Consider the following 72,089-nt stretch of genomic DNA (forward strand, 5'->3'; position numbering starts at 1 on the left):
TATTCAGGGTAGTGACCAGCGACAGAGTTGGAATTGTTTGTAGATCGAGCCAAGGGCCGTCTCTTCATAACAATAAAGCTATCTATTGCCCCAGTGTTGTGTTCGTTGTGTGGAGATGGACAAACAGGAAGCTAGCTCAGGGAGTCTAGTCGTCCCATGAGATATGTTTGGTGCTTGAGGGTTCAGAGGAGCTGAGGGAGGCCAACATGGGGCAGCAGTGCTGTGGGAGTGCTGGGCATGCTCAGGGAGTGTGTAGAGTTGGAGCCGGAGGACTTAAGGAGTTCTGGATGGGTTAGTGTTAGTAGTCAAGGTCTTATGGGGGACTCAAGAAGATGAAGGCATCGAGGTGACCTATAAGCTTGTACCAGGGGTGCAAGGATGGTGCGACAAGACAGTGCTAGAGTAGAGTCAGGGACTTGAAGGGAGTGCTAGGAGCATTAGGATGAAAGAAACCCGTGAGAGGGTTGGCATGCACTTCTATTCCGCATGGGTGTGTGTTAATGTGGTCAGGTGGTGGACACTTGAAAAGGTATGGCATAGTCTGGAAACAAGAAAGGACTTGTCCGCAATGGAAGTCGTGAGTAAGGTTTGCTAGTGCCGCATGAGGTTGGACCTCCTTTGGAAGGAAAAAGCTTGTTTGGGCAGCAAGTCGGTCTAGCCCCGTGACATTACGTACGTAACATGGGAACAAAGATAGAAACACGGGAATGAAGATAGAAACTTCGCCCTACCTCTGATGTGTGGCATCCTGGGTTGTAGGGGCACGAATATCATTAGGCTACATTGAACGGATATCATTAGGCTACATGACAGTAAGGAACTATAGGGCTAGACTAGATTATAGATTCTATACGTAACATGCCAAGACAACCCGTAATCTACCCCGTCATGAATAGGGTAGGGCCTACCGCATCTTGATAATTTGTCTGGTGAATATGACTGCTCCCCCACCCCCATAATAATTGTAGATTATTCGACCCAAGTGGCATATAGTGGGCCCCCCTACCTACAATTCTATGGGCTATGGGTAGCAGACCCTACTATTCGTTGGTAACAGCATAATTCTGTTCGTAAACTAAATATTGCTCCTTTCAACCAACTATTGAGCTACCATAGAATAGGGCGGGCCCCACCACCCGGGGCATGTTACGTATAGAATAGAGCTACTATTCGCCAGGGTTGCTCGCGACCTGAAATTTATTTACTTAGAAGGCTCATCGAACTATTATAGTTCTATTCCCAACTCTAATATGGTCATATAATTCTATATGGGAATAGACTTCTATTATATATAGTTGTGATCTGCCACAACTAGGTGAATGCCAATCGGATATTAGGGCACGGAAGGGACAAAGGTTCTTTCTACTAAACTAGCCGATGAGGAGGATTATGCATCTTATTCTATTTAGGGTTAACTCCTTAATTCCATCATTGTTCATGATGTATTAACATACGCTTTTGAAACCATCAATCAATCCATCAATCCCTCCCCTCCTCCATGAATCAATCCTTCGTCCCGGATTCTTGCTTCGATCCATCGATCAATCAATAATCTAAAAGAGGGCCCGAACCTTGCACGATGGGCTTGTCTTCTTTTTCTGATTTCTCGCAGACATGACTGCCCCTCCATATTATCATTGTGATCAACTACCATTCCGGCCATAGAAATGTAGGCAACCCTCTCTCCATTGATCATTTTGATCGCATACATGACTGCCCCTCCATATTATTGTTGTGACCCTCAATTAGTTCTAATAAGCTGGGGAATAATCTAATAAAGGGCCCTACTGGCACGTTTCTCAAAAGTCTGGTTTCTATGACTGTGAATGTGACCTTGATCAATTAGTTATAATAATAGAGCCATTTCCTACCTGCACTAAGATCATTCGTCTGGTGAATATTGTTGATAAGTGATGCTGCTCTAGCATGCAGGTCCATGCAACTCCAGTTTGGACATGAAGCTATCCATTTATCACCATGCATAAGCTATTTTTAGTTAATAGTTTTTTTTTGTTTATTCATGCAAATAAAGCATGTACTCTAGCATGCATGAATCCTTAGGACTATTTTTAGTTTTTCTTTTTGCATGAGTTTGTTTTTAGTAAATAAAGCATGTTGTGCATGCACTTATTGTATTCTTAATTTAGGGAGTAGTTTGCTTTTTTTAGTTTGAGAGCCTTAGTAGCTTTCCATGCAAAGCTAGGAATATATTTAGAACTGCAATTATTATTTATTCTTTTAGACTGCAAATTCTTTATATATACAGCCTCTATGTAATTTTTTAATTAAGCTTCAATAAAGATATTGGTGTTTTTTCTTCTTTTTGTTGTTATTGTTTGCTAATCAGTTGGTTCAGAGAGGATAGGTCAGGTTCAAAATTCTACAAGTGGTATCAGAGCAGGTAAAATTGTTTTGGGTTAAAGTTTTATTGTTGGAATTTCGCCAAAGTTAATCATGTCGAATTCTAACCATATGCCCGTTCCAGAATTTGATGGGAATGATTATGATTATTGGTGCATTAAGATGCTGACCTTTTTGATTGGAAAAGATTTGTGGGAGATTATTGCATTAGGTTATGAAGAGCCAACTGATTGGAATGCCCTTACAGCCAATGAAAGAACAGCAAGAAAGGAAGCAAGGAAAAAGAATGCTCAAGCTTTGTTTCACATTCGGATAGCTCTTGATAAGAGCTTATTTCCAAGAATATCAGGAGCAACAACTGCCAAAGATGCCTGGAAAACTCTACAAGAAGCTTACCAGGGTAGTGATCAAGTTAAAGTGGTCAAGCTTCAAAAATCGAAGCGAGAGTTCGAGAATTTGAAGATGCAAGAAGCTGAAAGTATAAGTGATTATTGTGTCAGAGTCAAAGATGTGGTCAATAAAATGGCTACACTTGGAGAAATTGTAAGCAATGAAGTTTTGATTAAAAAGGTGTTGAGATCTTTGACACCCAGATGGAATCATGTAGCAATAATCATAGAAGAAAGCAAGGATTTGACAAAACTACAGTTTGGTCAACTGGTTGGATCTCTGATGTCTCATGAAGAAAGATTGAAAGATTCTTTTGAAGGTGTAGAGAAAGCATTTTCCTCTAAATTGCTAATCACAAAAAATGAAGATGCAAACAGCAGTAGTGCCAAAATCAATCAAGGCCAAGGTAAAGGGCAAAGCCAAAATTCTTCAAGAGGCAGAGAAAGAGGTGGCTCAAGAGGAAGTGGTGGTTTCAGAGGAAGAGGTAGAGGCAGATTTGATAAGAGAAATGTTCAATGTTACCATTGTAATAGGTATGGCCACTTTGAAAGAGAATGCATATTGAAAGAAGGTAAAAGTGCTAACTATGCTCAAGAAAGTAGTGACAATCCTCCTGATCACTTATTTTTATCTTATGCCAAGGGTGACAATACTAGTAAAGATGTTTGGTACCTAGATTCTGGATGCTCTAACCATATGACAGGGAATGAGAAGTTGTTCTCAACAAAGGATGGAAGTTTCAAATCCAAGATCCAGCTTGGTGATGATAAATCATTGGAGGTTGCTGCCAAAGGAGCTATGGAGGTCTAAACAAAAGAAGGTATAAAGAGTATTCATGATATTTATTATACTCCACAATTGAAGCACAATTTGTTAAGTGTTGGGCAGCTATGTGAGAAAAATTATAAAGTAGTCTTTCAGAATAAGACTTGTACTATCTATGATAAGAATAAGGATAATAGGGTGATCACTGTTGTTCCTATGACAAGAAATAGGATGTTCCCCTTGAGGTTTGGTGAACATAACAACAGTTTGGAAAATATGGCTTATAAGGATTCAAGTTGGTTATGGCATCTCAGGTATGGGCATTTAAATTTTCATAGTTTGAAGTTTCTAACCTCACATGCATTAGTTTCTGGTTTGCCCAAGGTTGAGGAACACAAGGAGGTTTGTGAAGGTTGTGCTAAAGGAAAGCATGCAAGAGAAAAGTTTCCAAAGGGCAATGCATGGAGGGCTCATCACCCACTTCAGCTTGTTCATTCAGATATATGTTGTCCTATGCAGACTAAGAGTTTGGGTAAGTCATCATATTTCATCACTTATACTGATGATTACTCACGAAATTGTTGGGTATATTTTTTGAAGGCCAAAGATGAAGCCTTGGATACATTCAAGAAGTTTAAAGCCCTTGTGGAAAATGAGAAAGGGTGCAAGATCAAATGTTTAAGGACTGATCATGGAGGAGAATTTTGCTCAAAGGCTTTCCAAAATTATTGTGATTTTAATGGCATCAAGAGGCAACTTACTACTGCATACACACCTCAACAGAATGGAGTAGCTGAAAGGAAGAATCATACTGTGGTTGAAATGGCAAGGTGCATGTTACAAACCAAGGGATTGAGCAATTCTTATTGGGGAGATGGAGTTTCTACAGTGGTGTACATCCTCAACCGTAGCCCCACCAGTACACTAGAAAAGATGACTCCTTAGGAAGCTTGGTATGGTAAAAGGCCTAATGTTAATCATTTCAAAGTTTTTGGTTGTTTGGCTTATGTGCATGTACCAGATCAAAATAGATAGAAGTTAGATGCAAAGAGTGAGTCATGTATTTTTATTGGGTATAGTGAGAAAAGCAAGGCTTATAGATTGTATAATCCCCTCACTAACAAGCTTATTGTCTCAAGAGATGTGATTTTTGATGAAAGGGGAGTTTATGGTCATAAAAAAGGCCATGTTGAGAAGCCAAAATCTATTTTGAATGATGATATAATTGCTGATATTGATCATGAGCAGCCATCTAATGTTTCTATATCCAGTGGTTTAACTCCACCAAGCAATCCTTCATCAAGTTCTTTAGTACCAAGTTCAAGTCCAGCTTCTTCTCCAAGTTCTGCAAGGAAAGTAAGGAGATTGAGTGATATCTACCAGAGGAGTGGAAATCAAGTACATGAAGAAAACCCAGTAGGTGAAACAGTGAATTTTGCTTTATTAGCCAAGGCTGATTTTGAACCATCATGTTTTGAAGATCCATGTACTAATGAGGTTTGGGTGAAAGCCATGGAAAAAGAGATGGATTCCATTCACAGGAATGACACTTGGGAGTTAACAGAACTTCGACATGACAAAAAAAGGATTGGCACCAAATGGGTCTACAAGACCAAGTTTAATAGTGATGGGAGTGTTGAAAGACACAAGGCAAGATTAGTTGCTAAAGGCTTCACACAAAAGTATGGAATTGATTATGAAGAGACATTTGCACCAGTAGCAAGACAAGAGACCATAAGAATGTTGATTTCATTAGCAGCTCAGAAGAAGTGGAGCATACATCATATGGACGTGAAAAGTGCCTTCTTGAATGGGTACTTAGAAGAGGAAGTGTATGTGGAGCAGCCACAAGGTTTTGAAGTGGAAGGAAAAGATAATTATGTCTACAAGTTGAAGAAGGCTTTGTATGGCCTCAAGCAAGCACCAAGAGCATGGTATGCCAGGATTGATGGATATTTTCAGGAGAATGGCTTCCAGAGAAGTAAGAGTGATCCTACCCTTTACTACAAACAAGAAGGTACTGATATTCTCATCATAAGTTTGTATGTTGATGATCTTTTGTATATGGGTAGTAGTTCTAAGATGAAAGATGAATTCAAAGCTGCTATGATGAAAGAATTTGAGATGAAAGATCTTGGTCTAATGAAATATTTTTTAGGAATGGAGGTTTATCAAAGTAAGGATGAGATTTTCATTTGTCAAACAAAGTATGCACAAGATATGCTGAAGAAATTTAATATGACTGATTGTAACCCTGCCTCCACTCCAAGTGCTCATGGAGATTTGTTATGTAGAGATGATGGTGCTGATTTAGTTGATGAGACAACTTACAGAAGTATTGTGGGGAGTTTGATGTTTCTAACCCACATGAGGCCAGATATTGCTTATTCAGTTTCACTTGTTTCAAGGTATATGACAAATCCATCTGAAATACATATGAGGGCAGCTAAGAGGATTTTGAGGTATGTGAAAGGGAATTCAAGTTTTGGTATTCATTACTACTCTTCTGAAAAGTTCAATCTTGTAGGCTTTAGTGATTCAGATTGGGGAGGTAGTATGGATGACCGTAAATCTACATCTAGAAATTATTTTTTCTTTTGGTTCTGGTTTGATTACCTGGAGCTCAAAAAAACAAAGTATTGTTGCCCTCTCATCTACAGAAGCAGAGTATGTTGCAATTACCTCAGCAGGTACACAAGCCCTTTGGCTCAGAAAAGTTTTGAAAGAAATTGGAGAAAAACAAATTCAGCCTACAGTAATTTATTGTGACAATGTGAGTGCCATCAAGTTAGCTAAGAATCCGGTTCATCACAGCAGAACAAAGCATTTTGATTTGAAATATCACTTCATACGAGATTTGGTGCAAAAGAAGGATGTCGAATTGAAGCACATCAACACCCAGGATCAACTAGCAGATATATTCACCAAAGCGGTTGCGAAAGCTCAGTTTATAGCACTACGAGATAAGATTGTCAGCCCTCTCAGCACCAAGGGGGAGTATGTTGATAAGTGATGCTGCTCTAGCATGCAGCTCCATGCAACTCCAGTTTGGACATGAAGTTATCCATTCATCACCATGCATAAGCTATTTTTAGTTAATAGTTTTTTTTTTGTTTATTCATGCAAATAAAGCATGTACTCTAGCATGCATGAATCCTTAGGACTATTTTTAGTTTTGCTTTTTGCATGAGTTTGTTTTTAGTAAATAAAGCATGTTGTGCATGCACTTATTGTATTCTTAATTTAGGGAGTAGTTTGCTTTTTTTAGTTTGAGAGCCTTAGTAGCTTTCCATGCAAAGCTAGGAATATATTTAGAACTGCAGTTATTATTTATTCTTCTAGACTGCAAATTCTTTATATATACAGCCTCTATGTAATTTTTTAATTAAGCTTCAATAAAGATATTGGTGTTTTTTCTTCTTTTTGTTGTTATTGTTTGCTAATCAGTTGGTTCAGAGAGGATAGGTTAGGTTCAAAATTCTACAAATCTGACTGGCGAAGTGACTAAACTGAAAAGAATAGTAGGGGCCCTTCCTAACCCTACCTTGAGCCCGGGCATTTGTCTGGCTCCGTATACTGTGAAAGCGACCCCTCTAATTCATTTATCCTCGGATGCCGTTGATTCTATACGTAACATGCCCAACTATAGCAACTAATCTACCTCTGCATGAATCGGAGGGAGTCACCCACCCGAATCAACGTTCAGCCTCCCACACACATTATGATTCTTTCCACCAGATATTTATTCATTACTGCCTATATCATATCAGTCCCTTCGAAGAAGTTGCAGATGAACAACCTATCCGGAATTTGTTACATAGTAGGCTTCCACCGATGAGAGCCACCTTACGGAGGAAAGAGGGCATAATAGTCGTGTACCGGACCAAGAATTCCACGGTACATCTAGAATTCCCTATGAATGCACACCCTGCATGAGCAAAAGCCTTTGATTAAAGGCAAGCATTTGGATTATCGCTCGGATCGGCTGAGACTAATGATCCGGGTTCGGAAGGGATAGAGGAAGGGGGACTCGTGGCCATCACACATGGAGGGATGGGAAGGAAGAAACGAGCCCTACTATTCTACGGTGGAATCTGAGGGAGAGAAGAGAAGGCCGGGGGAGCAAGAAGGAAACAATGGAAGGCTCTGGATCGCTGATTCAGACAAGGGAAGAGATGAATTATCAGATAGAGGGGAGTCAGAACAATTAGCTTTCAATAGTAAGAACCAGTTGGGCAAACGAATTGATACACCCCGTGCTTATGTTGGCGAAGGGGGGACTGCTACTGATTACGATGGTGGGGACGCCGATCACTAAGGTAGGTAGGCCTCGTGGACAATTCTATGCGGTGATTTTAGCCCTTCCTTCAGCGGCGCGATTCCAACCTCATCCAACTCCATTCGCCAACTAGAACAGTAGTGGGCTGCGGTTAAGAGGTTGCGGCTGGCTTCTTCGGCTCATTCGCCTTTAGATAGTAGGGCACGAGAACTTATTCTTTCTCTCCTAACTGTGACAATAGTCGGGGGATCGGGGGATAGAGGGGGAGGAGATCACTTCTCTCGCCCGCCCGTGAAGAGGATTGGTGCAGTTTGGGGAAGGCGGGTTGGTCGATAATAGGATTGATTCATTCTCACGAATTGGAGAGGTCCCTAAAGTGATGAACAACGTACCACGGTCGGCACGCAATGATCAGGATTGATGGAATACAACAACCATGATGTGAGCGGTGCTTCCCGTAGACGTGAGTGACTTTGAAGCTGCATCGAGATGATGTGAGAATTGATCGAGAGAATCAACGCATCCCCACAAATATGCCAATGCCTACTGTATCGGAATGCAGGGGCCTTAGACACTCGTGCGCACCTACGATTATCTACGTAAGGCAATATAGGTAGGGGCGTTTCACGTAGGAGAGGACTCTAGATAGTCTAGATAGTTATGGTCGATCGGTGCCTCGACTGTAACTCCGCTCTCTGCTAACCATGCACCTCGGAACATCAGAGCATAATCACTTCTTCTGAGACATGATGCCATATGACCTCTTATAACATCCTAGTATGTACAACATACCCTTTAGGATCCAATATGACCACATGGGATCACATAATGTCCTAAGGGGTCATATCGGGTCCTAAGGGGCCATGCATGTGTTGTAACACATGGGGGACGCCTTAGGACCACATATGACCCCTTATAACATCCTAGGGTGTACAACATACCCCTTAGGACCAAATTTGACCACATAGGATCACATTGTCCTGAGGGGTCATTTGTGGTCCTAAGGGGTCACACATGTGTTCTAACATAGGAGTGACCCCTTAGGACAACATATGACACCTTTTAACATCCTAGTATGTACAATGTACCCCTTAGGACCCAATATGGAAACATAGGATCACATAGTGTCCTAAGGGGTCATATGTAGTCGTAAGGGGTCACACATGTGTTCTAACGCATGGGTGACCCCTTAGGACAACATATGAAACCTTATAACATCCTAGTGCGTACAACGTATCCCTTAGGACCAAATTTGACCATGTAGGATCACATAGTGTCCTAAGGGGTCACATAGGGTCCTAAGGGGTCATGCACATGTTCTAACAGACATGGGTGACCCCTTAGGACCACATATGACCCCTTTTAACATCTTAGTATGTACAACATACCCCTTAGGACCCAATATGACCACATAGGATCACATAGTGTCTTAAGGGGTCATATGTGGTCCATAGGGGTCACGCATGTGTTTTAACATGTGTCACATGTTACGACCAGATATGACCCTTTATAACATACTAGTGTGTATAACATACCCCTTATGACTCAATATAATCACATAGGGTCATATAGTGTCCTAAGGGGTCATAAGTTGTACTAAGGGGTCACACATGTGTTATAACACATATGCATGAAACCCTTAGGAGCATATATAACCCTTTTTAACATTCTAGCATGTACAATGTACCCCTTAGGACCCAATATGACCACATAGTGTCCTAAGCAGTCATATGTGGTCATAAGGGATCACGTATGTGTTGTAACACATGTGTGACCCCTTAGAACCACATATGACCCATTATAGCATCCTAGTGTGTACAACATACCCCTTAGGACCCAATTTGACCACATAGGATCACATAGTGTCCTAAGGGGTCATTTGTGGTCCTAAGGGGTCATGTGTGTGCTTTAACACACATGCATGACCTCTTTTAACATCCTAGTATGTACAATGTATCCCTTAGGACCTAATATGACCACATAGGATCACATAGTGTCCTAAGGTGTCATATGTGGTCCTAAGGGGTCACACATGTGTTCTAGTACATGGGTGCCCCTTAGGACCACATATGAACCCTTATAACATCCTAGTGTGTACAACATATCCCTTAGGACCCAATTTGACCACATAGGATTACATAGAGTTTCCTAAAGGGTCATATATGGTCCTAAGGAGTCACACATGTGTTTTAACACACATACATGACCCCTTCGAACCACATATGACCCCTTTTAAATCCTAATATGTACAATGTACCCCTTACCACCCAATATTATGACATAGGATCACATAGTGTCCTAAGGGGTCATATGTTGTCCTAAGGGGTCACATGTGTTTTAACAAATGTGTGACCCCTTAGGACCACATATGACCCCTTATAACATCCTAGTATGTACAACATACCCCTTACGACCCAATATGACAACATAGGGTCACATAGTGTCCTAAGGGGTCATCTGTGGTCCTAAGGGGTCACACATGTGTTTTAAGGGGTAACACATGTGTTTTAACACACATGTGTGACCCCTTAGGACCACATATGACCCCTTTTAACATCCTAGTATGTACAACGTACCCCTTAGGACCCTATATGACCACATGTTGTCCTAAGGTGTTATATGTGGTGCTAAGCAGTCACACAAGTTTTGTAGCACATGGGCGACCCCTTAGGACCATATATGACACCTTTTAACATCCTAGTGTGTACAACATACCCCTTAGGACCCAATTTGACCACATAGGATTACATAATGTCCTAAAGGGTCATATGTGGTCCTAAGGGGTTACCCATGTGTGTTAAAACATACATGTGACCCATTAGGACCACATATGACCCCTTATAACACCCTAGTGTGTATAACATAACCCTTATGGCCCAATATGATCACATAGGGTCACATAGTATCCTAATGGGTCATATGTGTTCCTAAGCGGTCACAAATGTGTTCTAAGACATGCGTGACCCCTTAGGTCCACATATGACCCCTTTTAACATCCTAGTATGTACAACGTATCCCTTAGTACCCAATATGACCACATAGGATCACATAGTGTCCTAAGGGGTCATATGTGGTCGTAACGGATTGCGCTTGTGTACTAACATATGACCCCATTGCATAAATCCCCTTAACATCCCTTAAGACTAGCTATTAAACATGACATTTAATTTATTACTTTAAGATGTTTTTAGGATGTTTAAATTTCTTTCAATATTTTTTATATGTTTAAAATGTCATTTATGTATTAATTTACATACATTGTTCTATAAATGTTTGAAATTTATTATATTTAATTTTATATATATATATAGTTCTAAACATCTTTTTTTTTAATTGTGCTTTATTTTAATATTCTGCAAAGAAAAAAGATGTTAAAATATATTTACATGTAAAATTGTTGTTTATTTAAGTAAAAAATTTGTTTTTAAATTATAATGTACATGCACACACATGCAAATATCTATATATATTTCATACCATCATGTCAGATCATCCTACTTCACATCATACTAGATCAGAGCCAAGTGTTCAACAAGGTGGCAGTGAGCAGACGTCACGTCGATCTACAAGATCTATTGATGATAGGCAACATCTTTATGTGGAAACCACACAGACATTACAATGTGCTTTACATCACCTGAAGCACACATTGGAAAATACCCCTAACCATATAAATAAGGAAAGGGTAGAGACCATTAGTGATGAGCTATGTCATATGATTAACGTTTTTGAGACATATAAGCCCTATGATGATATTAGCATTGATGTATTCTAAATTCTTCTCTTAGACGTAGTGTTACTGGTACAGTAAAATGGGAAAAAATCAATGATGATGTTTCTATTGCTGTTGTCAAGAGTATGTTACCCCATTATTAGTCAAAAGGTAGAACAAGGGGTTATATGCCTACCAGGTGCACAGATGTACTTGTGACACCTTTTATATAGCCCAGATGGTTGGCCACTCATCATATGTGGTCCTAAAAGGATGAGTTTCCCCTCTATTTCTGTAAACAATTATTTGTAGAGTTCCATTTGGGCTATGATGTAGACTATACAGATTTTCCTGCACATGCCAAGTAGGGGAGAGGGAGGTTTTTAGATAAGTTTAGACTACCTGATGCACAAAAACCCTCTAATAAATGGGCATTAGTTGGTCGAAACCTTTTGGCTTTTCCAAAATGTTTGGAACTATCACATGTAACAGATAGTGCAGTCGATGACACTCGACAACATATTTTTTTCCAGTATTTCTACTATAGCAACATAGGTTGATCAAATGACATTGAATGATGGGGGCATATATTTTCTATGTTCTCATACTAGAATTCCTCTAGTTGATGATACATCATCGAGTTCTGATCCCTACGTTCGAGCTGAAATACCATCATTGATGGAAGCTGCACGACTCTATGATGTAGATCCTTTGTGACATATGAGCGCATATCTATCCAACAATCATTTGGATGAATATCAGGTTCTTACTATGTAGAATGGGTTCCCTCTACATGAGGCATCAACATATGTTAGACGAGTACTTGGTTGACTAGCTCCTGCTTGCCATGGTGGTGCTACAGACTCTCAGCATGGTGTTGCACATCCTATAGCCCCTCCTAACATAGAACAATTTTCCAAGATACACCTCCTCTTGGTGTTCATAAATTAACTGATCACACAACACTAGATATTGTAGCTAGGGGGGTTTACACTAGTTTAATTATGGAGACAGACCTCAATGGTGATGATGTAGTGGACTCCTTGCATGATTTTGACATCAGTAGGATCAAGCGAGCATTACATGTTGCAAATGAGGTATAAATTTAAAAATTAAATTTAAAAACTATCTATAGTTCGCTATAAATTTTGAATTAAATTTGTGTGTGTGTGTGTGTGTGTGTGTGTGTGTGTGTGTGTGTGTGTGTGTGTGTGTGTGTGTGTGTGTGTGTGTGTGTGATTTCTATATTCTAGAGGTATAATTTTTCAATTAAAATTATAATTTGTGAACTGTAGAGAATTATGTTACGATCCATGTATGGAGATTTGTAGACAGCCACTAACCCTATTCATTATGAGACGCAGGTATAACTAAATTCTTTTTTTTTTATTTGTTCAATTTAAAGGGAAAGATATTGATTTTAATTAATTAAATTTTTAAAATTTTCTAGGTTCAATTTGTTTATCTAAAAAAATTTGTACATTGTAGGTTGAGACACGATCATGCCTGAGCTCTTCATCTCACAGATGTTCTAGATTACATCATGTACATGGTGGATATGTTAGAGATCAGGTACATGTTTATCTCTAGACCATGTACATGTATGTTCTTATTCGACATTGTTGCTGATAGGATATGTTGTTGTCATTGATGTCAACATATTCCTCTTCAGTGATTGCAGATTGGTTTATGGGGATTTTGGTTTGGTGTATGGATTATTTCTAGTATCATTATATTCTTCTGTGTTGGTTTTGGTGATCCGGAAACCTTAATTGATCATATATCATATGATCTATTTTTGTAGTTGATTTTTTTATTAGTTCCTTGCAGAGTTCAATATTTCCTTTGATATATTCCGGTGTGATAAAATCCCAAGCTAAGGTTTTAGGAGATTGTTTTGGATGGTCTTGTGTACCTTTATTTTAGATGGTTCGTGATTTGGTTCTTCTCAAGTTATCTTTCTTCGTGATAGTTGTTGTTACTTGTTTCATATATTGATTGATGAAGATTTGATTAGTGGTTTTGGTACAGTTGTTACTAATGATATTAATGTCCTTGCTGGTGTTTCCTAAGGATGTCCTATTTTTATGATCCACATTTATCGTTGAGTGTTCTTGGTGATTTTGTCAAACCAGTGATGTTCTTCGTGCTATACGGTATTCTTGGTGGTGTAGCGTGTTGCGGTTGATCTTGGCATGATTTCTAGTGGTGATTAGCATTTGGGAATTTGTTTTAGGTCCATTTTATATCATTTATATCACTATATTGGTTTGGTGGTCGATCCTTGTATTGTGTGATGTATTGTTGTAATTGTGACTTGAGGGTTTAGCTAACCTTGTTTCCAAGGTTGATGAATTGTATAAATAGGTGATATAGTCATGTAATTTGGGTATCAAGGTTGTGTCTACATTATCAAAGAGTGTTGTATTTGCGATTAAGTGATTCACCCTTTGAGTAGAGATTGGTGTTGTAGACTAGACAATTACGCTTAGCCAGAACTATCATTGGGCATTTGGAGATGCTATTATTTCAGTTCATTCCTTCCTGATTGTATTTCAAATCTTGTTGTAAGTCAGTGAGACTTCCCTAAGGGTTGTTGCCTTCCGAGTTATTATATTTGAGCAGTGAGTTCTAGGTAGTGTGCTTGACTATTGGTGCATTCCCTATTGTCATATTTTCACATACTACTGTAGAGTATCATCTTATTGTGGGTAGGTTCCCACCATGGTTTTTCTCTTAGCCAAATTTTCCATGTCAAAATCTCTGTGTTGTGTGTTGTGCTATCAATTTGCTTATCTTTTTTGTTGCTATAGTTTATTATATTTGTATTGGTATTTGAGTTTGTAGATCCAGTAGAAAACTGATTCACCCCCCACCTTTTAGTTTTCTCTTATTGTTGTTGCTAACATTTCTTAATCTAGGTTGAATTATTAAATACCTTACATGATATAAATTATTTAATTAATGATATTTCTACCATGTACTCTTAAATTTATATGTATGAATGTTTTTAACATAAATGTACATGTGTACTCTATTGTAGGCATAGGGATTAGGACAAGGTCCCGATTGACCCATTATATATTCATTTGACACATATGTACATGTGCATGTACATTTTCTAGAGACATTACAAACATATTTTATATAGATATTTTTATTTTCTAGACATTTCCTAGATCTATATTTTAGAACATACATACATGTGTAGATCTAAATTTCATTATATATTATATAGAACTCTATCTTACTATTTTAGGTTTACTAGATCTTACATTTCATGAAGATTTATATTGTTTGGTTTTGTCAATAACTCAATAATTTAAATGTTAATTGATGACTCAAGATAATTTGATTTGTGTTTCGTGTGCGATCTTGAAATGTTAGATACATATATAAATTAAATAGATTGATCATTTAAATTAAAATATATATTAAATTTTGAAGTTAAATTTTATATATATATATATCAAGATTTCCTAACTTTCTAAGTCTAGATCGCAAAGTTGTTCAATCTCAAGTTCTTCACCCAAAAATTTAATCAAGTTTCAGCACATTGGTCTTTGGATTCTATGTAAGTAGTAGATTCTTAGATAAATGTCCACTACTAAACATAAATAACCTTAAACTACCAAACTAACCTTAAAATAGTTATTATCAATCAATCTAAATTATTAAACTAACCTATATAAATGTCAAACCTCAACAAAAGGATAGATTAAAAGTAAGATTTATTTGGAGAATATTCATAATTAAATGGTTGCATGGATCTCTTAAATAATAAAGTTCAAAATAATTGAAATTTTTTATATATAGCTAACATATATATTCATTTTATGTGCCTAAAACTACCTCTACAAGAGAAAGAGGGAATAGATCCATTTATCATTTGAACCTGAACTCCAACTTTTGAAAGAGAGAGAAGTTGAGTTGTATATGAAAATAATATTATTTGTCACGAAATAGTGTCATACCTAATTCTAGTAGTGTAATATATTTTACAAGTTCACTAACTCAAACTATTTTTGAATTAGTACAATAGTTAGTAACAATTGCGAGACTTCTTTTAATAATATTCTTAATTCTTAGTTGGCAATGTTAAAAGAAATTTGATCTATCTAAATAACATTTCTACTATCTTTGTAATATTTCATGTTTCACTTTCTAAAAATGATGACAACTATTTTGAATGCCTTTTAAACTTCATTAGTTTATTTGTAAATAAAAATGAATCCATGTACATGTAAATAAGAATAAATTCACACACACACACACACACACACACACACACACACACACACACACACACACACACACACACACACACACACACACACATATGTGAACACATATAAATGAATCCATACATATAAATAAAATTAAATGTGTACATGTAAATAAAAAGAGATTCATACATGTAAATTAAAAGTGCATAAACACATAGAAACAAATCCATACATATAAATAAAAGGTTCAAGTGAAAATACATTATTGGATCAACAATTAAATTTTTTTTTCAAGAATAATTACATGAAGGAATCCACAAATAAAAGGTAAATAACATTTCAATGCAATTTTTTCTTTAACAATTTATGCATCCAAAAAAATAATGTTTAATAAAATCTCAAAAATACTTAGTTTAATATAACATACTTGAAAAAGCCTTCTAATATTGGATATTTGTTTAATTAAAAAAAAATTAAAATAGTCTTCAAAATCTTCAAAAAATTTGGAGATCTTCGCCACTTTATATAAAAAATGTCATTTTTATTTGCAAAAACAATTTATTTACTTCAAAAATAAATTATATTAATATGCACTCCTTGATTTTCATATTTAAAAACTAAAAGAATAAATCATTATTTATATGGGGTTTAATAGGCGTGGTCACTCAAATGACCGATCGAGTCAGCCTCCAATGTCCCTTCCGACTGGAACCCTTTCTGCCAAAACACCCTTACTGACATCCGAAGTGGCAGCCACATCATCAAATTTGACAAATTTATAAAACTTTTGACTACTGCAAGAAAATTCTACAAGTAAATTTAATTTATTAATTAAACAAAAAATACCCTTTTGTAGAGATCAAAGTCAAAAATCTACTCATATAATTTTTATGATGTTTTGATTAGATTTAATATATATTATTTCAAAAATACTACAAGTACCTATTCTAATCTTTGGTAAGAGGCGGGTTTGAAAAACAAAAAAAAATATTGAATCACCTCAAAAAAATTCGAAAAAAATATGGCTCATTAGAAGAGAGAGTCTTCTCCAAAAGGGTTTTTTTTTTTTTTAATTATCAAAAATTAAATAAACATAATATGATGGGAGATAAAAACTATCAAATTCAAGTATGTTCGACTTTAAAATGTTATAACAAAGAAAATATACATCGAAAAATAATTTATTTTTTCTATCCACTATATATGTATGTCATCTATTAGGGATATCAAAATAAGAAAAAAATAAGTTGATTTATAGTTTTTTTTTTGTGCAAAATAAGCCCCCTGATTTTCAGCATTTTTCAGCAATAAGAAATTTGACTTTAAAATAGAAAAACATATCTATTAGCAGCAGAAAATAAGCAAGACTAAGAGAGGGAGGTGAATCAGTCTTCACTGGAATAAAAAACTTTAAGTACAACAATATATCTAACAAAATGCAACAATAAACATATAAGAAAATTAACAACACAACACACAACACCAAGATTTAGATGTGAAAAACCCAGTTAAGGGAAAACCCACAGTGGGAACCTACCCATGGTAAGATGATACTTTGGAGTAGTATGTGAAAATATTACAATGGGGAATGCACATGCATTCAGACACACTGCCTAGAGCTCACTACTCAAATATAATAGCCCAGAAGGCTACAACCCTTAGGAAAGTCTCACTAACTTACAATAATACTCAGACTATAATCTAGAAGAAATGAACTGAAAGAATAGCATCTCCAAATGCCCGATTACAATTTTGGTTAAGCACATATGTCTTCCCTGAAATACCAATCTCACCAACAACTCAATACCCAAGGATAAATCACTTGTTTGCACACAAATCTCTTCTAATAATGTAGACACAACATCAACACCTAAATTATGTGACTTTATCATCTCTATACACAATTCATCAACCTTGATAACAAGGTCGGCTAAACCCTCAACCCTCAATTACAAAATTATATCACACAATACAAAGATCAACCATCGGACCAATATAATTGTTTTCATAGCATAACATGGACCTAATTAAAATTTCTAAATGATCAACTCCACCGGAAATCACACCAAGATCAACCGCAACACACTACACCACTAGAAATACCGCATAACACGAAAATCAATACCGGTTGATGAAAATCACTAAAAAATCACACAATGATCAATGTGGATTGCCAAAACAAATAGGAAATGACTAGAAAAAACCAAAAAGCACATTAGAATCATCTAGAACAGCTGCACCAATACCACTTTTCAAATATTCATCTATCAATGTGTAGAAGCTCAAGAACACAACCAATCTACAACTGTCATGAAGAAAGATAACTTGCGGAGCACCAAATCATGAACCATCTTTAATGAAGATACACAAGACCATCCAAAACAATATCCCAATGTATCAGCACAAGATCGGATCACACCAGAATATACTGAAGAAGTATCAACCTCTGCAAAATAGTGATCAGCAAAACCAAACTACAAAACTGGATCAGAAGATCTTTCCAAGTACACCGGATCAAAACATAGGAATATGTTGACATCAATGACAACAACATATCCTAGAAAGAGAAATGAACAACCATATCCAACAATCTCCCCCTTTGGTATTGATGGCAACATATGAATGTGAAAAACAGTCAATGCAAAGAAAGAAGATATCACAAGAAAACTCCCCCTAAGATCAAGACAGATAAAGAAGTTTTTTACATCATCTTTCTCTCCCTTTGACAACAATGCCAAAGATCTCCAAAATAGATAACCAAACTCTCTCCAAAAATAGAAACATAAATCTCTCTCCCCAAAACACAGACTACTCCAGCAGAGGAGCAACACCAACTCACCAATTTGGATAGAATAATAAGGTTTTGGAATCCACCGGATCGATGCAACTCAGTGCATCTAGTTCTCATCAAGAGGGGTGGATACGCCTAACTTGTTTTTCAAGTAGAAAAATGTATCTGCAGGCAAAGTCTTAGTAAAAATATCATCTATCTATTCCTTTGTAGATACATACTCTAGCTTCATCTTCTCCTAACTTGTTCTCTCAAGTAATTATTTGACTGATATATGCTTAGTCTTTGAATGTTGTACCAGATTCTTTGGCATGTTGATAGCACTAGAATTATCACAATAAATAAAAGTAGGCTCATCATGAATAAGTCTGATATCTTTCAACATTTGGCTCATCCAAACCACTTGAGTGCAATTACTAGTAGTAGCAATGTACTCATCTTTAACAGTAGATAAGGAAATTGAATATTGTTTGTTGCTAGCCCATGAAACCAACTTATTACCCAAAAATAATGCTCCACCGGTAGTTCTCTTCTAGTCATCTACATCACCAACCCAATCAGCATCAGTGTAGGCACACAACATGAAATCACCATTCCTCGGGTACTATGAACCATAATCCACGGTTCCCTTTAGATATATGAATAGCCTCTTAACAAGAGTGACATGACTCTCCTTTGGATCAGCTTGATATATAATAGCCATACACACAACATGCATAATGTCAGGCTTAGTCTAAGTAATATATAGCAGTCCACCAACCATAGATCTGCGCAAACTAATTATCTTTTGAAGATTCATCTTTTTTAGACAATTTACAACCAGTCACCATAGGGGTTCCAACCGGTTTGGAGTCATCTAATCCAAACTTCTTTAGTAATTCCTTCACATACTTAGTTTGAGATATAAATATACCTTTTCCTATTTGTGCAATCTACAAACCTAAGAAGAATTTGATTTCAGCAATCATAGACATCTCAAATTCTTTATGCATATCACTAATAAACTTCATGCTCAATTCATCATCAGCACCAAATATAATATGATCAAAAAAGATCTCAACAATCAGGATGTTATCATTTTCAATCTTAAAATATAGATTACTATCAATAGTACCTTTAGTAAATCCCAATTTTAACAAGTATTTATCTAATCTAGCATACCAGGCTCTAGGAGCTTGTTTCAATCCATAAAGAGCTATCTTCAACTTACATACCATGTCTCCATCATCTGAGAGTGAAAATCCATTAGGTTGTTCAATGTAAACTTCTTCCTCTAGATCACCATTCAAAAAGGTAGATTTAACATCCATCTGATATACCTTGAAATATTAATAAGCAACATAAACAAGCAACATTTTGATAGCTTCAAGTCTAGGAACATGAGAAAAAGCCTCCTCATAATCAATTCCTTGTTGTAAATACTCTTTGTAAACCAGTCTAGCTTTAATTCTGTCAACTTCATTGACTTCATTCAACTTGTTTCCGAATACCCATTTAGTACTAATAACATTCTTATCCTTAGGTCTACGAACAAGTTCCCAAATATTATTGTTTCCAATCTGATCTAGTTCTTATTCCATAGCTCTCATGCAACTTTCATCTTTACAATCTTCAACAACATATTTAGGTTAAACTTTAGAAATCAAACATACTTCTTCAGCAACTATCCTTCTTCTTGTCATCACACCTTTATTCTTATCACCAATAATCTAATTTTTAGAATGATTTGATCTTACATACCACAGAGTCTTCCGATTATTTGATTCTTAGATTCTTGTACATCTTCACCAACATCAAGAACATCTAGATTAATAGTCTCTACTTGATCATTCTTCTTAGGCTCTTTGGGTTAAACAGAACCGAAAAAAACATGTTGACCATCATCATAAGCACATGCTCTGTTCTCCTTGCCAGGGTTCTCATCCACCTTCATATTTGCACTTTCAACTATCTTTCTCAATCTCTTATTATAGCACTGGTAGGTCTTGGTCTTGGTTGAATATCCCAAGAAGATACCTTCATCACTTCTAGCATCAAAAATTCCTATATCCTCATCTCTCTTGATATAAAATTTTCTACCAAATACTCAGAAATATCTTACAATAGGTACATGACCAAACTGTAGCTCATAAGGGGTCTTACCAGTATCATCTTTGATATGAAATCTATTGAATGTTTAAATAACAGTGCTAATGGATTCTCTCGAGTAGATCTTCAGAACATTTCCTTCAATCAGCATGCTCCTTGCAATATCCAAAACAATTATGATCTTCCTCTTAACAACTCTATTTTGATGTGGGGTTCTAGGAGTAGATAATTGTCTTCTAATTCCATTCATCTCACAGAATGAGTTGAACTCACTGGAACATAATTCTCCACCTCTATCCGATCTTAGACATTTGACCTTCAATCCAAACTTAGTTTCCACCTTAGCTTTGAATATCTTGAATTTGTCCAATTATTTTGATTTCTCCTTCAAAAAGACAACCCACATCATCCTGGAATAATTATCAATTAGTATCATAAAATATCTATCACCCTACACACTTCTAACATTTGTAGGTCCACATAGGTCTGTATGCACAAGATCTAGAAGTCCATCAGATGTATATTATTTTCTCTTGAGAAATTTTTTTGTTTTCTTACCCAACTAGCATTGCTTACATACTGGATTAGCATGCTTAACAATCTTAGGTAGATCTCTAACATCTTGTGTAGAATAGATCTTAATAATTGAATCAAATTTTACATGACAGATTCTCCTATGCCACAATCAACTCTCATCTATCTTAACAATCAAACAACTGTTCTCACCAACATTCAAATGAAAAATGTTACCTTTAGTCTTATTTCTAGATGCAATCTCTATACTGGAGGCATTCAAGATCTTGCATTTACCATCCTTGAATTGTAGATCATAACCCTTATAAACCATCTGTCTAATAATCAAAAGATTATGATTCAAACCTTCAACAAACAAGACATCATCAGTGTTATGCTTACCATCAAAATAAATAGAACCTCTCCCACGGATTACACAAGCTTTGTCATATCCAAATCTAACTATTCCACCATCATAACTTTCCATTCTCACAAATTTTCTTTTATCACATGTCATATGATGTGAAAAATCACTATCAATCACCCATTCATCCTTTTCTTCTACCTTAGCTACCAAAGATTTATCTTCAACAGAACAACTAGTGGAATCAATAGGTACAAGTCTATCCTCTTTAATGGAAATAAACACAACTTCATCTCCATCTGATTCATCATCTGTAACACCTTCATCAACAACATAATAATAGTTCTTCTTGTTCCTAAACTTTCAGTTAGACTTATAAGGTTTATCATGCTTCTCATATCTATCATTCCTATCATGCTTATCAAACCTATCATGCCTATCATGCTTAGCCATTCTCTTCGGGCATCTAGAAGAAAAATATCCTATCTTATTATAAGAGAAACATTTCAAAGACTACTTTCCATCATACTTACTGACACCTTTAGGAAATCTTTGGGAAATTAGTGTTTTAAGCTCATCAAGCTCTCTTTCTTTTGCTTCAATCTCTTTTCTCTCTCTCTCATATCTGGATATTTTTCACTCATTGGGATCATACTTCTGCTTATCGAATATAGAGGCAGATTCTCTAAATGCTATCTTAGACTTTCCATGTGATTCTCTAAAGTTACACAACTCAAATGTAGCAAGCTTTGAAACAAATACATCTCTTGTCACTATAGGCACACTTAGGATCTCATCGATAGCAACAACCTTGTGTTTACAAGCAGGAGGCAAATATTTCAAAACATTGGCAACAATTTCATTTTCCTCAATGCTTCCACCAGTACATTTGATATCAAGAACAAGGTCATTCACCTTAGACATAAACAAATGTATGTTATCATCATCTCCCATCTTTAATGTCTCATATTTTCCTTTCAAACTCTACAACTTGTCAACTTTCACCTATTTGTCACCTTCACACAAAATCTCAAGCTTCTCCCAGATCTCATGTGCGATCTGAAGTCCTGTAACTTATGCTTCCTTCGCTCTAATATTGTATTATACTTCCTTAACTTCATCAGGAGTAGATGGTCAATTCTGAGGAACAACATAGGGATTCTTTTTAATCTTCCAATAATATTCTCCAAGACATTTCAAGTGCACCTCCATCCGATTCTTCCATATAGTATAGTTTCTTCCATCAAACCTCAGACTTTACTTCTTAAACATAATACCTTGAGCTGTCATCCCAAATCTCCTCAAGTGATTAAGCTTCTACAAGAGGATCTATCTCTGATACCAATTGTTAGAAGCAACAAAGAAGGAAGACTGAGAGGGGGCGGGTGAATCAGTCTTTACTAAAATACAAAACTTTAAGCACAACAACAGATCTAACAAACTGCAATAATAAATAGATAAGAAAAATAATAGAACAACACACAACACCAAGATTTTTGACGTGGAAAACCTAGTTAAGGGAAAAGCCATGGTGGGAACCTACCCACAGTAAGATGATACTCTTTAGTAGTATGTGAAAATATTACAATGGGAAATGTACATGCATTCAAGCACACTACCTAGAGCTCATTGCTCAAATATAATGGTCCGGAAGGCTACAACCCTCAGGGAAGTCTCACTGACTTACAATAGTACTCAGACTACAATCTGAAAGAAATGAACTGAAAGTATAGAAACTCCAAATTCTTGATTATAGTTCCAGTTAAGCATAGATGTCCACCCTGCAGTACCAATCTCACCACAAACTCAACACCGAAGGATAAATCACTTGTTCACACATAAATCTCTTTCAAATGATGTAGACTCAACATCAATACCTAAAGTGCATGACTATATCACCTATATATGCAATTCATCAACCTTGATAACAAGGTCGGCTAAACCCTCAACCCTCAATTACAAACTTACATCACATGATACAAAGATCCACCACCAAACCAATATGATGATTTGCATACTATAACATGGACCTATTTTGAATTCCCAAATGATCAACTCCACCGAAAATCACTCCAAGATCAATCGCAACATGCTACACCACAAAAATACTGCATAGCACGAAAATCAATACCAGTTGATGAAAATCACTACAAAATTGCACAACGATCAATGCAAATTGCCAAACCAATAGGAAATGACTAGGAAACATCAGAAAGAACGTTATAATCATCTAGAATAGTTGCACCAACACCACTTTTCAAATCTTCATTTGTTAATGTGTAGAATCTCAAGAACACAACCAAACAACAACTATCATGAAGAAAGATAACTCATGGAGCATGAAATCACGAACCATCTGAAATAAAGATACACAAGACTATCCAAAACAATATGTCAGAGTCTTAGTACAAGATCACATCACACAAGAATATACTACAGAAATATCAACCTCTACAAAACAGACTATAGTGATCAGCAAAACCAAACTGCAAAACCGGATCAGAAGATCTTTCCAAGTACACCAAATCAAATCATAGGAATATGTTGACATCAATGTCAACAACATATCCTAGCAATAGCAATGAACAACCATATCCAACAATATTAATCCTTGACAAAAAAAAATTTTAAAATAATAGACTGAAACTTCATCAAATTTTACACATTTCATGAGTTTACATCATCTTCAAAATTTAAATATATATGCCACTTTTATGGCATTGAAATTGAATTATTATTGTTGTGTTAACCTTTTCCTTTATAAAAGTGTGACACGGGTTTCTACTTTTACCTTTTCAACATTTCACTTTATGCATACACCATGAGATTGGTTGTACACTTTGACCACACACCATGAATGTGCTTGTGCTACTGTAGCACCCTATTGTTGTATCCTATCAAGATTACCTAAAATAGAGTTTTTCTTGGTTTAGTAATCTCTATTGGCATGAAGCTCACCTATATTAACATAATTTTCTATTCGTTGTAATACCTTCATTGATTTTTGAGCCACCTAGCACAATAAAACTTGATAGCTTTGTTACTCCTTGTGTACATGGACCCTTGAAAGTATCTAGGGATCTTACTAGTCCTAGAGGCCGTATTTTATGTTTTTGTAACATGAATTCTAGTATGAATCTGAGGATTCTTACTAGTCCTATATGTGATGCCTTATCTTTTGATATGGATCCTAGTAAGTTTTTGCTAGTATAAGTAGTCTTAGATGTCATACCTCTATGTTTTGCATGATCCATGTGAGTTACCAATGTTGGTCATATTGCTCACTATGTTCTTGCCTTTTATCTTTGTATTGTAGAATGATAAGATCATAAGTCTTGAGGGCCACTACCATGCCAAGCTTGGTGAAATGATCTTTTGATTATTTATACTTTACCAAGATTATGAGGGTAAGTTCATACACTTGCTAAAGTGGAGGCTAAATCTACTGTAGTAAATTGTATCACTTTATAATTTCACCCTTAATTTGGACCCAGTTTGGTGGTTATGCCTAGGGTGTACCTCATTTATTCTTGATTGTGCCTAGTTTTGAGACCAAATCTATTAATTTGGTGCATTCCGAGCTAGTTATGATATTTTCCTAGCTCAAACTACTAGGAATAGGGTGGAGAATGACCCTATCAAAGAAGTTTATCCCCAAAATTTAAAATATGAATGTCATTTATCTAAGTAGAAATAATTTTCCCTCCGATGTTGGAATCCCTAGAAATTATATCTGAAAATATATAAGTTGCATATAAATACAACTTCGTCTCTCATTTCAATCAACTGTTAGTGACACAATTAAATTCTTATTTAGGACAACCAATTCAATTGAATATAGATGTACAATGAATGAACCAAGCATTTAAGCATACATCTTTCTTTTAATTAGTTAAAATCAGGAGATGAACGAACCATTACATAACCACTACAAAGCTAAAAAAGTGGGAAAAGCCATGTGACTCATGAGAAATAGTAACCCAACACCCATATGCTAATTGCCAAAAAAGAGTGAAAACCAATAGGCACCCAACTAGATTCAATAAAAACTAAAGACAAGCAAGAGTAAAAACTAGCACAACAAAACACACAAACCCACCCACACTGAAGGTACAAACCAATGGCCTACCTAGTGGGAGGCTTCTCAATCTTCTAATCTAGACTTATATCCTTCACCTTATTAGAGAAGGAGATTCATTTGCTAGATCCCTTTCCAGAAGAAATAGTAGGTGACTCTCGAGTCACTTTCACCATCAACACTAACACCTCTAACCTTGTAGTAGGGGAAGAGTCTAAATACCTCTTCTTTCAATCTTGCTTCTACTCAATCTCCTCTTGGATACCCTATGGGGTTGCCAAAGTCCTTTTAAACATTTCATTACTCTACACAATCACATCCTCCATTTTTCTTTTGAGGGACACTTGGCTACTTTGAATCTCCTCCATAGCCTTCATTATTTCCTTCTTGTCCTCTTTCTATTCAATTTTCTCATATAGCCCCTTCAATTCTTCCTTTATACCTTTTCATTTATCTAGCTTCTCGACCAAATAATTAGTTGCTTCCCAAACTCTCTGGTCTTGGTTCTCCACAGCCTAGCTAGAAGCTTTGGAATCAACTTCAATGAGGGCTTCAAAACTAATAATTTTATTCCTTGCCACATTAAGCTAACCCAAAAGATAGCGAATGCTAGCCTATTGCTTATTGTAACCATCATAGAGTCCATTAACTCTCCTTGCATACATAGGGAAGTCCCAATTTCTTGGCAAATTCACCAGAGGGGTCGGAAACCAATGGAAGGGGTACACTCTTTGTTAATAGGACTATCCAAGGTCCATTTTGACTCAATAGACCAAGAGGAGGCAAAATACTCAAAATCATTCTCCTTATCATTTGGCTTGTCAACAATACTACAAATAGTAGGAGGGGCTTAGGGGTTCTTACATTTAGCCATTTTGCTAGGGTTGACCCAAGTAGTGGTCCCCTTATGTTTAGGAATGGGGATGGGTTCTTTGCAATCCAAGATGTTTGAAATTTCAACGCGCAAAGAAGGGCCAAAAGGATTAAAATCCAGACCACTAGTAGGGGTTATGTTCAAATGAAAATTGTAAAGTCAGAAAATAAGACCCTGGTGCAGGGGAAGGAGATCTTTGGTTTTGGCCACAACAACATATTGAGAAATAGATGAAAAAGGCCAATACAAGAAATTCGTTTTCAACCCATATCTCAAGTGATTAAGAATGGGGAAAATTTGTTAGTGGAATTGCTTGAATCTCCCATCAAAGGTGATGAATTTCATGAGGAGAAATGCTTCCTCTTTCCAAATACTAGGTAAGTCATTCCTGTTGAAACAACTTCTATAATAGGCCACATTTTCTCTTTGGCTTCAAGAACCTATTAAAATCTTCTTTGTAATTACCTTTTATCCTCTTAGGGAAGGTCAAGCATTCAATGGCCAGACTCATAGCAGTTGTAATAGTATCCATACACACAATGAATTTCACCTTACCCACCTAAACTTCACCACCATTCCGAGATTTGGCGAATTATTTTGCAAAGTAGGGTATTACAACTTTGTTACAACAATCATGACCAATCATAATTTGTTCCTCCATGATGAAGGCATGTATTAACATCTTCTAGAAAAATCAATCCTTATGTGAGACTTTATGCTAAAGGTTTCATATTTGAGTTATTATTTGTCAATTCGATTATTTAAATTATCTGTAGAATCATGAAAAATAATGTAACTTTGTTTATTACCTGGACTGTCAGCTTTGAATCTGATAGCAACCCATCCATTGACAGGAACCCCTACAGTATTTCGTTGAGGTGGATAGACTAGATTGAAAGGGTTATGATCACTTTCATTATAATTACCAAATCCCTCTCCTACAATATAAAAGTCATAAAATATGCATTGGATGATTGTCTGATTGGAAGATATTGGTTCCCTGGAACACCACCTGAACTGTGGCATTATATTCAATCACTTTCACTTTTGTGCCACAAATTGGCTCCCACAGAGTATTGGGTACATCGCCTGTATAATTAAACTCAACGGGTGGATGTGAAGGAAAGTCGGTGGTATAGACATCTGATATGTTGAAGTAATAAGCTTGAAGAATGACCATATCTGGCAGCACAAAAGGTATGTTGTTCATACTAGCAGCCACTCCAGGCCGCTACAGTTACCGCCGGTTTCACAAGGAAGTAAACCGAGTCCCACGGTTATGATGCTACTGTCGCTTATGTTCTGGGAAACGTCCACTGGATGCTCCTCTGAAGCCAGGCTTCGCAAGGCTTGACTAAAGTTGCAGTGTCGTTGAATTCTGGAAGGTTTAGACCAATTGGAGTGGCAGATGAATTAGAGCCCACGTAGTTTAGAATGGCGGTTGTATTGGTTTTGTCATAAAATCCTTGAGTAGTGTATACACTGGCGGCCATATAGTATTTGGCTTCCGCTTGATTGGCTGTGAGAAGAACGTCTGCAGTCTGGCCAGATGATAAAACCAGAATGTCTGTTGTGTATGGCTTTGTGTAGGAGGCATCCACGGCTACCACTGTGAGATTGTGTGATGCTACCTTGAAAAAGAGGTGATTATTGACTGCAGCATTGACGATACGAAGGAGATAGGTTTTTCCCTGCTCTACAGAGAAATTTGTTGTTCCTGCATACATAAAATTTCATTAAAGTTGATTGCAGTGTTGATTATGATTAGTGAAAAACGGAATTGGGTGAGCCCTGGTTACATTCACAGTGCCTGTTTTGAAGAGAAAATTGATACCTGATTTTGAGCAGTTATAGGAGCCTCCTGGCTGTCCATTTATAGTGAAAGCGTCTGAAACATTCGGTGCACCTCCACTGAGTTTTGCTTCAGCTTCGACTTTGATGGGATCACTGTTCCACCACTCCACTGTTCAATTTGATTATTTCATTCAATAAAATGTAAGTAAACAATTTTCTAAAACAGTTATCCTTGATAACAAGTCACAAATAGAAATTCTAGCAAATTAGAGAGCAAAAGTATAGAATCAATAAGAGTGGGTTCATGAGCTAACGGACAATAATTAAATTTTAAATTTTAAATGACGAGCAAACAGACATTTCCTATTTTTCTATATAAAACAATTAAAATCCATACATCATACAAATTATTTCTCTCTATGATTGTCAAAACAAAAAATATCTTTATTCTTTTTTAGATAATATTTCCCATTCAAAATTTAGTTGTTGGATCATAAATATTAAGTTCTTCAAGGCAATTTGATTTATAAAGATTTTTCCTATCTCAAAAATAAGTTTTCTGAATATTGAAGAATTGTATACGTTTAGAGTATCACAAATAATCTAGTAAGAAGTCTAATCAATAGATATAACACAATATTGAAAACAAGAAGACGAGTAATAAAAAATCACATGAATATGACCTAATTATAGAAAATTGAATGCTTAAAAAAATAACTTAAAACAGCATTTTAATATTAAAGGTTAAACGCCCTTTGTCAATTTTTGAAGAAAAGTTTGACTAATGATATTTTAAAAATCAATAAGCAAATAAGATTTATATTAAATTTGTTTAACTTTCCATTACCTAGAACTATAGGAAACTCATCTTGGGGTTGGGTAAATGGATAAGAGATGCCCTTCTTTGGAAGAATGACCATTGCTCCATGAACTATTGCACGGAGCCATGACACATGGGCGTGCCACCACAACATTCCTTCTTGTCTAATAATTGTGAAGGTGTACGTAAATTTTCCCCCTGGTTGGATGGGCCACTGTGTAATTGTAGAATTTTGAACCTGACCTATCCTCTCTGAACCAACTGATTAGCAAACAATAACAACAAAAAGAAGAAAACACCAATATCTTTATTGAAGCTTAATTAAAAAAATTACATAGAGGCTGTATATATAAAGAATTTGCAGTCTAGAAGAATAAATAATAACTGCAGTTCTAAATATATTCCTAGCTTTGCATGGAAAGCTACTAAGGCTCTCAAACTAAAAAAAGCAAACTACTCCCTAAATTAAGAATACAATAAGTGCATGCACAACATGCTTTATTTACTAAAAACAAACTCATGCAAAAAGCAAAACTAAAAATAGTCCTAAGGATTCATGCATGCTGGAGTACAGGCTTTATTTGCATGAATAAACAAAAAAAAAACTATTAACTAAAAATAGCTTATGCATGGTGATGAATGGATAGCTTCATGTCCAAACTGGAGTTGCATGGAGCTGCATGCTAGAGCAGCATCACTTATCAACATACTCCCCCTTGATGCTGAGATGGCTGACAATCTTATCTCGTAGTGCTATAAACTGAGCTTTCGTAACTGCTTTGGTGAATATATCTGCTAGCTGATCCTAGGTGTTTATGTGCTTCAATTCGACATCCTTCTTTTGCACCAAATCTCGTATGAAGTGATATTTCAAATCAAAATGCTTAGTTCTGCTGTGATGAACCAGATTCTTTGTTTGACAAATGAAAATCTCATCCTTAATTTGATAAACCTCCATTCCTAGAAAATATTTCATTAGACCAAGATCTTTCATCTCAAATTCTTTCATCATAGCAGCTTTGAATTCATCTTTCATCTTAGAACTACTACCCATATACAAAAGATCATCAACATACAAACTTATGATGAGAATATCAGTACCTTCTTGTTTGTAGTATAGGGTAGGATCACTCTTACTTCTCTGGAAGCCATTCTCCTGAAAGTATCCATCAATCCTGGCATACCATGCTCTTGGTGCTTGCTTGAGGCCATACAAAGCCTTCTTCAACTTGTAAACATAATTATCTTTTCCTTCCACTTCAAAACCTTGTGGCTGCTCCACATACACTTCCTCTTCTAAGTACCCATTCAAGAAGGCACTTTTCACATCCATATGATGTATGCTCCACTTCTTCTGAGCTGCTAATGAAATCAACATTCGTATGGTCTCTTGTTTTGCTACTGGTGCAAATGTCTCTTCATAGTCAATTCCATATTTCTGTGTGAAGCCTTTAGCAACTAATCTTGCCTTGTGTCTTTCAACACTCCCATCACTGTTTAATTTGGTCTTGTAAACCCATTTGGTGCCAATCCTTTTTTTGTCATGTGGAAGTTCTGTTAACTCCCAAGTGTCATTCCTGTGAATGGAATCCATCTCTTTTTCCATGGCTTTCACCCAAACCTCATTAGTACATGCATCTTCAAAACATGATGGTTCAAAATCAGCCTTGGCTAATAAAGCAAAATTCACTGTCTCACCTATTCGGTTTTCTTCATGTACTTGATTTCCACTCTTTTGGTAGATATCACTCAATCTCCTTACTTTCTTTGTAGAACTTGGAGAAGAAGCTAGACTTGAACTTGGTACTAAAGAACTTGATGAAGGATTGCTTGGTGGAGTTAAACCACTGGATATAGAAACATTAGATGGCTGCTCATGATCAATATCAGCAACTATATCATCATTCAAAATAGATTTTGGCTTCTCAACATGGCCTTTTTTATGACCATAAACTCCCCCTTCATCAAAAATCACATCTCTTGAGACAATAAGCTTGTTAGTGAGGGGATTATACAATCTATAAGCCTTTCTTTTCTCACTATACCCAATAAAAATACATGACTCACTCTTTGCATCTAACTTCTGTCTATTCTGATCCGGTACATGCACATAAGCCAAACAACCAAAAACTTTGAAATGATTAACATTAGGCCTTTTACCATACCAAGCTTCATAAGGAGTCATCTTTTCTAGTGCACTGGTGGGGCTACGGTTGAGGATGTACACCGCTTTAGCAACTCCATCTCCCCAATAAGAATTGCTCAATCTCTTGGTTTGTAACATGCACCTTGCCATTTCAACCACAGTACGATTCTTTCTTTCAGCTACTCCATTCTATTGAGGTGTGTATGCAGTAGTAAGTTGTCTCTTGATGCCATTAAAATCACAATAACTTTGGAAAGCCTTTGAGCAAAACTCTCCTCCACGATCAGTCCTTAAACATTTGATCTTGCACCCTTTCTCATTTTCTACAAGGGCTTTAAACTTCTTGAATGTATCCAAGGCTTCATCTTTGGCCTTCAAAAAATATACCCAACAATTTCGTGAGTAATCATCAATAAAAGTGATGAAATATAATGACTTACCCAAACTCTTAGTCTGCATAGGACCACATATATCTGAATGAACAAGCTGAAGTGGGTGATGAGCCCTCCATGCATTGCCCTTTGGAAACTTTTCTCTTGCATGCTTTCCTTTAGTACAACCTTCACAAACCTCCTTGTGTTCCTCAACCTTGGGCAAACCAGAAACTAATGCATGTGAGGTTAGAAACTTCAAACTATGAAAATTTAAATGCCCATACCTGAGATGCCATAACCAACTTGAATCCTCATAAGCCATATTTGCCAAACTGTTGTTATGTTCACCAAACTCAAGGGGAACATCCTATTTCTTGTCATAGGAACAACAGTGATCACCCTATTATCCTTATTCTTATCATAGATAGTACAAGTCTTATTCTGAAAGACTACTTTATAATTTTTCTCACATAGCTGCCCAACACTTAACAAATTGTGCTTCAATTGTGGAGTATAATAAATATCATGAATACTCTTTATACCTTCTTTTGTTTGGACCTCCATAGCTCCTTTGGCAGCTACTTCCAATGATTTATCTTCACCGAGCTGGATCTTGGATTTGAAACTTCCATCCTTTGTTGAGAGCAACTTCTCATTCCCTGTCATATGGTTAGAGCATCCAGAATCTAGGTACCAAACATCTTTACTAGTATTTTCACCCTTGGCATAAGATAAGAATAAGTGATCAGGAGGATTCTCACTACTTTCTTGAGCATAGTTAGCACTTTTACCTTCTTTCAATCTGCATTCTCTTTCAAAGTGGCCATACCTATTACAATGGTAACATTGAACATTTCTCTTATCAAATCTGCCTCTACCTCTTCCTCTGAAACCACCACTTCCTCTTGAGCCACCTCTTCCTCTACCTCTTGAAGAATTTTGGCTTTGCCCTTTACCTTAGCCTTGATTGATTTTGGCACTACTGTAGCTTGTATCTTCATCTTTTGTGATTAGCAATTTAGAGGAAAATGCTTTCTCTACACCTTCAAAAGAATCTTTCAATCTTTCTTCATGAGACATTAGGGATCCAACCAGTTGATCAAACTGTAGTTTTGTCAAATCCTTGCTTTCTTCTATGATTATTGCTACATGATTCCATCTGGGTGTCAAAGATCTCAACACCTTTTTAATCAAAACTTCATTGCTTACAATTTCTCCAAGTGTAGCCATTTTATTGACTACATCTTTGACTCTAACACAATAATCACTTATACTTTCAGCTTCTTGCATCTTCAAATTCTCGAACTCTTGCTTCAATGTCTGAAGCTTGACCACTTTAACTTGATCACTACCCTGGTAAGCTTCTTGTAGAGTCTTCCAGGCATGTTTGGCAGTTGTTGCTCCTGATATTCTTGGAAATAAGCTCTTATCAAGAGCTATCTGAATGTGAAACAAAGCTTGAGCATTCTTTTTCCTTGCTTCCTTTCTTGCTGTTCTTTCATTGGCTGTAAGGGCATTCCAATCAGTTGGCTCTTCATAACCTGATTCAATAATCTCCCACAAATCTTTTCCAATCAAAAAGGTCAGCATCTTAATGCACCAATAATCATAATCATTTCCATCAAATTCTGGAACGGGCATATGGTTAGAATTCGACATGATTAACTTTGGCGAAATTCCAACAATAAAACTTTAACCCAAAACAATTTTACCTACTCTGATACCACTTGTAGAATTTTGAACCTGACCTATCCTCTCTGAACCAACTGATTAGCAAACAATAACAACAAAAAGAAGAAAACACTAATATCTTTATTGAAACTTAATTAAAAAAATTACATAGAGGCTGTATATATAAAGAATTTGCAGTCTAGAAGAATAAATAATAACTGCAGTTCTAAATATATTCCTAGCTTTGCATAGAAAGCTACTAAGGCTCTCAAACTAAAAAAAAGCAAACTACTCCCTAAATTAAGAATACAATAAGTGCATGCACAACATGCTTTATTTACTAAAAACAAACTCATGCAAAAAGCAAAACTAAAAATAGTCCTAAGGATTCATGCATGCTGGAGTACATGCTTTATTTGCATGAATAAACAAAAAAAAACTATTAACTAAAAATAGCTTATGCATGGTGATGAATGGATAGCTTCATGTCCAAACTGGAATTGCATGGAGCTGCATGCTAGAGCAGCATCACTTATCAACAGTAATGTCCCCGGGTCCATCAGCCCACCCTGTGCGAATCTGTCTCACTCCATGCCTGAAAATCAAGTTCTTGTTAATATGTTTTGAATCATCAATGGAATTGACAGTCTACAAGAGCTAAAATTTACCAGTGGATGGTGGCGTTTTACTTGGCTTTGTTATAAACTGTAATATTCAGTGTGTCCCCATTTCGAATATAAAGAGTGGGACCTGGAAGTGTTCCATTCACTGTGGTAATGTTATATGTCTTACACAGTCAGGTAACATTTGTGGTTTCAATCTGTGCAAATAGAATAAAAAGAAGAAAATTTTGCGTTAGATCTCTTAAATAGAAATTTGGGTTGGACTGTATTTGTGTATACAGCTCTACCCTTGATTTTTCAATATAATCTACATTTGTGGTTTCAATCTGTGCAAATAGAATAAAAAGAAGAAAATTTTGCGTTAGATCTCTTAAATAGAAATTTGGGTTGGACCGTATTTGTGTATACAGCTGTACCCTTGATTTTTCAATATAATCTACATTTGTGGTTTCAATCTGTGCAAATAGAATAAAAAGAAGAAAATTTTGCGTTAGATCTCTTAAATAGAAATTTGTGTTGGACCGTATTTGTGTTTACAGCTCTACCCTTGATTAATCAACGAATGAAAAATTGTTGATCTCTATGATCTCTGTCATACTATTGTATTAATTGTCAATTCTATTAAATAACGTTAAAACGCACAATGAAGATCAGATGAAACATCAACTAGAAATTCAATAACAGCAATAAATCTGTCACCTGAGCTTGCCTTTCTCATTCTGCTAATTTAATGGAAGATCCAATTGAGCAGGTATAACAAGATTCATCAAGCCCCTCGATAGATTATAAAACATCTTAGTTTATGAAAGACACAGATATATAGAAATCTACTTACAACGAATGTGTAGTTGTGCAAGTCTGCCCATGCTAGAGAATCAAATAAGACAATGAATGTAAACAGCACTAACATAAAACTTGCCGAGTAACGTTTTGACATGATTAATGTATTAATAACAGCTAAAGTGCTGCTGATCTGAATCTGCAAATGAAGCTGAAACTCTCTCAATATTGAAAGCTCAAACTAAATTTTAGCGTGTCAAGACTGCTTGCTTAGGTGCTGACGAGTAGACAACACTAAAAAAATGTCAGAGCTGACGAGTAGACAACAGAATTACAGATCATTTGATAGAAACATAATTTTCAATAATTTTAACTATTATTTGATATGGCAAGTACAGTAAAACGAGATTCCCAATGTTGAAGGCTCGAGAAAACACATGGTGGCATTATTTGTTCTTTTCAAGTATAATGTTTTATCAGAATTCAAGTATATTTACTCTAAGATAAATTTAGAGTCATGCTATGATAAGCTTTGACGTAGAAATTACTGAGTCTATTCCTTCATTTTATTAACAAAAAGGTACTTCAATTTTTGAGAGGGTTTTTTTGTTGGTAACCATTACCCGTTGACATTCAACGACAAATATGAGTTCAATTTAAAACATGTTGGAATTGAAAACTTGTTCGAATTGAAACTTAGAGTCATGTTATAATAAGTTTGAGTTTATTGCTTAATTTAAAACATGTTATAGTGCAAATTGAGATCCACCAATAGCAAATGGTTACTTATAGTTGAGAGTCTGTTTTTGTTGATGTTTGCATTAAACATTGGCATCTTCTGAGTTGTACATAGCCTTCATATTGTAAACGTCAAAGGCTAAGCCAGATCGGCTGATTCTCGGCCAAACCAGATGTTGTTCTGCCACATTTTATTTAACCCTCATTATGTTTGACACGCAGATACTCTATTCTAACTTTTTCCTTCAATGAACTCGGACATCTTTAAGTGAATAATGAGTTTGAGAATCAGGTTAATAGTATGTTTGAATAATTTATGTTTTAAATGAAACCGTGAAATTTTATGAAAATTAATAAGAAACTGAAGTTTTTAGCAATTTGCTTTTTAAATAATAATTTCTTAAAATAAATTATAAATCGAAAGTTAAATTATTATTTGTGTTGTCTTGAATTTTGTTTTATTATTATTCTGGTCTGAATTCTAGTTGGTTGGGTTTGTTGGAGTGTGAAGTCCAAATTGGGCTCTTAGCTTTAAGTGGTTGAGTCATCATGGGCTTACCTAGCAGTAGTTGCGATAAATAGAAAGTTTTGTTAGGAAACTTTCTATAAATAGTAATTTTGATATGTGTTTTACATGTAGTTGTGCAAGTCATACTTTATTTAGTAAGTTGTCTTCAAGTAGGACTGTGCAACTTAGTCATTTTAGGCTACTCAAAGTCATGTTTTGAAGAATAGTTTTTTAATATTATTGTAACTTTGTAATTCCTGAGAATCAATACGAAAGATAATTTTCTCGTGGTTTTTTAGTGGCATATTTTTACTAGGTTTTTCCACGTAAATTTGTGTGTTATGTGTTATTGTTCTTCTTTTCGAATTTTCTGCACTTGTTATTTTTTTCACAATTGGTATCAGAGCATAGGTTAATGGTGTAGAAATATTTTGTTTTCAGAAGTGAGCAATGGCTAGAAATAGTGTTGTTACCAGATTTGAGGTGCATAAGTTCGATGGTTCGAATGTTGCACTATGGAAGGTTAAGATTCAAGCTTTGCTAGTGAAGTATGGATGTGTCAGATCTCTTAAAGGAGTTGCATCAAAACCTACAAATATGAGCACGTCAGATTGGAATACCATGGATAGCATGGCTAGAGAAACAATCCACTCATCTCTAGCAGATTCAATTATGTTCAATCTTACAGAAGAAAAATCTTCTCATGACCTATGGAATAAGCTTGCAAAGCTATATGAGACAAAGTCTTTGGTAAACAAAATTCTGCTACGAAGGCAGTTATATAATTTGAGAATGTGTGACAATTCATCTGGCATAGATCATCTCAACAATTTCAACACATTGACAAGGAAGTTGGCTTCAGTGGGTGTGAAAATTGATGAAAAAGATAAGGTAGAAATATTACTTTTCTCCTTGCTAGATAGTTGGGATCAGTTGGTTATGGCTCTCAGTAATTATACATGAAGTAGGAAGCTAGTCATTGAAGATGTGGTGGCTACTTTAATCTCTGAAGCTTCAAGGCTGAAGAAATCTCAAGGATCTTCTTCGAATGAAGCTTGCATTGTAAGAGGCAGAACTTAGGAAAGAGAAAATACTGATTGTGGGAAAACTAGGTCAAAATCCAAGGGGCAAAAAAGGGTGAAATGCTAGAATTGTAGCAAGAATGGATATGTCAAGAAGGATTGCAGGCTACCAAAAGCAACCAAATAGAATCCTAGTGCACCTGCATCTAATGCTAACGCTCCAAAAGTTCAAGCACCATTGGAAGATGGAGAAGTATTAACTGCTAATATGAGAAGCTCTTTACTTCATGTTTGGATTCCTGATTCCGGTGCTTCCTTTCATATGACACCACACAGAAACTGGTTTTCTAGCTATGGGTCTTCTGTTGGTGGTATGGTTTACATGGGAAATTACAATCCATGTGAGGCTATTGATAAAGGAGAGGTAAGAATCAAGATGTTTGACTGAGTAATTAGAAATATTCGGCATGTTAAGCATTTACCTGGTTTAAAGAAAAAATTACTTTCACTTAGAGTGTTTGATGAACAAGGTTATTGATTCAGCTGTGAAAATAGTTGTCTCAAGGTAACAAAGGGAGTTTTGGTTGTACTAAAAGGAGAGAAAGTTAGAAATCTCTATAGGTTGGTTGGACAAACTAACGTTGGAGAGACTATTGTGGTATCTAATGCAGAGATTGTCTCATATAAACCTAGCATCAGAGGCTAGACCATATGAGTGAACGAAGTCTCAAGGTACTGCTAGATATAAATCTTCTCCCAAGTGCAAAATCTAAAGATTTAAGTTTTTGTGAATTTTTTTTGTTTGGAAAACATAGTAGACTGAGTTTTTCTAGAAGTACTACCAGAAGCAAAGATGTATTAGATTTAAGTCATTCAGATACTTGGGAAGCTCTAGTAACACCTATCAGAGGTTCATCATATTTTGTTTCACTTGTAGATGATTATTCCTGTAAGATGTGGATTTACCTTCTCAAGAAGACATCTAAAGTATTTTCTTATTTTAATAGGTTTAGGGCTCTGGTAGGGAATCAGAAAAGTAAGATAATAAAATATCTTAGAAATGATAACAAAGGTGTGTTTTGTTCAGTAAAATTTAACCAATTTTGTAGTGAGCACAAAACTGCAAGATAGATGATGTTTTCTATGACATGACAACAAAATGGTGTTGTTGAACACATAAATCATACAATAAGAATACTACCAGTTTAGAGCAGAAATTTTGGGGTGAGGCTATAAATACGACTTGATTCCTGATCAATAGATTTCCCACTAGTTCTCTTGATTATAGAATTCCAAAGTAAATATAAAAAGGTAAACTAACTGATTACTCATTCCTCCATATTTTTTGTTGTAATTATTATGTACTTATTCATAAAGAGAAAAAAAATAAGTTGGACAGGAAGTCCATAAAAGTGGAACATATTGTATTTTTGTTGTCTATGTAGAAGGTACAAATTGGAATAGATTGTGGGATAGTGTTGCCCACAAGATTATTGCTTCTGATAAAGATAAACAAGTTTTACAAGGACAACCAAGGCCAACAACCAACCAGACCGAAAAACTAAGCAAAACAGGGGACAAACCCCACACAAAACAACAACAAAAAACAAACAAACAAAACGATGAATAAAAAAATAGGACCACACACTTAGCTAAGAGAGTGCCCACAAGATTATTGTTCGTTGAGATGTTTATTTTAATAAAAAATCAATGCAGAAAGGTGAATAACAACAAGCTATGGAAGTTAATACAGTAGAGGTGGAAAAATGTGATGATCATCTAGATGTGCTTGATAAAAAATCAGATGATCAACAAGAAGAACTCTAACCAGTTGAGCCACATGATGAATCATTAACTATTTTAAGAAGGTAAACTAGAGTAATCAAACCACCTATAAGGTATTCTCTTGTAATTTTTCTTATGCATTACTTACTGATGTTGGTGAACCTAATTCATATCAGGAGGCTTATGAAGCTGAATGTGCAAGCAAATGGAGAGTTGCTATGGAAGAGGAGATGGAAGCTCTATATAAGAACAAGACATGGGAGCTTGTGCCATTGCCTAAGGGGAGAAAATCTATTGGGAACAAGTGGTTCTTCAATTTGAAGAGGGATTTAAATGATAATTTAGAGAGATATAAAGCTTGGTTGGTGGCGAAGCAATATGCACAAAAATTGGTTATTGATTTTGATAAAAAAAATTCACCTTTTGTATGGTTGAGTATAGTTAGAGTTGTTTTCCCTCTTGTTGCTAGTCTTGAGTTGGAGTTAGAATAGTTAAATGTGAAAACAACCTTCTTGCATGGTGATCTCTCTGAGGAGATTTATATGCAATAGCTAGAATGTTTTGAGGAAAGAGGAAAAGAGAATCTTGTTTGTAGCTAAAAAAATCATTCTATGGTTTGAAATAGGCGCCACGGTCTTGGTATAAGTAGTTTGATTCTTTCAAGTTGATTTTGGGTTTTATTAGATATGAGGTTGATCATTGTGCCTATGTTTAAAGGTATGATGATGGGAGTTTTATTATTATACTACTGTATGTTGATGATATGTTGGTAGCAGGTCCCAACATGTATAAAATCATCCATTTGAAAAATCATCTTGCTAGGGAGTTTGAGATGAAGGACTTAGGCAATGAAATCAAATTCTTGAAATGAGGATACAGAGACATAAATAACAATAAATTATGGTTGTCATAGAAATATTATGTGGAGAAGGTTCTACAGTGCTTCAATATGAAGAATGCACAAGTTAGTACTACATTTCTAGTTCATATTAATATTGATATTGTTCTGGAGAAAGTTCTGCAGTGATTCAACATACCTTTCTAGAACAAAGCATATTGATATTGCTCTTGAATAGTGTGTTGAGTTTTGTTGTAAGTGTAAATCACTTTGATTATCACAATGCAGTACCATGTTATCCTGCTTCACTTACAATTCACCCAAAAGTCTATGAAGCCAAATTGCCTCCTTTCTAGCCTATGTTGTTGTTATCCTGGAAGATTCATACTAATGTAAACCCTAGAAATATTATGATGAAACCTATTACTAGAGATAATTTCATTTTGTTCAAACTTCTCTTGGTCTACAAATTATGTGATGATAAGCAACATTGGCAGTAATGGTCTTTCAGTAGAGGAATTATTCAGAGTTTGAAATTTGACTTCAAGTGGGAGAATATTGGAAAGTGAACTCCAAATTGGGCTCTTAGCTTATTGTGGCTGAGTCATCTTAGATACCTATCTAGTAGTGGTTGAGTCATAATGGCCTTCTTAGCTAGCAGTGGTTGCGTCATCATGGATTGACCACTATAAATAGAAAGTCTTGTTGAGAAATTTTTTATAAATAGTAATTTCAACATGTGCTTTACATGTAGTTGATTGAGTCATACTTACTATATTCAATAAGTTGTCTTCAAGTAGGACTCGACAACTCAGTCTTTTTAGGCTAATCGAAGTCATTTTTTGAAGTATGATTTTTGAATATTTTTGTAACTCTGTAATTCCTGAGAATCAATATGAAAGATAATTTGCCCACTTGGTTTTTTGCTAGTATATTTTTACCATATTTTTCCACGTAAACTTGTGTTATGTGCCATTGTTCTTCTTTGTAGATTTTCTGCACTTGTTATTTTTCTCATATGGTTTACTCGACGGCTAGCTTGCTTGAGCCCATTTAGTTATCAATCAAGGTATTCTCGTCTCATCTCACCCCCTCCATACCCCAATACTAAGAAAAAAAGGGAAGCCTGAGGCAAGGTATGGTTGGTCATTGGGCTAGGTGGCTAGGTTATCTCATGATATATAAACAAAAAAAAAAGAATCCATAAAATTTTTCTTTGAAAATATTTCATGAGGTAAGCTTTATGATCCTTCTATGAATATAATTTTATCCATACTTGAGTTTGTTAATGCATGTAAGTGACTAATGTATTGAAATTTGATAGCATACTTTTAGAGGATAGAATATGGGAACAAAAATTGGGTACTAAATGGAATTTGTCTTGATGCAATTTAAAATAGTTTTTTTGTTCCATTTGTCAAGACTAATAATGTAGAGGGCATCCTTAAACATGAGTTGTGAATTTTTTTTCATCTTTTCTCAATATTCAACATTGGATATGTGACTCCTCTATTTCAAATGAAAGGATGATTTGGATGCATCTTTGGCTTGAGTTTCTAAGGTTGCCTTTTTTTTCCACTATTATTATCACTTCACATGGTAATGTCATGATAAATCATATTTTGCTCACCTAAACAAGCATGTTTAACAAATTAAAATCATATATAATATTATTTACTAATCTAAAATTTAATCTATAATGATTCAAATTTATATCAACCCCACAATATATGGATATAGTTGGTTGAGGAGACTTAGACTGCAATAATTCTAAGTGGAGAATATGTGCTACAATTCACCCAATTTCTATAATATTTTTATGATATACAAGGACCACATATTGGATAAGACAAAGTGAATTACATCACATCTGGAGAAATCATAGAAGATTGCTAGTTTGAGGTCACAGTTTCATGAGGAAATGGAAATTTCAGAAGTAAAATATTGTTTGCAGTCACCAATTTATGTTATTGGCTGCTAAAGGACAAGTGAAGTCTATTAAGTAGTGCAAGGACTAAAGCCATACTGTCACTACCAAGGATCATAACAAAAAAGTTGCATCTTTTATAGGTTTTAATAAGAGAGCTAAGTGATGAAAGAAATGGTTGTAAGGGTTGAAGTCATTATAAGGAGATTAGCTATTACTTTGATTGTGAATGAAATTATTGAGGAAAGCCACTTCTCCAAACAAAAATTGGAATTCAAGATTTAAAGATATTTATTTCAAAGCAGTTAAGAGAATATACCTAAGACTCACTATCCATGTAAATTGGAACTTGTAAGCTAGAAAAATATACCAAGAATAAGTTTGAAGATATTGGAGGAGAGAGAAGTAAGTTCAAGTGACCAAAATGTTGGGTATGATGTTGAGTATCAATTATTTGCAGCACCAAATCCTATTTTTAACGATTAAGAAATATAACAATTGGGTTATAAAGATGAAAAATTTATTTTGATCTTAAAATTAATTAATGATAGTAGAAAAAGGATTTAGTGAACTATATGATGAGACAACATTGAATAGAAATAAAAAAAATAAACTCAAGAAGAATTGGAAAAGGATGGAAGGGTTTTGCAACTTATTCAACTAGGTATGGATGATTTAATTTTCGAGAGATAAAAAAATGCAACTACAATCAAGAAAAGAATGGGAGATATTAGAAACTGCATATGAGGAAACAGCTAAAGAAAAAGTAGTCAAATTACAAGCACTTAGAGGTGACTTTGAAAATTTTCAAATTAAATATTCAAATCTAATAGGTGAATTGTCAGTTCAATTCATGAAATTTGTTAATCAAATTAAAATAAATTGTGATGAATTAAAAGATCAAATTGTTGTATAAAAGATCCGTAGAAGTTTTCCAAACAAGTTTGATACTATTGTGGATTCCATTGAAGAAACTAAAGATCTATCAAAATTGTCTATATATAAATTGTTTGAATATTTGTTATCTCATGGATACAGGTTGAATAGAAATAACAACATTTCATTGGAGGATGCATTGTAATCACATATCATACTTGGTAGAGGCAGAGAAAAAGGAAACTCAAGATTCAAAGGAAGAGGAAGAAACAATTTTTGAAGAGAAAGGAGAAGAAGTACTAAGCTAAGAGAAAGAAGTCAAAGTTTCAATTCTATAGGACACAATAATAATCACTCAACACAAAGATATAACAAGTGTAATACTCAATGTTACTATTACAATAAGTATGGTCACTTTGCAAAATAATGTCGAAAGAGACAAGTAGATGTAGAAAAATGAAATGGAAACTTTTCTAAAAAGTTGTTCAATGACATTGTTTGTTACATGTCATACGCTCAAGAAAGTTCTAGTAGCTTTTAGTTTCTACTTAGTGGTTGTAGAAATCAAATGATAAGATATAGAGACTTATTTTAAATCTTGGATACATAGGTCAAATTAGAAGTAAAATTGGGCAATGATAACATAATAGAAGGCATTGGTAAAGGTGCAATAAATGTGGTAACAAATCTTGGTAAGAGGACCATTCCAGATATTAGTTTTGTACTTGGCTTGAAGTACAATCTCATAAGTGTGGTTTAGCTTATACAAAAAGGTTATAGAGTCATTTTTTAGAATAATTTATGCACCATACTTGATGTATATCTTAGTAACATCATAATTACAAAAATCACAATGGCTAATAATAGGATGTTTCCACTTCAAATGAAGAGTGAAAAGGTAGAAAAATTTGAAGCATATTTCAAAGAAACATGTGTACATCTAATTGGTATGGCACTTAAGGTATAGCCATATTCACTTCAAAGGATTGTATTTGCTACATAAAAAATAAAATGGCAAAAGAATTACCCCAAATTGAAGAGCCATTGAATTCATGTGAAAGTTTCATTTTGACTAAACAACATAGAGAAATTTTTCCTAAATGAATGTCATGTAGAGCATTTGGACCTTTAGAAATTGTTCACATAGTTTTATGTTGTCCAAAAACCCATTGTTAGGTGGAGCATTTATTTTCTAACATTCCTTGATGACTTAGTAAGAAGAAATGGATTAATTTCCTTAAATATAAGTCCATAGCATTTGAAAAGTTCAAATAATTCAAAGCATTGCTTGAAAAAAAATAGTGGCTTATCCATCATGGTATTGAGATTTGATAGAGAATGTGAATAGAAATCAAATGAGTTCTTGGATTATTGTAAGAACCATGGAATAAAGAAACAATTTACTACAAGTTGTGCACCTCAAAATAAAAACATTATAGAAAGGAAGAACAGGAAAATAATGGATATGACAAGAAGCATAATGAAAGTAAATAATTTACCTAATGAATATTGGGCTTAATTAGTAGGTTCGCTAGTTTGCATCTTGAATAGGTGTCCATCAAAGAGTGTAAAAGACAAGATTCCACAATAAGCATGAAGTGGCAAGTATCATAGTGTATCTAATTTTAGAATATTTCGTTGTATTGAATTTGAATATGTGCCAAAAGACAGAAGAAGCAAGTTGGATAGTAGAGGAGAGAAAGGAATATTTATTGTTTATTGTGAATATTCCAAAGCTTATAACTTTTTTAATGTCATCACCAAAAAAGTAATTATTAGAAGAGATGTTTTATTCAAAGAATAAGAAAATTATGATGGAAGCATAGACAATTTTTTTTTACTTGCAACAACAATATCTCACAATGAAGAAGAAGAAAAAGATCAAGGAAATCAAGGAGATTAATCAAGTATGTAAGAGGGTACTTCAGAAACAAGTCCACAATGATACAATTCATAAAGGGATCTTGAACAAGGATAATCAAAAGTAAGTAATGATTCTAATCCTAAACTTACATCATTGAGATGAAGAATTAGAAGTAAGAAAAATAGAAGTTCACAATAAATTTATAATTTGGGAGATGAAATAGATGTGCAATCAAACTTTTCCTTTTCTACTCATGATCCTACATAGTTTAAGGCTGCAATTAAAAAACATTGGGTTAATATAGTGAATTAAGAAATTAAATTTATTGAAAAGAATGGTATGTGGGATTTAGAAGATTTTCCTAAGGGAAAATAGTGCATACATGTGAAATAGGTTTACAAGACTAAATTTAATACAAATAGAGATGTTGAAAAGTATATGGTGTTAGTGTAGGTTTTTTACTTTCCTTATGTTTGGGGGTATTTAATTTAACTACAAATTTTATTTAAGCTTGCTTAGGTTATTACAATTGGTTAATATGAGGATACATGGCAAAATACATGAAGTACATGTCTCAATCTCACCCACAAATTGGTAGTTGAGTTACACACTCTCTTTTGTCTTTCTATGAAACCTCTCAAGACCTTTATTTTGTCATTTCCTAGGTGGGTTATGCGGTAGTTGGGTTTCTCACCATCTTTTAGCTTTATATGCCAACTTTCATAAATCCTTTCCTATCTTAATGTAAGGACCTTATGCCACATATTTTGGCATTTTATCAAGTAGGTAAAGCTTCCAAATTTTCATTGGGAATAGTAGTTAATGAATCCCTTACTGTATCCCTTGGATGGTATCATTTTTCTATATAATCAACACTCTAATCTCACCTTCACTAGTTCAATGATATCTTAGTGAAAGTATTGCGAGTCTTCTCAAAATTATCTTTGTCTCTATTTTTTATCTCATTTTAGATTTAACCTAATACATCTATTTTGATCTTTGATCATCTATTGGTTGGAGTTTCATGTGATCTACAATAAACATCAAATCTTGGACCAGTTCTCATTTCTCACAAAATCTAACATGGTGTCAAAGTCATGTAATCTAGTATAAATCATGGTTTTTTTATGATATTTAGAGAGATTTGAAAATATTAGATATCTAATAATTTTATTAAAAAATAAGTTTTCTCTTCTCATGCATTCTCATGTGACCTAGAAAATTAGAGCAATTTAATGGAAAATAAGCTTCTAGTTAATTTGGTTTATATATACATGTGTTCCTGTGAGATCTAGGTGACTATATCTTTTTGGTACTATTGGAGGATTTTCCAAAATTTATGAAGTGTTTAGAAGGCTAAAGAAAGTCAAAACTAACTTTTACATCACCTAAATCAAAGCTTGGACGACACAATAAATAAAAATGCATTATTTCATTATAGTTCTTTTAGTTTTGGCTGTAGAAAACTAGTTTCTATTCTATTGTAAAAAAATAATTTTTTGGTTTTACTTCCAACCATAAAATAATTATCTGCGGATCTCTTATTTTTTACATAAAGTCAATAAATTTTGCAAAAAATGATTTTGAGTTAGGCATGAGCCATTTTTAGTTGGCAGATTTAGCAACATTTTTTAAAATTTCATAAATCTTGCCTCAGGTATCATATTTTTGCAAATGATTACTTGATGGGAAGTTGGAAATGAGCACTTTCCCTCCATGTGGTTTTCATAATTTTTTTTTATCATTTTCTATCAGATATTGTAGGTTGAATCAACATCTTTTTTTCTTCAATAAACCATCTTTTACCACAGAACTCCATTAAAAAAAAAAATAGTCATTATAAGGCATTGAAGAGTATAACACAACTATAAGGATTTTTTTTCATAAGAAAGTTTGGTGGTTGTAGGCCTAGAAAGAATTGTAATATAATAAATGGCCTTGCAAATGCATTAATTATAATGTGCCAACCTTGTAATACTTTAGAGGAGATTCATATAGAGGTGAAAAACCCATCCCATCAAGCTCAAGTGGAAACACAAGAGGAAGAGAAAACCATCAAATGTCAACTCAAAATCAATCTCAAGGAAAAAGGTATGATAAGTATTCAATTCAATGTCATTATTTCATGAAATATGGGCATTATGTGAATAATATATAGAAATAAATAAATATGATTCTTAAAAAAAAGTTCAAAACTTAAGAAAGAAAATAGGGTAGTATGCTCTTAGCTTGCATGGTTGCATAAGAAAATGAAAAATATGTATGGTTTTTAGAATCTTGTTGTAGATGATCATATGATAGAGAAATTAGAATGTTTTTCTAGTTTGGATAAGAATGTAAAATTAAATGTCACATTAGATAATGAGAACAAAATTTTAGTTATGGGAAAAGGAAACATCAATATGCTAACGATAAATTAAGGTAAGAAGTTTCTTTTAGATGTGTATTTTTTTCTTGGGTTGAAGCATAACCTAATGAGTATTGGGTAGCTTTTTCTAAAAGAGTATATAATTCTTTTTTCAAAGTAAATAATGTACAATTTTAGATAAATTTTGAAGTAATCATCTTGTACGAAAAGTCCAAATGAGTAAAAATAGAATATTTCCCCTAAGGCTAAAACCAGATTTGAAGATAGAATTCTCTCAAACACACCCTTCATTAAAATCACATGACAATGAATCGAAAACTATAGTAGTCACTCAAGTAATCTTTGAAATAGAAATTGAAGATAAAAATTGGTTATGACACCTAAGATTTGGACACCGAAATATTGGAGGCTTAAACATATTGCATAAGAAAATAATGGCAAAGGGGTTACCACTAATTGAAAAACTAAATAGAGTATGTGAAGGTTGTATGTAGGGTAAACAACATTGATATTCATTTATATCAAGATAAACAATCAAAGAAAATAAATCATAGGAGATTGTTTATTGGAATTTGTGTGGACCAATGAAAACACTCTCAATTGGTGGAAGCTACTACTTAATATTCCTTGATGATTTGACAAGAAATATATGGGTCTATTTTTTAAAATATAAGTTGAAGTGTTTGATTATTTTTGTTGATTTAAGGCTCTTGTTGAAAACCAAAGTGAGCATTACATAAAATAAGTAAGAATGGATAGAGATGGTTAATAGATTTCAAATGGTTGTGTAATTTTTTTCAAAGACCATGGAATCCACAAATAATTTAATACAAGGTATACCCCTTAATGAAATGGTGTAGTTGAAAGAAAAAATAGAACTACCATGGAAATTGCAAGGAGAATGTTGAAAGAAAAACATTTATTAAATTAATCTTAGGTTGAGACTATAGAATATTCAACATACATAAGAAATAGATGTCCAACCAAAAATATCAAGGATATGATTTTGGAAGAAGAATGAAATAGAATAAAACATAATGTTTCTCACATGATAGTATTGGGATGTATGGTGTGTGCACATGTGCCATATGGATTGAGATTAAAGTTAGGCAACAAATGAGAAAAATGTATATATATTGGATATAGTGATTAACCTTAAGGCTTATAAACTATATAATCTAACAACAACAAAAAATTATAACCAAAAGAGATGTGCAGCTAATGGAAGATGAAGCATGAGATGGAAGTTTGGAAAAAATAGTCAATCTAGTAGCCAACATACCACAAGAAGAAAAAGAAGATTTTAAACCACCGGTTAATCCTTAAAAAAAGACTCTTTCCACAACTATTCAAGCTTAACGAAGTGGAAAACAAATGATACCATCAACCATAAGGAAAATCCCACATACTCAAGAAAATACTTAATGAAATGTGTAAAAAAGACCATCTTCAATTGGTATTCTTGGTACTAGACCATAAATTTCACATTATAGAAGTTTAAGTGACATGTAAAGTAAGGCTGAGAAGAACAAAATATGAAGTATAAGGGATATTTATGAGAAAAATGAAGGTGAAAACAATGTAGGTTTGACTTATTCTTTTTCTTTATATTCATACATAGATAATCCAAATCATTTTAAAAATGTGGTTATATTAAAAGTAGAAATAAAATATACAGAGAAAAAATTGCTAACTTAAGGAACTAAATCAAAGAGCCAAACTCAATCAGAGAACTAGAAACGTAATTAAAAAAAGAAATATTTTAGAGAATGTAGATAAGTCTAAAAATGTATGTGCATACCACAAAAATAAATCCATCTAACATACCAGATACAAAATACATATATGAAGATATAGTTCTATAACAAAGACAACATTTTTAGTAGGAGTCCCTATGACTAGATGATTATCATAAACCTCAAAAAAGGGTGCCAAACCTTGAGGAAGTAGCAGTTTGCAAGAAAAAATTAAAAGAAGAAAGGAATCTTTTAAGTTTATGGGATGTTTTCCCCTATCTCCTCATGGCTTGCATTGTCATCTTCGTCGGCATTATCCCCTAATTTCGAACCCACAAAAAGGCTTTCTTGGTTCCCTACAATCGGGTCCATGGTTGACAACTTTGCAATCCTTTGTTGACACAACTTATGTAGAACCAGACATTATAATGAATAAAATAGGCGTAAAATTTGGGATTCTTGCAAAGAAGAAATCAGCTCCAAGAATATACCTAGTTCATTCTCAAAGATCTTACAGTTGCTTGAATCAAGTCTTATTTTCATATAATTGTATAGACTAACATAATTGTTGTTCTTCTTCAAGAATTTCTTAGGGAAAATACCTCCTATCCATCACTTAACATTAAATAAGTCAATACTTTTCAAAGCCCTTTCAATATCATCAGTAGAAATGAAACCTTCCTTGACATAATCAAAATACAAGTGCAATAGGGATCTATAATTCTCAAGTAAATCAAATGCATTAGATAGAAACATAACAACCTAAGAAGGAAAAATACTATGAGGATCCTTAGGGTTAATAACCTCTTCACACACTACCATAATGATCCCCCATTGGAGTTTACCACAATCCTATTTGAAGATGTACTTAATATGCTTTGTTGTATAGGACCCAGATGTTAGAAATCTCGCGCCAATAAATATAATTTCAATGCATTGGTTCAAAGGTTTATACTCTATTATGTCGAAAACAAATGGATAAAGGGAACAAAGATTAGAAAGTGATGAAACAAAATGATAACCTTCCCATCTTTAATCTATATCCTCAAATCTCACACAAATCTCGAGAAATGGTGACCTCAGAATAGAAATGTACTCACACGAGGGAGGGATTTAAAGCATCTTGAGGTGATTATTTAGGTACTTTTTGAACATTATCAATGTTCAATAAAAAAATCTTGCACATCTAAAAATCATTTCCATTTTCATGAGATGGGCTAGAAAAGTACCATGTTTACCAAAGGAAAAGCTACTTCGCACACAATTCAAAGTCAAGGAACTATAATCAGCCTTAAATGGTGTTGCGAATATCTAGTGCAATCTTTTCACACTATAGTTTAATCATACCAACATCTTGCACACATGGTATAAATATGCCACCTCAGTCACATTGAAGACCACTTGTCCTATGATTTGACATGAATACCGATCTCTTAAATCTTCACCACTACACTTCAATCACATCTGTAATATATATTTATAACCTGCACACATACAACCAAAGAAAATATTGGGGGTGGTTGTCTAAGGGCTTATTGTAGTCAAACCCCCACTATGGCTTATGTCCATTAAGTACTATAGATGTATAAATATGGCCACTTTCTTAAATGGATATTTAATATTCATTTTAACCCCATTCCCCTTATTAATTAAATCCTATTTAATTAATTTCTTCGCATTCATCTATTTGATTAAATGAATTAATCAATTTATTTAATTCAGTTCAAGTAAACTTTTTCTAGCCTTTAATTAAATAAATTACTTTATTTAATTAATTCCCTTTCTCCCTTTTTAAATAAATTTATATCTAATTAAATCGATTGTTGCAAATAAATAAATCTAATTAATTTATTTAAATCCACCACTTGTATTTATGCAAGTTGCATCTATTTTGTTGAAATAAATTAATTTTAGTTTTAATTAAAATCCTTTTCCCTCCACTTGCATTTTCCTATATCCCCCACTTGCCTCCTAAACCCCCTTCTAGATTCTTCTAATCCATTCCAATTATCCTAACTCATCTCCTAATTGTCGTCACAATCCTAAGCAAAGAGAAGTCACTTCTCAAAGCCTCCAAAGTCTTTGAAGTTCATTAAAGGCTTTATTTCCTCAACAAGGTAACTTGTTGAGTTCCGCCAAATTTTGAAGGACTCTTACAAATTTGTCCCCAAATTCTTCCTAACCATTAATGGTTAAACTCAACCTTCTTGCATGGTTAGAGACTTTCTCTCTAACTTAACCCTCATCTAACCCAAGGGTCTCATCAAACATTCATGGCTTTAACGTTAGTTATCCATTTAACCCTTGCTCAAGAGTTTACACCTTGAGTAAAAGCTTTATCCAATGGATGACCCTAATCTAACCTTAACCCTTACCTCCCAAGGTAACCTTCATGTCTTCTGAAGCATTTAATGCTTCTTACATCTCCTCTTAAGCAACCTCTTGTTGACAATTGTCACCATTTCATTGGTGACAATTGTAAACATGGATTGATTAACTTTCAATCCGGGCCCTTGTTAAGATTATCCAATCTTGACCATCCATTGCCCTATTGTCCCTATAAATAGAGCTCTCATTCTTCATTTTCACAAATAAATAATATTTCATCTATCTAAATTATAGTCTAATTACTAATTATTTTAGCCTCTCTTTTTTAAATCATCATAATAGCATTTAGAAGCATTTTTATATCATAGAATATCCATGCTAGACTTTAGGATAAATTTTATAATCTTTTATCATAGAATCATCTTCATAGTATCTTAATCATCATAGTTATAAACATCATATATATCTTAGAATGGTTTCATGCATATAAATCAAACATTACTCATTCTTGCAGTTGTCATTCCTAAGTCACTTTGCTTAGTGATCTGAGAGTAAAATATTGATTTTAGGGATCCTATGAGATAGAGAACAATGGGACACCCCTTGGGAAGTATAAATATCTCAAATAGTTCCTATACTTGCACCAAGAGTCTTATTGGTGTGTGGGTCTTTTGAATCTGAACTTTTCATTTTTGTCACCCTCATTTCGCCACATACATTTTTTGTGCCCATTATCATTATTCTACATCTCATTTTCAGGACACATTTCACATAATTATCATTATCACACATCTTATTTTCAAGATACATCTCATAAATCAGATTAATCAATGCAATACATCATCACATTCTCACTCATCTCATCATGAATCATACATTCACGTCATAATAAAAATTTAGATCATTATTATCTAAGTATCAAATCATCCTCATAGAATCTTATATCAAAACATAATGCACATCATAAATCATAATGAATACCACATCACATGTGGATCAGAGAAAATCCGTGCCATATATATATCTCAAAAAATGGTCTAAATGTACAAGAGATATCATGTCTGTCAAAATACAACAGAGACATGTCTCTCAAGTATGACTATCTACTGAGGTTGACAGTCTAGCAGTAGATGTTTTAGCTGCTGGATCTCCACTAGGAGGATCACGTCGGGCAGACCCCATAACTCCCCTTCTCACTATCCTCGTATGACTGCGGCTATACCAACTGGAAGCCACTACAACATAGCTATGAGATTTGTGATCTTGAGGGACAACCTCCTCATATAGATGCTTATAATACTTAGCCTGCTTGGGAAAGTACTATATCTCTCTCAACGTGTCCTGAATTGGGGCACCAGTATTTTTTAGAATTTTTTTGAATTAGTTTCTTATTTTTCCCAATGCACTGAATAGAGAAGTTCATGTTTGGTGAAAAACCAATTTTCCATAAAATTAAAAAAAGAAGAACATAATAAATTCAAAATATAACAAAATTATACTCATTGGAAAGCTTGCTCTGAGTACTACCATCTAATATTTTTGGGTTATCAAGATTATTTCATTCGTGCTTTGAACCAAAGCTTCGAAGTCATAAATTCTTCAAAACTCTAAAATTTTTTGGGAGAAACCTCTAATAGGAGGGTTCGAATGAACAATACTTCAAGCAAATGGGGTTCGCTCGAACCATAAGGGGTTTGAGTGAACCCCCATTCACTCGAACCCATGGGCTTGATTTTGGCCCATACTTTTTTGTAACGGCCATGTTCGAACGAACCCGACCATTTTTAACTATCGGGTTTCGTTCGAACTCTGGCCGATGCAAGTTTTTTTTTTTTTCATTTGTAGAGTCATATAAATGTCCATAATGTTTTTCATTTTTTATCACACAAATGATTAAAATAATTCACATTTTTTGATGAGAAAAGACATTTGAAAATTATTTTGAGGGCAATAATTTGAAGGTTTTTTTAAAAGCATGGGGAACAAGAAGAAAAGGCAAAATAAGACTTCAAAGAATTATTCTCCCGAAATGGAAGAAAGATATTGAGAATAATGAAGACAAAGATATCATGATGCAAGTATGTATTTTTAATTTTATTTCTATTTAATTTAATATGTATTATGTAACAATTAATTAGTTCAATATTTTTTATCTAATATTTTTAATGAAAATTAATTTAAAAATCTTAATTAAATTAATTGGAAATAATAGGATTAAAAATAATCTTGTATTAATTGGAAAGCATAATTAATTTGAGATAATACATATGTATTTGCAAATTTTAAATTCCATCAACTTGCTTGTTGTGTAATTGCATTTTTCTCCTATATAATTAAGTCCATTTGAAAAAAAAAGACCTATTAAGTCATAAAATTAATAAGACCTATTGTGTCTTAATTTCTAGGTTCTAAATTATATATATTGAATATTTAAGACATGTACAAGTAATTTCATGTGATAGGTCCTTTAATTTCACATAATGTATCTGTCTTAAGGGGAGTTAAGTATATTAATTGTGATTTTTTTTTTCGTACGTGGTCATATTGATTTTAATAATAAGGCCTATGAGGACTATTACATTGATTATAGGTCTTAAATGTGACATAAATTTATAACCTATTACATGTTGAATAATTTAGGATCTATTTATATGACTTCACGTACATGCAAAAACATTTCAGATTAGGAGGTCTATTATGCAATAATAGGTCTTAAATATACACACATGTGACAAATTATAGTACACCTACATTATGGTCCATAACAAATTAATATGAGGTCACCTTTATTGTACATGCATGCATCAAAATATTTGTACTTTTAATTTTCAAAATTGGAATTTCTAATTTATCAAAATTTTATTTTATGTGTTAAATTAGTGCTCAAAATTAGAGATTGAACTTTAATCCTAACTTGAGAACAAATTGAACTTTAAACCTAAATAGGTAATTTAATTAGAGTTATAACAGTAAGGTCCTGAAAGTAATTAAATTTAATAAACCAAATTGAACGGGCTAATTTTAACATGTAAAGATTTAAGCCAAATTCACCCCTATTCTTAAACCTAATTGAATAATCTCTGATTAATTCAAGAACCTTACACAAACTCTTAAATTATGTGCAGAACGGGCTCGAGAAGAAGGGAGTTCTGAAGTGAGAGTCGAGGCAAACGAACATGTTGAAGAACACAATATAGTTGATGAACATAGGGAGGAGGTTGTCCAAGTTGAACCAATGGAGACCTTTGAAGGAGAGGGGTCAGGCTCCTTACCTCCTACCACTGATATGGATGAGCATATTGTGGATCTAGCTAAATAGGTGAAGAGAAATATTTCATATAAAAATTTAGATCATTTACTTGAAATGGATGTGGATGAGTTGGAACGTCTTAGTGAAGAACCTAGACATACTAAAAGGAGGTCAATGAATAAAAGTGGAAAAGAAATAATATCTCATTTCAACAATCTTGATACTACACTAGAAAAAGCTCAATTGTTATCAATTGTACTTACTCATAAAGACTTAATAGATCCAATGAAACTGTTGGGTATAGATACAACAATTCAAAAGAGGAAAACTTCTTAGCTACAATAATCTATTGTTGATAATGTTAAGAAAGGTTTGGTGAAAATTGGTAAAAAATCTCGAAAACTAGATAAGACCATTTCAAGAAGAGTGATGTTGACATCTTTAGTAAATGAAAGATTGCCTCAAAAAAGACAAATTTTTTCACTATCATCTAAGTTTGGTTTTAGTAGAAGGACAATATCTAAATATGTTAAAAGGAGAAAGATTTTGGATGATACTACCTCAGAAAGGAATTGGGCAATTATGTGTAGAGCTCCTCGTTCTGATAGAATTGAAGATGTTGTTAGGAACTTTGTGACAAGTTTTTGGATTGATAATACTCGTCCTTCATCAAATAGTAGAGATGTTATCAAGCAAAGGATTGGTCCTGATCATTATGATCTCTATGTAAAACATTGGATAGACACAACAAAACATGAACTGTATGTAGTGTTTACTAAAACAAACCCTCATATAAAGAATGAACAAACCATGTTTGAACGGTTAAGGTCATACTATGTGAAGTTAAACAAAGTTTTTGAAACTTGTTGTTGTCGTTACCACATCGAATTTGACTTGTACTATCAGGTGTTACGAAAGATTAGAGAAGATAGTGATGGTTATGAAAATGCTCCTCCTAAACGAACAAGTCAATTCATAGCATCCATCTTATGTGATAAATCAGATGATAATGCAACCGGTCAAATAAATTGCATAAGAGGAATTTGTGGAACATGCGGGGACTTGGTTCAATTGCCTTTGAGAGATGAAGATACTGACATGAGGAAGATGGTAAATTGCAAGAGTTACAAGTACAAAAAATTTGAAACAAAATTTGGAAAGGAATCTACAAGGCTAGTTTATGTAGAAGAGGAAATACCTATTGGAACATTTATGGAAAATTTTTGTAAGTTGATAAAACCATACATATGCCATGGTTACAATTTAAAATATTAAGAGACACTTTCCCACTTGGAACTATTCTATCTGTAGTTGACTTTGCAGAGAATTACTCTTTTGCACATCAAAAAGAGATTCAATCAGAGTATTACTTTTCAAAGCAAATCACTATTTTGGTGCATGTGTGTTATCGACATGCACAGATGAATTTGGATGGTGTTGATAGTACATTTGAAAGTTGTGTCATTAAGAAAGAGTACCACTTCTATATCAGTGATGATAAGGAGCATGACACACTTTTTGTACAACATTGCTTTATGAAGTTTTTTGAATATTTGAAAGATAGAGGCATAACAATAGTTAAACATTTTGTTTGGTTTGATGGATGTGCGGCACAATTAAAATCTTTGAGGCCATTTTATGCACTATGTAGATATCATTGAAATGACAAAATACCACATGTTTGGAGTTTTTTTGAGAGTGGTCATGGAAAGGGTGAACATGATGGTGCAGGAGCTTGTATCAAACGTGCTCTAAGAAAGCATCAAATAAAGTACATAGAAGATCATATAGAAGATGCACATGATGTTGTTGAATGGTGTGAGAAACACTTTGGGCAACCTAATTATCCTGGGGAATCATCATCAAGAACATACAGACCCATTCCATATAGAGTGTTTTGGGAGATAATTGGTACGTGTTCTCTTTTAGTGTTTATTTAATTTTTTTTAATCTTTTAAAAAATGCATGTTCCTAGTTCAAATGTTTAAATTTAACAACTTGATCTACATGTACATTCTTGTACACATGTACATTTTGCAGATGTGGATAGAAAATCAATGCATGGATGCAAGAGTGTGGAGAGGACAAGATCTTTGCATTGTGTCATGAGTACAGATAATCGCCCATGGACATTATACACTAGTGATTATTCATGTTTTTGTTCTGAATGCATTTTTGAAAACTATGTTGATTGCAAGAACCAAGAGCTTGGATATGTTAGTGAATGGAAAATGGTGCCACTAGATATTTCTGACACATATGAGGATTCAAATGAGGATGAAAACTTTGAAGACATTCCTTTGGTTTCTGGTGATTATGATCATATTTCAGGATTGATTAAAAAAGGTACATACATGATGTACACATGTAAATATTTCCTTAAAAATGACATATAACTTAGAATTTATTTAACTTGTGTCAAATTGCAAGAGATATTTTTTCAGTCATAGAAGAAGATGGAAATATAGAGGGTCTTAGTTGACATTCCTTTGGTTTCTGGTGATTGTGATCATATTTCAGGATTGATTAAAAAAGGTACATACATGATGTACACATGTAAATATTTCCTTAAAAATGACATATAACTTAGAATTTATTTAACTTGTGTCAAATTGCAGGAGATTTTTTCAGTCATAGAAGAAGATGGAAATATAGAAGGTCTTAGTTATTATTTATTGCATTGCACAGAAGAGAGAAAGAAGTTATCAAAATCTGAGATGAGTGATGGAATGCCATTTCCCACAGGTTTGAGTTTTGATTTGAATATGTACATGTACAAATCGCTTACGTGGAAATTTTTAATTTCTCACATTTTTTATACATGTACATGCAGGCTTAGTTGTAGTGCAAGGGACATATTTCAAACAAGTTAAAATTGTTCAACATGGGATTCATTTCACTGAATACCAAATTGACAACAACGGAGATATAAAGTATAATCTAGTCTAAACTTCATTGTACATGCATGAAATATACAATCTAATCAAACATGTATAAATCTAATCTAAATCAAACATGTATAATATGATCAAACACAAACGAGGTATAAAGTATAATCTAGTCTAAACTCCATGTACGTGCATGAATATATATAATATGAAATTCTATAAAAAGATAAATGTAAATGAGCTATAAAGTCTAGAGAAAATCAACAGGGATCATGTCGGCTACGAACTGAGCGACCATCTGAGGGGGAGTCCTGCAAAAGTAGAATTTATTTAAATATTAAATATAATATATCTATCTCTCTAGACATGCATGTACATCAAATCCAAGTAGAGTTAAATAAAAATTTAAATATAAATTGTAACGTGCATGTATACATACATGTACATATATGTACCAAAAATCATAACTAACCTGTCCACTAACAGCATCTAAAGAATCTCTCCTACGCACATGCTTAGAGCTCAAGGAAGGAGTGACATGAGCTAACTGTCAATTTTAGGATTAGTCCATGATCAATTTAAATGATCTACAAATTAAAACTTAGAACTCTAGATTATTTATTAAACATGATCTATATATATAGATTTATCCTACAAATTTGCAACATGTATACATATCTTCTAAAAATTTAAACGCACATGTACATGTACATACCTATGTATCACCTGGAGTAGGTTGTATAGTCTGATCCTGTCCCATGATCATATCAACAACATCACTCATGCCTGCATATCTCTCTCTAGCTGTACATATCACTGAGGAGTGCAAGGGGCTAACTAGATGAGTGGGCATCATGGACGAAGTGTCTGACTGTAGTAGCATGTCCATAAATTTAGTATGGCTTAAATCTCCCAGCTGCTCCTCCAATGAGTCTAAACCCTCATATGTGATATGGACCTGATCAACTCGTATCTCCTCCTCAAATGAATCCAAGTGGCCCTCATCTATGATATGGACCTGATCAGCTCGTAGCTCCTCCTCTACAACAATAGAGTGATCTGTAGGTGGGTCAGTGCCTGGAGCGTGCGTAGAGTAATGAGAATGTTGTGACTGCCTCGGGGTATGCGTTGATGCCACTGTAGCCTGACCATCTCTGAGAATCTCCTCTCTAACATCAGCCAATGGTATCCCAAGTAAAGATGAAATTATAAGCATGTAATAGGTCGGCTAAATACTGTGACATCTGTACATGTCTACTACCTCCGACTATAGCTACTACCTCATCTGGGGAGGGGATTCTAGCACTAATATACTGATCATCTGAATCTGAAGCCCTCCCATGACGAGAAGATGCATGATCTATGGATGATCACGAACATGGTTGACTCATCATATATCTTCCCACCCTGTCAGAAGATATGGTGGTTGCTGCTGATGCAATCTGTCCAATCCTATCAATTGCTTCTCTCTGAGAAGAAATCACAACGTGATCCGCTATGGGTGCCATGGCTGGGACTACTGCAGGAAATCTCTAGCCAACAAGGTCCCTGTGTCTATGCAGAGCTCTATCACGCCTATTATATGCATCTCTATCAGCAATCCTGCCCCTCCCCTATCCATAATATACTGGAATATCAAGGTAGTTTGGTTTCATCTGACAATGAACCTCAGCAAATACCTGATGTGGAAAGTATAATGGTATCTGGTCGTTATTAGGATAATGACCATGGGCAGCTAAGAAGTGTGGGTAAATCAGTGATGCAACCTGTGGATCGATACATCTGGTAACCTAATATCTCTTCACCTTACTCTTCTCCTGATATTGTGGAAAGCATCTCTCCTTGATGGTCTCCTTTGAGACCACCCCCACCACATCAGCAAAAGAATGAGGACCCCTCACCTCACTCCTCAACTGTCTATATATATCCTCTATAACCTCAGGTGAGAATGAGGTATGAGAAACTAAGTGGTCCCTCAATGTCTGCAAACTATAAAAAATGGACGTGCATGTACTCTTGTACACGCCATCAGTACGAGGGTCATCTAATATGGCCCTCAACCTATGCAACTCCCGATCACTATACTAAAAAATAGTAGCAATGTCGGGCAAGGGGGGATCCTGTTGTGGAGGATCCTGCTATGGAGGATCAACATCATCAATGTGTGGCTCCTGATCAGGAGCCTGCGAAGGTATATCCTAGGATGCCATCTATCTAGGTACATGTCATAAAGTTAAAATAAATACGTAAGTAGAGAGAGAGAGAGATCATTTTCATGAGAGAGAGAGAGAGAGATTATACATATAAATCTTCATGAAAGAGAGAGATCATTTTCATTTTTAAAAAATACATAAAAATTTCAAATATTTCAGTGAGAGAGAGATAACATATATTTTAGATCTAGAGATAACATATATTTTAGAGAGATAGAGAGATCTAACATGTGTATATTTTAATCTTTGACATACATAAAAAATTCAAGAACATGATATATAACATTTGGGCCCATATGATTATAAAAGTATTAAATCTGCAATATGTGATCTTAATGGGAATGTCATACGACCCCTTAAGACACTATGTGATGGACTAAGGGGTATTTCGTTCACATACGACTCCTTAAGACACTATGTGATGGACTAAGGGGTATGTTGTTCATACTAGGATTTTATAAGGGGTCATATGTGGTTCTAAGGGGTTATGCATATGTTATAACACATGCATGACCCCTCAGGACCACATATGACCCCTTAGGACACTATTTGATCCTAAGGGGAATGTCATATGTATAGTAGGATGTTATAAGGGGTCCTATGTGACCTAATAAGGGGTCACGCATGTGTTAATGCATGCGTGACCCCTTAGGACCACATACGACCCCTTCAGACACTATGTGATGGACTAAGGGGTATGTCATTCACACTAGGATTTTATAAGGGGTCATATGCAGTTCTAATGGGTCACACATGTGTTATAACAAATGCGTGACCCCTTAGGACCATATATGACCCCTTAGGACACATAGGAAATGTCATATGTATAGTAGGATGTTATAAGGGGTCATATGTGACCTACTAAGGGGTCACGCATGTGTTAATGCATGCGTGACCCCTTAGGATCGTATACCACCCCTTAAGACACTATGTGATGGACTAAGGGGTATGTCGTTCACACTAGGATTTTATAAGGGGTCATATGTGGTTCTAATGGGTCATGCATGTGTTATAACACATGTGTGACCCCTCAGGAACACATATGACCCCTTAGGACACTATGTGATCCTAAAGGGAATGTCATATGTATAGTAGGATGTTATAAGGGGTCATATGTGATGGACTAAGGGGTATGTCGTTCACACTAGGATTTAATAAGGGGTCATATGTTGTGCTAAGGGGTCATGCATGTGTTATAACACATGTGTGACCCCTCAGGACCACATATGACCCCTTAGGACACATAGGAAATGTCATATGTATAGTAGGATGTTATAAGGGGTCATATTTGACCTACTAAGGGGTCATGCATGTGTCAATGCACGCGTGACCCCTTAGGACCACATACGACCCCTTAAGACACTATGTGATTAACTAAGGGGTATGGCATTCACACTAGGATTTTATAAGGGATCGTATGCGGTTCTAATGGGTTACGCATGTGTTATAACACATGCGTGACCCCTCAGGACCACATATGACCCCTTAGGACACTATATGATCCTAAGGGGAATGTTATATGTATAGTAGGATGTTATAAGGGGTCATATGTGACCTACTAAGGGGTCACGCATGTGTTAATGCATCTGTGACCCCTTAGGATAACATACGAACCCTTAAGACACTATGTGATGGACTAAGGGGTATGTCGTTCACACTAGGATTTTATAAGGGGTCATATGCAGTTCTAAGGGGTCATGCATATGTTATAACACATGCATGACCCCTTAGGACCACATATGACCCCTTAGGACACTATGTGATCCTAAGGGGAATGTCATATGTACAGTAGGATGTTATAAGGGGTCCTATGTGACCTACTAAGGGGTCATGCATGTGTTAATGTATGCGTGACCCCTTAGAACCACATATGACCCCTTAAGACACTATTTGATGGACTAAGGGGTATGTCATTCACACTAGGATTTTATAAGGGGTCACATGCGGTTCTAATGGGTCACGCATGTGTTAAGACACTATTTGATGGACTAAGGGGTATGTTGTTCACACTACAATTTTATAAGGGGTCATATGTGGTTCTAAGGGGTCACGCATGTGTTATAACACATGTGTGACCCCTTAGGACAATGTATGACCCCTTAGGACACTATGTGATCCTAAAGGGAATGTCATATGTACACTAGTATGTTATATGTGATCCTCTATGACCTCCTAAGGGAATGTATAGTGTCATCAGGGCATATGTGGTCTTAAGGGGTCATGTTGTGCATGTAATAGGATGTGAAAATGGGTCGCATTGTAGAGGATTTATTTTTTCTAATTTGTTTAAATTTGTTATCTAAATTTTCTAATGTTTTTTTAAATTAAAATTTATTAATTTTTCTAATGTTTAATTTATTATATTTGCGTTTGTGGCATTTTTCTATTTTTCTTTTTTAGCTAATGTTTTTCTAAGTTCTGATTTACTACCTTAGTTTTCTATGTTTTTTATAACAATTTTTTAAAATATTGAAAAAAATATACATATATACAATTATGTAATTTGAAAAACAAATTGACACATTTCAGTCAAAACATTAAATTATCAAACATTTTTTTAAAATAATGAAAAACAATAAATTATCAAACAAATTAAAAAACAATGAAAAACAATGTTGAAAAACAATAACTATATACAATTATTTAATTAAAAAAATAAATTAACAAACAAATTATTTATTAATTTAATAAAAAAAGACATTATTAAACCAAACAAAGAGTTATTTTGTGCACCTGATATAGTAAAGGTCAAAAACTGAAATATGAAAGACGCTAGCTACTGCAGACAAAGCTCGGTGATGTGATGCTAACGACTGGTTCGATCCAACCCCCACTAGACAGAAAAAGACAAGTTTGACAATGACCCTTTAACTGTCAGTTTCGCTATTTATAAATATTTAAAAAAAAAAACTAACTGAAATGGGTTCGAGCGAAGGGGGGTTCGAGTGAACCCATTAAAATAATATTATTGTTGTGGGTTTGCTCAAACCCAAAAGTCATTCGTGGTTCGAGAGAACCAAGGACTGCAACATGGTTCGCTCGAACTCCTAGGGGTAGTTCGAGCAGACACCCCTATTTCGTTCAAACACCTAGAAAATTGAACTTCCCACTTTCGCCAAATTCCTTCGTTGGTGAAAGTGGGAACAACCTTTGTGAATTCACCCCAGATTGTCCTTGATGGAATTGACAGTCATTCCCTATGAATCGCTCCCAGAATTAGTGAGCTTGGTCATTTCTGTCTTGCTAATCTTCCTTAGGGCTGGCACTTCACCGACGTTGCAGAAACCGGTGATAGCATGAATTTCTTCCAGTGTAATATCATGCTTTCACTCTAAGTACATTTTATCATTGTGTACTCTGCTCAGAATAATACGGATGTGATCATCTGAAAATTCTTTAAGGAAATAGACAGCATTGTGAAGTTTCTTCTTTTCTAGAATGCTGAATTCTAGTTTAATCTTTTTGTCCTTCCCACAGAACAAACTCAATTGAGAATGGATCATCAGAGATCCTAGATCTTCAATCTTACAGTTAATGTAATCGAAAATGCCTTCCTCCACTATAACACCAGTGGGTATTTGAGATAGGGCATTGTATTTTTCCTTCCGTTGAATGAAGTCTATAGAATCAACAGGTGCACTAGAACTAGCATGTGATGTTGAAGCCATGATAAACAGAGAATTTTAAAAAATACCTTCGTAAGTCAAAATTTAGGGCTTGCAATTTAAACTTCGCTACACACTCCTTTGGTTGCTGAAATACCACTTTGTGTTTTATACTTCACCAATAGATGTTTGCTTCTGATTCTTCTTCAAGATTTTGATAAATTCTTTGAATCACAATCCAAATTGCTTTTCTTCACTCTGTGCTTGAAAACCTCTTTGCTCGTGAACTGATAAGTGAAAAGTGACTGAAAAATTCTTTTAAACAAGTTCTTCACCTACCATAATAAATGCTCCACTATTAGGGCGTAAACCCTAATTTTTCTTTTACCATTTCCAGTCTTCTGCCAGCTGACAGGTATCACATACCGGTTGAGGTCTTTTACCAGTGTAAACCGGGGGTTTGAGATATTTCACCGTTTGCTCCCCCTAAGCTTTTCTGATGCTTAGTTTGCCAGTTCAATAACTTCCACACTAGGTGCAGAAACCGGTTCTACTTGAATCACTTCTTTTGGCTTCTTCTTCTAGGTTTTCTTCATATCTGCTTAAACAATTTCAACATCAATCTTTCCTTCTAGAGTGACTAGTATATCATCCGATATACTCTTTCTTGTTCTGCAGAATCTTGTTGTATGACCCGGTTTGTTGCAACAATAGCAAACCATTCCAGGTGCTCTCCAAGGTCCATTATTCATGTTTCCATTCTTCCTTCTGCATGTTACAATAGTGTGAACATGACCATGACAAATCTAATAGTTTTCTCTCCATCCGGTTGCTGCTTGATAGCCAACGCTACCTGACTGATGATTATAGGTATTAAACTAGTTTGGATTCTGGTTCCCAAAGGGTTCAGGAAAAATTCCTTGACTCCTTTTAGGATACCTTCTGGTATTGTGCATGAAAGGCCTACATTCAATTGCTCTATGCCCGAACTTGTTGCATGCATAACAATTACCATTGAATCTATTGGATCTAGGCTTATCATTTAGAAAATAAGGAAAATTATTGTAAGCCTTACTTCTACATACATTAGCAATGTGTCCTTCCTTGAGACAATTAAAGCAAACAGGTTTAAACTTTTGCTTACCTTTATCTTTTGGTGTTGATTGTTTCTTTGATGCTCCATCTTTTGTTCCAGAGGTCTTACCTTCCTCATAATCAGAGAAACCAAGTCCATTGGTATTCTTTATCAGTTTAGCTGATTCAAGATTTTTCTCTAGCTTGACAGTGCTCTTATTGAATTTGGCAAGTATTTCCTTTGACTCAGTAAGTTCTTTGGTAATAGCAGCATTGGCTTCCTTCAAGGTTGCATTCTCAGAAAAAGTCATGTGTAGTTCACTTTGGATTCCTTCCTTTTCCATTTTGTTTTCAAGAAGATGAGTGATAAGTGCACTAATCTCTTGCTTCATCTTGGAGATCTCATGATCTTTGTCTTTTACCAAATCTTCAACTTTCCTCCGGTTCTCAAGCTCTTGACACTTTTTGATAGTTAGTCCTTCAAGTTCCCTACTTAGGTTGGCATTAGACTCATTCAGTTTTTCAACTTCTTGGACTAGGGCTTCCATGTCCGCTTCATCAAAAGAACTGTTTTCAGTTAGTTCCATCAGTTTTTCAGCATGCTCTTTTCTTTTTTCCTGAGAGGCCTTATATTTGACTTTAAGTTTATTATAGGCTTGCTCTATCTGAGTGAGCCGATGAGTAAGTTCCCTCACAGTGTATTCCCCCATATCTCTTTCCAAGTGGTTAGACTTATAGAAAGGTTGGCTCTGATACCAATTGATGAATACTAAGAGGGGGGGGTGAATTAGTATACCAAAAAATACTGTACTTAAACACTTAAACAGTCTAGCAGTAAACCGGTAAAACAATTTAACAAACAAATGCAAACCAAATAGAAAATAAGGCATTCACCCATAGAAGCACAATCACCATAACACAAGATATTTTGATGTTGAAACCCAAATGGGAAAAACCATGGTGAGATGAAACTCACAAGTAACTATCTGAAGAATAGTAACCAGACCGGTTAAGGTCATACAATGTTCTTTACCAAAACAGATCCTGTTAGGAATCTCAATCTCTGTTAGGAGATAAGTCCAATTAAAGACTACCTTGTGAGATGATTTCAGATCCATAGATGTGAACCACCTTGTTATAGGATTTACAAAGGCTTTTCTGGGCCTACTCGATTAAGGGTTTCTGACTTGTCAAAGATGTGAGTAATCAACAAGTGAATGATCTAGCAAATGGCATATTCTACTTGATTAGATCCATTGTAGCTCATAGCTAATGCTCTTTAGCATTACTTCAGTCTTTAGTAAATCCACACTCTGTTGCAGTACACAGACTTGATCTTCTCAGTTAAGATTGCACATACAAGAGCTTCTACGACCACCAAAACCTAACAACTACACTCATACATACACATACAAAACCCTCGACATGATGTTCTTAAAAGGACTCTGATTTCATGTCAGTCCAATAGGATTACATGCAAGTTCCTAAGTTCATTGTATCTAGACACATTTGGTAACACGACACAAAATCACCGTTAAAGTGTCAATGGATGGTAACTCATCACAAAAATATACCAGTTGGTAACTCATCACAGAGTATTATCGGTTTATACAACTTTTCTGGTTACCGGTTGGTAACTCAGAGTAATACAGGTTCAAACAGATTTTTGGTTGACAAAAATTGAAGACGGGAAAAAAGATAACTACCACTTCTGGCTCCTTTGCTCCGCTCCGCTTGAGATCCTTAAACCGCTTGATCTCTCTATGCCACTTGGGTCTTTATACCACTTGAGATCGGTAAACACTTTCTGCATAACATCAATAGTCTAAAGACTACAACATGATACCGATTTGGAACAATTACCAGTTGAGTATAATTCATACATTCACAAAGTGATCTCATAGCAAGTGTGTTTCAATCAATGATAATCACAACATAATCATCAAAATGCCAACAAAATACTGTCTACTATTTTTTAATTTTCATTATTTTTGGACGATATTGATAAGAAGGCAAAGGTAGAGCAGTAGGAGCTCAAAGTTTTGAGTGAATCATTTAACCCCTTAAATGATTCAACAACTATTTTTGGCAGAGTGGTTATTTGTATACAACATAAGCTTAAGGCATATGAGACAGAGTAGGTAAAGAGGACATCACCACTGCAGGAGCTACAAAATCACTTAATCCCCAAGTTACAAATTTTGTAGAGAGGTTATAAGGAAACAAAGGTAATTTTTCCTACACCAAAGATGAGCACACTTGATGCTATGGAGGAACTTGCATACCAAATCTAGACACATATAGAGATTACATCTACTCTTTTGGACACTTGGGAAAATTATCTGATATTTTTGAAGTCTAATTTTGTAGACATTTTTCTCAAAATGTAATTATTGTAAACTTTTGAACTCCTAGATATTTTGGTAATGCAAATTTTGATATATTGTACTCATATTTTTAATGTATTTGCTTACCTTTGTCATCGCTGTCAAAGGGGCAGTAGTATTGGTCAGTTAAAATTTTGTAATAGCATGTAATTGTTAAGGGGGAGTTTTGTATGTATTTGAGTCATGAGTCATAATTTTTGTAATGTGACACCTAGAAAAAAAATTCCTAAATGTTGCATCAATGCCAAAAGGGGAGATTGTTGGATTGATGATAATGATGATAGAGTTGTAATAGGTTGATTGATGACTTGTTTTGTGTTTTCATTGATGGAAACCATGTTTTGTCAATCCTCTAAGTCATTTAGTCCAAATGGTAAAGCCTACCTGATAGAGGAAGCAATTAAAACAATGAACCAATAAACATGACACCAAACCAGCAAAAAGGGACAGTGTGATATTCAAGTGAATGGTACGGAAAATCAATGAAGAGTTAAGTGTTGCAGTTTGGAATGTTTGTTCATGAAATTGGCGGAAGTCTATGACTGGCACCGCATTAGTGGATTCGATGGAATGAGAGAGTTATGATGTATTGAGTAGCCAGTCAGGAAGAATAGTTAACTAGTAGAGTAGAGTTACTTAGATTGGTGAACCGATAGTCTTTTTGTTATATTTTTGTGTTGTGTTATGTTTCACGGACAAGGAAATTGTGATGAGCAAGGTTGACTAGATACATTGAGCCTAGGAAATTGTTTCAATGGTTCTTAGCTGACTTAGCAAAGTTGTTTATTATTATTTTGTGGGATGATGTATCAGATATGAGACCGAGAGTGTGAATTTGATTATGCGGTGGAAGGTGAAGCTCTGTATTGATGTTTAGTTAGTGTTAGAAGAAAAACCAAAGCAGATCTAATTAGGTACAAAGGTTCTAAATGCAGATCAGTCAATTGTTATTCTTTAATAGTTGTAGCAAGATAAAATCCTCTAATGAGGTCACTCCTAATAGGGTGTGGTAGAATTCTCACAGGTCCAAAGGTTTAAATCCTCTAACCAGGTGACACTTTAGCTTGTGATTTGAAATCCCATGGCTAGGTAGCACCTAACAAGGCTAGTCCTAACTGGCCTTATTGTAATAGCTCTAAACCTGGCTAAGACACTCTTAACCGAGTGTGCTCCTAATAAAGCACTTGTAAGACCTTAATTGGTCAAATCCCTATTCTCTAGATAGTTGATCTTGTGGGTAACAATTCCCACTATGGTTTTTACCATTTGGGTTTCCACGTGAAAAAAATTGTGTTATGTGGTGCATATGTTATTGGGTGTTAGCTTATGTGTTTATTTTCCTTGCATGTTTGATAAGATTCAAGTTGATTAAAGTGGTGATTAGATTTATATTGTTTTTACTTGCACTAATTCACCCCCCTCTCAGTGCCTTATAATTTTCTCAAGATGCTTATTCTCAAGCTCCTCCATCCTTCAACAATGTTACTCCTCCATTCAACAATGTTACCCCTTCTTCTCAATCCAACATGTCCAATTTCAATCCTTCTACCAAAGTTACCATCAATAGTCTATCCCAAATCGTGTCTTCCTTGCAACAACAAATATATTCCATGAACCAATATAATGATAATGTGCCCACATTTGATGTAGCGAGCCCATTGTCGAATGATATTGTTCATGTTGTCCCTACTAAACATGTTGAAGTCCCTCAATTGGAGTTTTATAATGGAAAAGGTGATCCCTTGACTCATGTTAAAATATTTCAAACTTTGTGTAGTGACTTTTCTCTCCCATAGCTACTTATCATAGAGTCCCACCTCCTTATTATCAACCCCTTGCTTCATATACCAATATCCCTCCTTATTCTCAAGCTCCTCCATCCTTCAACAATGTTACTCCTCCTTCATTCAACAATGTTATCCCTCCTTCTCAATCCAACATGTCCAATTTCAATCCTTTTACTGAAGTTACCATCAATAGTCTACCCTAAACAGTGTCTTCCTTGCAACAAAAAATAGCTTCCATGAACCAATCTAATGATAATGTGCCCACATTTGATGTAGAAACCCCATTATCAAATTATATTGTTCATGTTGTCCCTACTAGACATGTTGAAGTCCCTCAATTGGAGCTTTATAATGGAAAAGGTGGTCCCTTGACTCATGTTAAAATATTTCAAACTTTGTGTAGTGACTTTTCTTATGATCAAAGATTGTTGGCTAAATTGTTTACTAGAACACTAAGGGATAAAGCTTTGCAATGGTATTGTTCTTTTCCTCATTATTCTATTACTTCTTTTCAACATTTGGCTAATGCTTTAATTCAACAATTTCACAATAATATTGGTCCTAAGATTACTTTGATTAATTTGATGCATTGTAAGAAAGGTGTTAAAGAAAAAGTCACCGATTTTATTGGTAGATATAAACATTTGTATTCTCAATTTTTTTTTCCCGTTCCTGATCAAGATATTCAAAGAATTTTCATCTCTAATTTGCAAAAATATATTAGGGATAAACTTTACTTTTCTGAGTTTACTTCCTTTATGGAGTTGTGCACGGTACTTCACAATTATTAACTTACCATGAGTCAATTGGAGCAATCCTCTTCAATGGTTTCGAATGCTAAAAGTGAAATTTCTTAACAACCTTTTGCGAAGTTTAAACCAAATAAAGGATTTATCAAATTCAATGACAACAACAACACTCAAGTAGCAGCCACAACAGGTGTGCCTCCTTTGTCCAAATACTTTAGAAAATAATTCACTCATCTTAATGAATCTCTAAATAGTAAATTATGTCACAATTGTTACAAAGGATTATGTTAAAACTTCCCCCTATCAAAGCAATTAATAAAACTAATCCTTTGTCAGCTTTCTTTGATTCCAAATCTTTTTTCCAATATCATTGTCAACCCGGTCATGACACTGAAAAATGTTATGCCTCAAGAAGTAAGATTCAAGACTTGATTGATAACAATACCATATTTGTGTTTGGTGTGAATGATAAAGGAAACAAATCAGTAGCTCCTCCTACTCAAAATCTTCAAATTTTCACAGATCCTTTACCTTCCCATTCCACTAATGTGATTGAGACTGATCATCTTTCCTTCTCTCCTAATGATCTTGGCCTTGAGTCTAACAATGTGGTGAACCTTATAGATCAAACTGAACCTCCTAAAGACATGCATTACATTTGATCCTAGTGAGCCTATTTAAGTGTAGCGTCCTAAAATTGCGACACTTGCAATTTCGACCGCATTTGGGTCTTCACGATGGCGATGCAACACGCAACCTGAATGGAGACCCCGAAACCTGATTATGACACCAAAAACTGCATTTTCTTGCACCCTGGCCTGAACCTCCTTTGCACCCTGCTGTCCCGGGAGGTGGGACCAGAGCGCCCAGTGCCCTGGTCCTTCAGGACCAGGGCACCCAGTGCCCTGGTCCTCCAGGACCATGGCGCCCAGCGCCCTGGTCCCTGGGTCCTATTTTGGGCCCGATCTCTTTTGGACTTCGGGTCTTTATGTTTGCAAATTGGAAAATTATCTTTCCTGGTCGGCCTAAGGTCGGGAAAATCAGTCTATCAGCCCTAATTGACAAGTATATAAACTACATTTTCCTCTTTCATTCGATATGATGGAAAAGGCGTGAAAACTATACTCAAGCATTCAAGCATTCAAGCATTCCTTCAAGCAATTGATCATTCTAAGTCTCCATTCAAGGCTAAGTGTTGCATTCAAGACAAGGATTCAACCATTGAAGAGGAGATTACAAATCACATACTACATACAACATACAACAATACAACAAACAACAACATCTATACCTTCGCACATAAGGATACAAACATCCTTACAACAAGGTATTAGTACTTGTTTTACATTACATTTACAACAATTTCTCATTTCTTGGTTAATTCCAAAACCGGGGTTTGACCTAAGGGCAAACCCCTAATCCCTAACCCCCCAATCGTCTTCACTTTTCTGTATGTAGGTTGCAGGTACGCAGCTGAAATTGAAGATCTGGAATCCTTGTGCAGAGACGAACAGATCCCCCTTCGTTTTGTGGATTTTTCAGAGGATCGTGTGCACGCCGGGCGCCATCGTCCTAACAACTTTTGCTCAAATTTGTAGGACAGCGCCGTATCGACATTTTACTACTAATTCCAGGTCTGCAGCTTCATCCTATATCCCTATCTCAGTTTATAAGCGAATCTTTGTCACTTTCTATGCATTCCTAGCTTAATTCTTCTATCAACATTCTTTACAAAAGAGGGTAGCCTTGCTTTCTTAACCCTTGAAACACATTTAGCATCCAATCTTGCCTTGTGTGGGATTGGATCTTGTGGGTTTCAACGCCTCTTTTGAATGTAAAGTCTCTTCCCTAAGTGAAAACCATCAACCCTAGTGAATCTCCCTTCTCTCTCCTTTGAGTTGGAAGAGGGGAGAGCAACTAGGGTTCGATCGCGATTTTCCGCTTTACATTTTGGTGAACCCGACGTGAACATCCTTTCTGATTATTCATAGTTAGATCTGAAAATTGGATTCCTTGATTACATTTCCATGTTTGATCTTTTGCAAAATTTTAGAGGTTAATTGCATAAAAACCCTAAATTTTCTTTTTAAGTAATTAAACTTGTGAAATGTTTAATTGTTAATGCTTGTTTCAGATCTGCCCTTCTATTACAAATTATCAATTCATATTTGTGCTTTAATTTTGAAAATTAAGTGGTTAAGTGTCAAAACCCTAATTTTTGAAACCCTCTTGATTCAACCTTTGTCCGACAATTTCACTGATCAAAACATCTCCAAATCAGCTATAACTTTGGATGCCGCAATAAAATCACAATATCTTTCATCCCTGAAAATTTGGAAAAAAGTTGCGAGGACCGTGTGCACTCCGAGCGCCATCATCCCCAATATTTTTTTCAAAATTTCGGGAGCTAGATCTTACTGTATTTTTCTGCTAAAATCCAGAATTTTGGCCGATTTTATCAATTATAACACCTTCAAAATTACAGTCAAAGTTGGTCTAGCGATTGCTTGGATTGAGGCTTCTAATCATTCAAAAAATTGTTGAAACTGAAATTCATGTCAAAATTGTGTTTCTTACAGTCCTAAATCTGAAAAGTGTGTTATCATTCATTTGAAATTTCAGTAATTCATTCAAATTTTTGCAATTTGTGACTTTTGAAATTAAGTGCTTAATTACAACAACTTTGATTTCCGCTTTCAAAATTGAATTTTGCGTGAAATTGAGTCAACTTTCAAATTTCAAAGCTTGCATTGCTTTTGGTATTCCCTCTGAAATCATAAAATTCAAAATTTCAGTTTCCCTCTCTTTTTCAAAATTCAAATTTTGCATTTTTCGACAATCTTGGTAGGGTTCAATTTTGGGATTGCAACTTTAATTTGGCCTATCTACAGATCGTAAAATCACTCAATTTTTTCAGGTTAGCTGTAAAATCATCATAACTTTCATCCCTGCAAATTTTGAAAAAAGTTGCGAGGACCGTGTGCACTCCGAGCGCCACGGTCTCGGACATTTTTTCCGAAATTTCGGGAGATTGTCCTGATTGTATTTAACAGCTTAAATCTGGAAGATTGGCTGGTTTTACTGAAATTTGCTACCTTTAAAATTCAAAATCTTCTCTCTTTCTTTAGTGCATGAGTTTTACAACAATAAGCCCTACTTACACTATTCCCGTTAGACGAAGCCTTAGAATTAAGTCCTTCCAAGGTTTAATTACTGAGGAGATGGAACCTAATTTGAATAGCCTTTTTAATGAGGACATGGGTAATTCCTCTAATCCTCCTAATGATGAAGAAGCTCTCCATGAGGTTTCTGTAGAACAACTTTCAAAATTGGATAACCAATTTGACGATTTTCGACAATGGATGTCTCAAGAATACCCTGATAGTCAAGCTCTTCCTTTAATTGAGGGTCTAAAATGTATGCTTCAAAGTGATAAGAATGGAATTGATATTTTGCGTGGTATTGCACACATTGTGGATTCAAATGTGATGCCTATG

General features: G+C 34.9%; 1 pseudogene; it reads right to left on the reverse strand.

Moving 5' to 3' along the window:
• Positions 1-16,415: 16,415 nt before the first annotated feature.
• On the reverse strand, positions 16,416-34,039 carry LOC131044916 (laccase-3-like; annotated as a pseudogene).
• Positions 34,040-72,089: the final 38,050 nt, after the last annotated feature.

Source organism: Cryptomeria japonica, chromosome 9 (assembly GCF_030272615.1).
Source record: "Cryptomeria japonica chromosome 9, Sugi_1.0, whole genome shotgun sequence".
Lineage (NCBI taxonomy): Eukaryota > Viridiplantae > Streptophyta > Pinopsida > Cupressales > Cupressaceae > Cryptomeria > Cryptomeria japonica.